Source organism: Brachyhypopomus gauderio, chromosome 1 (assembly GCF_052324685.1).
Source record: "Brachyhypopomus gauderio isolate BG-103 chromosome 1, BGAUD_0.2, whole genome shotgun sequence".
Taxonomy (NCBI): Eukaryota; Metazoa; Chordata; class Actinopteri; order Gymnotiformes; family Hypopomidae; genus Brachyhypopomus; species Brachyhypopomus gauderio.
In genome coordinates, this window is record NC_135211.1 from 42974724 (window position 1) to 43046812 (window position 72089).

At 42.8% G+C, this 72089-nt stretch overlaps 1 protein-coding gene and 1 long non-coding RNA gene across 6 annotated transcripts in view; both read right to left on the bottom strand.

Annotated features, from left to right (window-relative positions):
• Positions 1-30136: 30136 nt before the first annotated feature.
• On the bottom strand, positions 30137-57725 carry LOC143521309 (uncharacterized). 2 transcript variants are annotated; one of them, XR_013132714.1, is made up of 4 exons: positions 57128-57725; positions 41764-41856; positions 41494-41645; positions 30137-32416 (listed from the first exon to the last, which is right to left on the bottom strand). It is a non-coding gene; the product is annotated as an uncharacterized LOC143521309 (long non-coding RNA). The 2 variants fall into 2 exon arrangements; XR_013132713.1 differs by having other exon boundaries at positions 41494-41856.
• A 5986-nt stretch (positions 57726-63711) lies between these two features.
• The window catches only part of acsl1a (acyl-CoA synthetase long chain family member 1a), a 23996-nt gene continuing 15618 nt past the window's right edge, over positions 63712-72089 (bottom strand). For 3 of the 4 annotated variants that reach the window (XM_077014072.1, XM_077014061.1, XM_077014081.1), the window contains exons 12-21: positions 71437-71571; positions 71213-71347; positions 70265-70360; positions 69653-69725; positions 69476-69564; positions 69244-69360; positions 67731-67874; positions 67362-67463; positions 65092-65163; positions 63712-64988 (exon numbers count right to left, since the gene is read on the bottom strand). In XM_077014072.1, coding sequence (XP_076870187.1) covers positions 64848-64988; positions 65092-65163; positions 67362-67463; positions 67731-67874; positions 69244-69360; positions 69476-69564; positions 69653-69725; positions 70265-70360; positions 71213-71347; positions 71437-71571 — 1104 coding nt within the window. In that variant the 3' untranslated portion in view covers positions 63712-64847. Of the gene's footprint in view, positions 64989-65091; positions 65196-67361; positions 67464-67730; positions 67875-69243; positions 69361-69475; positions 69565-69652; positions 69726-70264; positions 70361-71212; positions 71348-71436; positions 71572-72089 lie in introns of all 4 variants that reach the window. The other variant, XR_013132720.1, reaches the window with a different exon arrangement.

Genomic DNA, 72089 nt, shown 5'->3' on the forward strand with positions numbered 1-72089 from the left:
TATAACTTAGGGGGGTTCCCCTGCCGTTGTGAGAGAACAGCGCCTACTCCTAATTCAGAGGCATCTACCTCCACGATGAACTGGAGCTGTGGGTCGGGAAGATGCAGAATGGGAGCGGACGTGAAAGCCTTCTTGAGGAGTGAGAACGCTCGGTCCTCTTCGGCCGTCCAGGTGAAGTGCCGATTTCCCCCACCCCGTAAGAGATTAGTCAGAGGGGCTGCTAACTCACCAAAACCACGGATGAAACGGCGACAGAAGTTCGCAAACCCCAGGAATCTTTGCAGTTCTTTCATGGAGCGGGGCGTCGGCCACGTCGTGACAGCCTCCACCTTTCCAGAATCCATGGAGATCCAACCAGGGGAGAGAGTACACCCCAGGAACGTCATCGATGAGCGATGAAACTCGCACTTCTCTGCTTTTACATAGAGATTATGTTCTCGTAGGCATTGTAGTACAGCAGAGACGTGTCGGACGTGTTCCAAGACAGAAGGGGAGTAAATCAGGATGTCGTCAATATAAACGAATACAAATTTATCTATCATATCGCGGAAGATCTCATCCATGAATGCTTGGAATACGGAGGGGCTGTTTGTCAGTCCATACGGCATTACTAAGTACTCGTAGTGCCCTCTGGCGGTAACAAAGGCAGTCTTCCACTCATCGCCCTCTCTGATACGGATCAGGTTGTAAGCACTCTGTAAATCCAGCTTTGTAAACACATTAGCTCCCATAAGGCGTTCTTGTGATGCGGATATAAAAGGGAGAGGGTACGCATACTTGGATGTAAGGGCGTTCAGGGCACGGTAATCGATACAAGGACGCAATCCCCCATCCTTCTTTTCGACAAAGAAGAAACCGGCCGCTACTGGAGAAGTGGAGTGTCGAATAAACCCTTTCTGCAGAGCTTCAGTGACATAGGACTCTATCGCCAGATCTTCAGGACGTGACAGAGGGTAAGGTTTTGTCTTGCGAGGTAAGGGGGCTCCAGGTAAGAGGTCTATTGCGCAATCACAGGGATGATGAGGAGGTAGACGACAGGTGCTATCCTTGTTGAAAACGTCAGCGAAGCTTCGATACTGCTCCGGGACGACGTCAGACAGAGGAGAGTCGGGGCTTTCCACCGAGGAGGACCGGAGGGGTAGGTGCATGCATTCGCTGAGGCAGCTGGCCTTCCACCGTATGAGCTCACGTCTTTTCCAGGAGATTTCCGGGTCATGCGTAGACAGCCACGGGAATCCGAGTATGATGGGATCTCGGAGTGTGGAGATGAGGAAGAATTCCCGCATTTCGCTGTGGAACAGGCCTACTCGCAGTTCAACGGGACAGGTACGAAGCGTTATTATACCCTCGCCTATAGGTTGACCGTTTAGCGAATGCACCTTCAAGGGAGGTTCGACAGGTAAGGTGGGGAGGTGTAGGTGATGGGCTAGATCCCGATCTATAAAATCACCGGTAGCTCCCGAATCAACCAAAGCTGACAGGTGCGTGACTATACCTCCCCAGGATATTTGTATGGGTAGGTTTACTTGGTTGTTTCTTCGGGTAGCTAGTAAGGACTGACACATAACTGGGGACCTACTCAGCCGCAAGGACTCGTCAGCAGCATGAAGACTAGTGTCACACGTCTGGGATGGCGGTGTGCAGGATGCGACGAGGGGGGAGTCAACACTATTTGAACGGTAAGTTCTCAACAACTTGTCAACGTGTATGGCAGCTTGGACGAATTCCGCTAACGTGAGGGTTTCACTCCTGCACTCGGTTTTCAGACCGCGGCGGAATACCGTTTTCAGGGCCGAGTCACTCCATCCACTCCCTGTGGCCAGTGTGCGGAACTCCCTTGCATAATCGGCTGCACTTCGTTGTCCTTGTTGGAGTTCGTAAAGTCGGTCCTCAACGTCACGGCCGTCTGCGGGATGATCGAAGACAGCTCTGAACAAGGCAGTGAACTGATTCATGGACTGGAGAGCTGGGTCATTAAAGTTCCACAATGCTGTGCCCCAAGCACCTGCTACACCCGTGAGAAACGACAGGATGAAGGGAACCTTCTGCTGTTCGGTCTGGAATCGGGCAGGGTGGTATGTAAAGTATATAGAACACTGCATGAGAAAATTTCGGCAGCGGTCAGGAGACCCATCGTAACGCTCAGGTTCTGCCACGGGGACGTTCATGGTTGTAGAAGCAGCAGCGGTGACCAGACGGACAGTTTCCTGGAGCGTAGTGAGGTTTACCCCTTGATCCTGTATGATCTTCGCGAGTTGGTGAATCGTCTCGGTGAGTGTCGTAACGGTAAATTCTGCTGGATCCATGTCAATGGCGAAGTATTCTGTAACGTATTGACCAGACAGAGAGGGATCCAACTGCGGAAGTACACCGCTTTTATTCAAATGAGTTACGTTTACAAGAAACGGCACGAGTATCACTAGCGTTAGGTGCAGTAATAACAGCAGCGTTTTCATGGGATGGTCAGGACGGTCCAGGGTCATAACGGGGGGGCAGAATCCGGGAGGTACAGGAGGGCTAGGCAGGAGGTGAGGTCTGGAGAGAAAGCAAGGGTCAAAGCACAGGAGATCGAACAGGCAATGGAAACGCTTGGTATGCTGCATGGGAACGGCAATACTTCGCGACGAGGAAGTGGTGGGAAGGTGTATATATGTGACTGAAAAGGGGGCGTGGTAATTAGTAGCAGGTGTAGCTGGGAGGGACATATCAGACGGCATTCCTTACACAGAGGCAACATCAATTGGCAGACAAACGGCATTCAACAAACACACTGTGGGGGAGTTTTATGACAACCTTGCCTCAGTGATGGACAGGTAGGCCTATAATAATAATGATATTATTAAAAATAATAATAATAATATTAATAATAACCACAGCAAGAACACCTCAATATATTGTATGTTTATTTATTATCTAGACAAAAATAGCATGTTTTATATTCATTTTTGTCCTAGTTTCAAGTTCCCTCCGAACCGCATATACAACGTTGATGAGACAGGGGTCACAGACGTACAAAAGCCTAAACAAGTTGTAACTCAGAGGGCAAAGAAGCAAGTGGGCTCTGTGACCTCAAAAGAGAGGGGAGAGCTCATGCGATTAATGCAGTGGGAAATGCAGTTCCACCGCTTTTCATATTCCCACGTGTCAGGTACCACAACCACTTCCTGCGAGGTGCACCGGTGGGCTCAGTTGGTGCTTCCTCAAGATCTGGTTGGACAAACCAAGAGATCTTCATTATGTTTTTTCACCATCTGATCCAGCAGACCAACTGCTCCCAAACCAACCCCCTGCTTCTCATCCTGGACAACCACGACTCGCATGTGACGCTGGAGGCTATCAATGTGGCAAAGGAAAATGGCATTATCATGCTGACCCTTCCTCCCCACACCTCACATCAGCTCCAGCCTCTTGACAAGACTGTGTTTGGCCCCCTTGAAGCGTTATTACAACAAGGCCGTGGATGGCTGGATGAGGTCGAACCCTGGCAAGGTGGCCACCATCTACGATGTTCCAGGGATGGTTGACACAGCCTTCTCCTCTGCAATGTCATGACAGAACATTGTTTCTGGTTTTGAGGCAACAGGGATCTTTCCCTTCAACAGGGACAGGTTCATTGATGCAGACTTTGAGTCAGCGGAGGTGACCAACCAACCCTCACTAGTCCAGCCTGGCCAGCAACCAGCCACCCCAGCCACTGCCGCCCAGCCCGGCCTGCAAACAGCCACTGCCGCCCAGCCCGGCCAGCAAACAGCAACTCAAACACAGCCCATCCTGCAACCAGCTACTCCTGCCCAGGCCGGCCTGCGACCAGACAGTCCAGCCCAGCCCATCCAGGAGACAGAGCAGTATTGGTCTCCTGAATCAATTATCCCACTTCCAAAGGCAGCACCAAGAAAGATGACAACAAAAAGAAAAAGAGTGAAAACAAGAGTTCTTACGGATACCCCAGTAAAGGAAGAATTGGAAAAAAATAGAGAACAAAGGAAAAACCCACCAAAAGAACGGAGGAAGACACCTCTTCAAAATCAGGATGACAGCAGCTCAGATGACGCACGCGCACATGTCTTTCGACGATAACCCTGATAGCCCTGATAGCATTACGTCTGATGAGGAAGACCAGTCCATCGATGTAGGGGATTATGTCTTGACAAAAATCGTGGGGAAGAAGAAAATACACTTCTTCATTGGCCAGATCATGAAAGTGGATGCCTTTGAAATAGAGGCCAGATTTCTTAAAAGAAGCCGGCCGTGCCATGGGTCTTCAAGGAAGCCAACATTTGTATGGAAGGAAAAGGATGAGGCTGTCCTTACAAAGCAGGACATAGTCAAGAAATTGCCCCGCCCCTTTAGTGTTGGGGGCACAGCACGAAGAGAGAGGCAGTTGATGTTCCCATGCGATTTGGGGCACTGGACCATTGAATAATTGAATTGAATTGAACCGACAGAGTTTCAGATTTTTTTGAAATAGCCTAATGACCTATTTTAGAATGAATCAATTGTTGTTCTTGTTGTACTGTCTGTTTTTACTGTTTGTTTCAGTAATTTCTGTAATATTGTAGGGTCTATATCTAGCTGTCTACCTATCCCCCTCTCTATCCATCTATCTATCCCATCCAACACACCATGATATATTGAATGGTTAATGGATATGTAATAGGCCTACTGATTTTTAGCCAGGTAAATTAATGAATTGTTGTTCTTGTTGTAGGCCTACTGTTTTTAAGTCCCCTATCCCATCCAAGACCCCATGACCATGATATTGGATGGTTGATGTATATAATAGGCCTACTGATTTTTAGCCAGGTAAATTAATGAATAAGTTGTTCTTGTTGTAGGCCTAGGCCTACTGTTGTTATATCTAACATTGAATAGCTGCCATTCCCTCTGTACATCTACCCATCCCTCTGTAATCCATCTACCCATCTCGATCCCCTCTCTGTTCTTCTCCCCTTCACTACAACAACCACAATAGACACCCCCACTTGATTTATATTCACTTGATTCGAGGTAAAAAGGAGGAGAATTTGAGGTCAATTTCACTTGAACTGATTGTTGTTTTTCTAATAAAGTTGTTCACCTTGTTAACCTGACATTCTCTTGTGCTGGCTCAATTTACCCCGCATAGTGGCTCAACTTACCCCATGCACGGGGTAAGTTGAGCCGCTTGAAAAAATTTTTTTAAGAGGCAATATCTTTCTAACCATTAAAGCTTATCAATTGGTTTTTGCTCAGATAGTAGCAGTACACTTTGAACTTTGGTATGGTGTGTTAACTGGATGCAAAAATGGCTTCAACATGTAGCTATGATAAAAAATGTAAAAAGTGGCTCAATTTACCCCGGTCTCCCCTACCATCATAATTTTGAGAAGGAAAAAAAACACTTGAGCGTGAACAAAGACGGTTTGAGCGCGTGCACTAACACAAACAAACACAGAATTCGGCTTTCTGTGCTCGCAACTGTCACATTTACGCTCGCCAGTTGAATGTTTACGCTCACGAGTTGAATGTTTACGCTCATGAGTCTTGTTGCAGAAGAGAGACATTAAAATAATCACTGCACATACTGCACAAAAGTGTTACAGACAAATTTTTATGTGGTTACGTATACACAAACCTAACACTTGTCCCAAATACACAGAATTCCATTACACCACTGTACACAATGGTATGCATAATCTTTTTTTCAAACTTGAATTTAGTTCGAGCAATATTTTCATGTAGGCTATCAGTCAACATTCTAAAAATATTTTGACATTGCCACAATATTGGATTAGATTTCTGCATATGGACACTGCATGACACACAATGGTGTTTTTAAAATCAAACTTATTTTAATAAAACAATAAAGTTAGAGATACTCTACAATGTGGCGTTACAAAACACATTACACTCTCCCTTGACTTTATGGATAAGAATAATAATGAATCATGCAACAAAAAAGTTTAATAATGATTAACCATGAAAATAATAATTAAGCAATCACTTTCAAATCATGCATTCACTGACAATTTCTGTTCTGAGAGTCACTTCTAAGTAACAATGAATACACAAGACACTCAGACTTATCTACGCATATATACAGAACACTGCACTTCTCATGCACATATGGCAGTGTTACCTGTGCTCATTATGTTAAAATAAGTTTGAAATACACACATTTATCCATCAAAAGAGTGATTCAACCGACTTCACAGAGAGTATTATTCAGCGTCTTATTGTACGATTTCATTTCTGAATTCAATATTTTTTCTAAAGATAATTTTTTTCAATTATTCATTTCTATATTCAATTATTCATCACTAAAGAACAACATTTAATAATAAAATCCAGTAAATATAATTAGTTAATTGTATACATAAGAACATTTTATGTTAAAAAATAAATGCTGGAATGGTTATTATTCATGTGCCTGATATGGATCCCAATATAGCTAATTCGAACACAGCCCCGATCTCTGCAGCAAGCGACCTCCCCAGTATTGCTCAAGACAAGCCATGTTACACATTGTATCATTCTTTAAGGGCCTTTGCTGCTAAACTTAAGTACACACAGAGAAAGTGAGATAATCTTCAATAGTCCTGAAGCTTCCCAAAGTTTGTTAGATGTTTATAAGATGAAAATACAATTAAAACATATTTTAAGAAGCCGTGTTTTCTTTTTTATCTGAGACGTTTGGGCGGGCGGGTGTAGTTAGGAGAACGTGCCCCAACAACCAGCTACTGAAATGAGATCCTCTCAATGCTATTTAAACTTGTCATCAGACTCCGAGCACGAGAATGTCTGGTCAGACCGGTTCAGATTGTTGTTGACTTCGGAACAGTGGCGTGCACAGACATTTTGGGGGGCAAGTGCTCGGGGGGAGGGGGGGCACTTTTTAGCGCACTTCATTATAAAAAATATTACAAGCACATGTTGAATGAAATTTGACTTTTATTTGTAACATTCTCTAAACGTGAGTTTTCAATGGAAAAAAGTCACACCGCCAACTGATAAAATCCATATCCAATATTAACTATATACAGTCATTTTTAAGTCCTTCAGTTAAATTCTGTTTACCCTCCACTGTTTGCAGGCCTTGTTGCATATATTTTGCAATTAGTAAATCAATATAGGCCTACAATTAAGACAGTAAAAAGACCAAAAAGTACGAGAAGGAGTTATAGGCTACTGAGTGTTGTCATTACATGAATGCAGATGGGCATTTTTCACAGGTAATGGGGAACTTCCCGTTTCTTCTTTCACAAATGAATGTGTTAATTTATGTTGCCTAACAAACCATATACAACAGAAAACTTTCAGCTTAACACACAGATTTGTAAACTCTACCTTAATTATTTGGATGTGGTTGTCCTCGCTTTATCTATCATTGATTTGGGCTAGAGCGACTAGTTTATCAGGTGACCAGTCGGCTAAAAATGCTTAGTAGTTTGGTGCTGTATGAGACATTTTACTGCACAACAAAATTATTTCACGTTGGGCTTAGAGGGCAAACGGTACGATTTGACTTGATGTGTATGCACGGACGTAATTTTGGGGGGGGGACATGTCCCCCCCACTTTTTCAAAAGCCGGCTTTGGTCCCCCCCAGTTTTTATGGTTAAAACCAAATATTTAAATAGCGACGAATCCATGTCCCCCCACTTTTGAAATCAAAATTACGTCCATGTGTGTATGTGACCTGGCTGGTGGGGCACGGGAGAAGAAGTCTATGTGTAACCGTGCGTGCTGTGCTGAAGAAGCTTCCTTCCACTCGCTGAACTGAACTGCTGCTGCAGCGCATCTGGTGTTAAAGGAAGAGAGAGGTCGGGTGTGTGCGAGGTGGTGGCGCATTTCAGGGCATTGTTTTTAATCGCTCAGGTTTTCTAAAGATCATTTTAAACCGACCTCAGTAAAATGTTAATAATAATAATTTTTTTAAAAACCGAAGTTTCAAAAGGGCACTTTCGTTGATAAAGGGCAGAGTTGGTGGTGCTTTAGCACCACCTGATGTCTATGTGTGCACTCCACTGCTTCGGAACTTATAACAAAAGGGAATTTTGAGCTTTCGTTGCTGCTGTCATTATGGGCATGAGCACTTCTCATGAGTTGAATTTAGTTCGAGCTTTATTTTCATGTAGGCTATCAGTCAACATTCTAAAAATATTTTGACATTGCCACAAATATTGGATTAGATTTCTGCATATGGACACTGCATGACACACAATGGTGTTTTTAAAATCAAACTTATTTTAATAAAACAATAAAGTTAGAGATACTCTACAATGTGGCGTTACAAAACACATTACACTCTCCCTTGATTTTATGGATAAGAATAATAATGAATCATGCAACAAAAAAGTTTAATAATGATTAACCATGAAAATAATAATTAAGCAATCACTTTCAAATCATGCATTCACTGACAATTTCTGTTCTGAGAGTCACTTCTAAGTAACAATGAATACACAAGACACCCAGACTTATCTACGCATATATACAGAACACTGCACTTCTCATGCACATATGGCAGTGTTACCTGTGCTCATTATGTTAAAATAAGTTTGAAATACACACATTTATCCATCAAAAGAGTGATTCAACCGACTTCACAGAGAGTATTATTCAGCGTCTTATTGTACGATTTCATTTCTGAATTCAATATTTTTTCTAAAGATAATTTTTTTTCAATTATTCATTTCTATATTCAATTATTCATCACTAAAGAACAACATTTAATAATAAAATCCAGTAAATATAATTAGTTAATTGTATACATAAGAACATTTTATGTTAAAAAATAAATGCTGGAATGGTTATTATTCATGTGCCTGATATGGATCCCAATATAGCTAATTCGAACACAGCCCCGATCTCTGCAGCAAGCGACCTCCCCAGTATTGCTCAAGACAAGCCATGTTACACATTGTATCATTCTTTAAGGGCCTTTGCTGCTAAACTTAAGTACACACAGAGAAAGTGAGATAATCTTCAATAGTCCTGAAGCTTCCCAAAGTTTGTTAGATGTTTATAAGATGAAAATACAATTAAAACATATTTTAAGAAGCCGTGTTTTCTTTTTTATCTCAGACGTTTGGGCAGGCGGGTGTAGTTAGGAGAACATGCCCCAACAACCAGCTACTGAAATGAGATCCTCTCAATGCTATTTAAACTTGTCATCAGACTCCGAGCACGAGAATGTCTGGTCAGACCGGTTCAGATTGTTCTTCACTTCGGAACTTATAACAAAAGGGAATTTTGAGCTTTCATTGCTGCTGTCATTATGGGCACGAGCACTTCTCATGAGTTGAATTTAGTTCGAGCAATATTTTCATGTAGGCTATCAGTCAATATTCTAAAAATATTTTGACATTGTCACAAATATTGGATTAGATTTCTGCATATGGACACTGCATGACACACAATGGTGTTTTTAAAATCAAACTTATTTTAATAAAACAATAAAGTTAGAGATACTCTACAACAGGGGTGCTCATTACGTCGATCGCGATCGACCGGTCGATCGCGAAGGAAGTGTCGGTCGATCGCGAAGGAATGTGCGTAGATCGCGTCACATAAAATAGTAGTAGATGAATCGCACATCTGCACTGACGGTTGTATTTTGATTGACATTCACGGTAGCCAATCTGCAATCCACTCAACAAATTACGTTCGCCGCCACCCCGGTAGATCTTTCTGACTTGGTCATCTTATAAGTAGCTCGCAAGCTGAAAACTGTGAGCACCCCTGCTCTACAATGTGGCATTACAAAACACATTATACTCTCCCTTGACTTTATGGATAAGAATAATAATGAATCATGCAAAAAATTTTATAATGATTAACCATGAAAATAATAATTAAGCAATCACTTTCAAATCATGCATTCACTGACAATTTCTGTTCTGAGAGTCACTTCTAAGTAACAATGAATACACAAGACACCCAGACTTATCTACGCATATATACAGAACACTGCACTTCTCATGCACATATGGAAGTGTTACCTGTGCTCATTATGTTAAAATAAGTTTGAAATACACACATTTATCCATCAAAAGAGTGATTCAACCGACTTCACAGAGAGTATTATTCAGCGTCTTATTGTACGATTTCATTTCTGAATTCAATATTTTTTCTAAAGATAATTTTTTTCAATTATTCATTTCTATATTCAATTATTCATCACTAAAGAACAACATTTAATAATAAAATCCAGTAAATATAATTAGTTGATTGTATACATAAGAACATTTTATGTTAAAAAATAAATGCTGGAATGGTTATTATTCATGTGCCTGATATGGATCCCAATATAGCTAATTCGATCACAGCCCCGATCTCTGCAGCAAGCGACCTCCCCAGTATTGCGCAAGACAAGCCACGTTACACATTGTATCATTCTTTAAGGACCTTTGCTGCTAAACTTAAGTACACACAGAAAACGTGAGATTATCTTCAATAGTCCTGAAGCTTCCCAAAGTTTGTTAGATGTTTAGAAAACACAGTAGGTATTAAAGGAGTTGCACTCTCCTGGTTTAGATCATATCTGACCGACCGCTTCTAGGGTTGCCACCTAGGTCTGACAAAAAACAAGGACACTGTCATACTGACACAGGATGGCGAGTGTAATCTGTTGACGGAGGGGTGGCGAACGTAAGTTGTTGAGCGGAGGGGGGGTGGCGAACGTAAGTTGTTGAGCGGGGGGGGGGGGGGGGGGGTGGCGAACGTAAGTTGTTGTGCGGGGGGGATGGGTGGGTGGTGGACGTAAAATGTTACCGGAGGGGTTTAAAATGGACACAGCGAGAAAAAAAAAACAGATTTAAAGTGTGCAGAAAGTCTGAATCGTGGTTTTAACTAACCTAATTTTTTTCCGGGACAAGCACGTGAAAACCGGGACAGTCCCGGAAAAACCGGGACAGGTGGCAACACTAACCGCTTCCAATGTGTAAGTGTTAATAATAAAACATCTAAATCTGTGCAGGTTAAATATGGTGTCCCACAAGGGACAGTCCTAGGACCACTTCTATTTACACTTTACATGTTACCCTTAGGTGAGATCATGCATAAGCACGGCATCAGTTTCCACTCCTACGCAGATGACTCCCAACTATATTTATTGGCTAAACCCGATGATTTAGGTGTAAACAGTAAATTCGAGAAATGTGTAGAAGAGATAAAACATTGGATGGCGTGTAACTTTCTAGCACTAAATCCAGATAAAACCGAGCTAATAATAGTTGGGTCTAGGGTAGCGAGAGACAAGATACGTAATGTAGCATTGAATCTACATTCCTTTACTATAACCCCCAGCGCAGAGGTAAAGAATTTAGGTGTCACAATAGACTCAGATCTCTCGTTCGATTCACACATTAATAATATAACTAGTGTAGCGTTCTTTCACTTACGCAACATTGCTAAAATTAGAAACATATTAAATACTAGTGATGCAGAAAAACTAATCCATGCATTCATATCCTTTCGCCTAGATTATTGCAATAGTCTTCTAGCTGGATGTTCGGGTAAATCGATAAACAAACTCCAGCTGGTTCAGAATGCAGCAGCGCGAGTTTTAACAAAAACTAAAAAATTTTATCACATTAGTCCTGTACTATCGTCATTACACTGGCTGCCAATTAGATTCCGTATTGACTATAAAATACTTTTGTCACGTATGGCTACGCCCCCTCTCCTAGCTGTCACTCCGGGTTCCCTCGTGTCTGTGTTCCGTGCCTGTTCATCCCGCCCTGCTCGTTTGTTTAGTTAATTCCCTATTGTCTGCCACGCCCCTGTCGTCATTGTTAGCACCTGGTCCTAGTTTAGTTCAGTGAATATTAGCCCCTGAGTCTCCCATGTCCTTGGTCGGTTGTTTTGGATGTTTGGTTGTTTCTTTCCCTCGCGCTTTTGTTATTCATGTGCCCTGTTCAGACCCTCCAGAAAGTTGCGATGTTGCGATTTGCAACTTCAACGCAACTTCAAACAAACCCCGCGAATTCAGGGCGGTGTTGCAACTTCAGCCAATCACCGCAACTTTCCCGCAAATTTGACCAATCACTGATGTCGTCTTGATGTGACGTCGACAAACTCCCGCCTTACTTCCGTATATACGTTCAAGAGGAGCAGACTGAAAGCAGCATGAGCGACGAAAATAATGGCAAAAAGATCGGGAAAAGCAGTATCCCGGTACACTACATGAAAGCGGGGATAAACTGTCCAGATCCGACCCGCGAATTGATTATCTATGGCCCCCTGGATGATATTTAATTACTATTAGAACCGGCCCGCAGGCCACAGCCGCCCGATGGTGTTTTGCACGCATAAACACTACATTCCCCACAATGCAACGGTAGCCCGCGAAGTCACTGCAGCGCACGCAAGCGGCGAGGGTCTGAGATAAAGTTTATAAGTTTAAACTTTAAACTGAGATAAAGTTTAAAGTCAGAGATAAAGTTTATTTATCTCTGATCCATATCTATGAGTTACTAGTTCGCTCTGGCGCCAACCACTGGCGATCGATCTCGATATAATACTTAATTTGTGTCCATTTTACAGGCCGCCCGGTAACAACTTATGTTCGCTAACCCCGCCCCCCCCGTCAACAATTAATGTTCGCCACCCCCTCCAGGTTCAAATCTCACTCCAAGCGATCTTGAAAAGTTGCCAACCCTGAATAAATAGGTAAATAGATAATTAAAATGGACTACTAAATAGAGGAAACCATACAACATTTACTCCCTATTGTAATGTACTCACAAAAAAGCAAAAACACACCGCAACTTCCATCACAATTTTTTTGAAAAACACCCTCAACATCAAACATTTTAGCCCGCAACAATCACAAAAAAGGCCCGCGAAATCCTGGTGGGACTGCCTGTTCCCGGTGTTATACTCTCTGTTGGTTTATTCTCTGTTCAGTGTTATTTCTGCCTGGTTTTGTTTCGTGTCTGTCTTAATCATGCCCCTGTACTTGTCTCAGTTGGATGGCTCTCCGGTTATGACCCCTGCCTGTGACTTTGACTACGATTATGGAATGCCCTGTAATAAATCTCGCTCTTCTCAGCGTTTGTGTCCACCTCCATACTCTGCGCCACTCAGAATGTTACAACTTTTATTAACATATAAAACACTGCACGGCTTAGCTCCAGAGTATCTTAGTGAACTTATTGATCATTACAACCCAGCACGTTCACTTCGTTCACAGGACGCAGGGTTATTAACTGTTCCTAGGATCAAAAAGATCACAGCAGGTGGAAGAGCCTTTTCTTTTAAAGCTCCAAAACTGTGTCTGGGACTCAGACACAGTCTCAATGTTTAAAACTCAACTAAAGACTTATCTGTTTAGTTTGGCCTTTGAATAATCTGTTACATATTTACTACATCACATCTTTCTTCTCCGAGGTTCACCTGGGGAGTAACACTGCAGTTGGAGCCTATAATACCAGTATCACTGCTCCGACACGGAATGAAAACCTGGCGTTCATCACAAGACATTTACACTGACAATATTAACACCCAGAACTTTCATTCTAGTTACCTTATACTTAAATACTGAAACTAATCAACAGTTTGGACACAAACACCACAAGAGGTTTTATTTATGTATTCTAATATTTCTTTCTAGGATTTTATACAAATCTTTCATTTATTTATTTATTTGTTGTAACTCAACCGTGACTCATGATGTATGATATACCCTCCCAGACGTTAGTGCAAGCTAGCACATTGTTGTAGCTCTTGTCCAACATGAATTGTAACTGCACCCCAGGTCCAATAGCCATGCTAGACTGATATTCATAGATTTCATAGTTATAATCCTCACTGTAGACATCTTTTGATACCTTCAAGAACCTTGTGGCCCACTGGAACATTGCATAATTGTCATTCCCATCCATGAAATTTCTGTAGAATCCGACCCATGAGTCATAGAATGTATTTTGAAAATTGTCAAAGCACTTCCTGATGTAGAATTGAGCACAAGTATATCTTTAAGATGGTAACACTGAAAACTTTCACGAGTTTCTTCATGAATAAGACTTTCTTTTCTGGATTTCTTGATATATTACTCCTTTTTTCTTTTTGTATGAACTCTGCATGTTCTTCTGGATTCTCTTCTGGATGTCCGCGTACTCATTCCACAGATTTGTGTTACGTTCTCTGCAATGCTGTTTTTCATATAGTCTTCTCATATAGTCTTCACACTGCTGATTTATGTCACGTTTTTGTCTATCATAATGGCAGTGATAGGAATTTGAAAATGCATTTACCCACCCAGTAGAGTCATAATTGACCCGATCCAGAAGCTCTAATAAACCTGCAGGGTATGAACCCGTGGACAGCCTATTACAGTTACGATTTTGTGACTGTACCCTTGTGAAAAAAAGGTATACTAAAATTATGCTGAAATATATATGTACTTAAGTTGTGCTATTTTGGAACTACTAATTTGTACTTAATTACTACTTATTTGTAATTAAAGTGATATAAATCTGCACTAAGTGTATACTAAATATACTAGTCATATGTTATTTTCGCCACTATTTAATATAATTTAAGTATATTTGTGTGAGCTGTCCAACAGAAAATTAAAAACATTAAGTGTGATTAAATTAATCTTGTGATATAACTTACTTTAGTATAGGTAATGTAATCCTAATATACTGAAGTATAATTGACGTACACTTTCTGTAGGATGTCATGTACTTCTATTACACTATTATTAGTACAAGTAATGTACTCCTAGTATACTTTCTGTAGAATAAGTCAGGTACTTCTAATACACTTACTTTAGTGTGATTCATGTAATTCTACTACACGTTAGGTGGGATAAGTAATATACTTCTAATACACTAACTGTGGTATAATTAATGTACTCCTAATACTTTACTGTAGTACAAATCATTTAATTCTACTAAATGTAATGTAGTACAAGTCATCAACTTCTAGTACACTTCCAGTAAGATAAGACACATACTTCTATAATGCTGACTGTAGTACTGTTCTACTGTCATAGAATTCCAATTTTGTTATAATACACATTGTGTAGTTATTCTGGAGCATTCCTAATGACACATTGTAAAGAGCCAGATTCACATTACAGTGGAAAACAGTAAAAAACTGTAACTGACATACAAAGTTGTATGTCAATATGCAACCTTCGAACACAACTGTGATATAAAACACATGCAGGAGTGTAATGAATGCAGAACACTTTATTTAAACATTTCTTTTTTACTTCTGCCAAAATCAAAATTCAGATAATCTATTTACCATCTATATACACACACATACATACATACACACTGCTCAAAAAAATAAAGGGAACACTTAAACAACACAATGTAACTCCAAGTCATCCACAGATAGGAAGCAACACTGATTGTGAATCAATTTCAACTGCTCTTGTACAAATGGAACAGACAACAGGTAGAAATGAGAGATTTTCAACTGATTTCAAAAGATTTTTATTAATTGAGATCTAGGATGTGTTATTTTTAGTGTTCCACACAATTCTTAAAACATTATTGTGAAACACAGAAAACCAGAACAGAACATATTTAAATATGTAACCATTATATTGTTGTGCTTGTAGAGTAACCCTTCACACTTGCACAGCCTTCTTTCTGTTGTAACTCTCATTATTGCACTTTCGCCTTAAGATGTTTTTAACATCTTGGACTGTAGTTCCTGGAAACTGTCCTATCACACAATCTGTGGGAAGAAAGTCACAGTCACTACTTTAACACTCTAGAATTAGGTTTAGCCATTCCAAGTTTAAGAGTTTAAAATTATGCTAATAATGCACACTATGTGGTGCAACACAAAATGTATACAATGTAAGATCAGACAAATGAGCAGGCAGTCCATGTTAACTCATCCGACATCACTACTTAATCTAACATGTTGGATTTCATAGCTCAAAATAAGCAAACAGCTCATTTTTATGTTTAGCTTGATCTTGTTAGCTATTAGACTAGATATTATTATTTTCTAAAACTGAAAATGACTGCATCTATATATCAGGACAATGACAATTTTCAAAGGCAAAATTACAGTCCTAGACTGTTTGTAACGTTCCAACAAGGAAGACAGGGATCCAATCGCGGATTTTAGTTTTCTGTTTATTTTTTGAAGTGAACACGGAGTACTCGTATAGACGAGCAACACCGTGGAGTGTGTGCGTTGTATGTGTGTGATAGCCGAGGTCAAGACGGTCCGAGTTCACGCCGGGTAGACAGATGGCTGGTGGTACAAGAGGGCTAGGCTGGGAACGATGTCTGGAACGAGAGCAGAGGTCAGAACACAGGAGAGCAATCACGAGGAGATAACGCTTAGTCAGTGGCATGCCAACAATACTTCGCAACCCGGTGGTGAGAGGGGAAGGCTTAAGTACACGTGGCTATGGGAGATAACGAGCGGCAGGTGCAAGGACTAAGTAGGTGGTCACGTGCTGTTCCTGACACTGTTATAAATTCTAATACACAGATTTGTTTTTTAAAAAAAAAGTGATCCCTGCAATATACAGTCGCTTCAGAGGTTTACATACAATCACCTTGAACATTTTTTCTGGGGCAAAAAAGTTACAACAAACTCAATTTCATTCGTAGAAAAAAAAAAGATTTGTCTCACAGGGTTTTCTTACATAACCACAAGATCAAAAGGTTTACAAAAACGTGACATAAATAAGTTCACTAAGATACTCTGGAGCTAAGCCGTGCAGTGTTTTATATGTTAATAAAAGTTGTAAAATTCTGCGTGGCGCAGAGTATGGAGGTGGACACAAACGCTTCAAGAACCTTGTGGCCCACTGGAACGTTGCATAATTGTCATTCCCATCCATGAAATTTCTGTAGAATCCGACCCATGAGTCATAGAATGTATTTTGAAAATTGTCAAAGCACTTCCTGATGTAGAATTGAGCACAAGTATATCTTTAAGATGGTAACACTCAAAACTTTCACGAGTTTCTTCATGAATAAGACTTTCTTTTCTGGATTTCTTGATATATTACTCCTTTTTTCTTTTTGTATGAACTCTGCATGTTCTTCTGGATTCTCTTCTGGATGTCCGCGTACTCATTCCACAGATTTGTGTTACGTTCTCTGCAATGCTGTTTTTTATATAGTCTTCTCATATAGTCTTCACACTGCTGATTTATGTCACGTTTTTGTCTATCATAATGGCAGTGATAGAATTTGAAAATGCATTTACCCACCCAGTAGAGTCATAATTGACCCGATCCAGAAGCTCTAATAAACCTGCAGGGTATGAACCCGTGGACAGCCTATTACAGTTACGATTTTGTGACTGTATACTATGAAGGTTTTGAATCTCCCTCAGGAGTTGTGGACTGACCCTGTAGGTGTGGTCTGGGTCATAGCCACTCCCATCATTTCTGTTCAAATAATGCTGTGTGATGTACACTGCTTCTATTCATCGATCAGACACAGGAAGGGAAGGTTGAATATCAATCAGAATTCTGTCTAGGTTTCTCAAGTCTCAGTTCATTAGTGTTTAATAACACTCCATACTGATGTGTGACATAGCGAGGAAATCTACTTCTCACATTTTGGTCGTTGAGGTTGCCCAAACTATAGTATGCCACGGCGACAGAGAAAAAGAGATGGGTAAAGAGTCAGGGGAGTCTGGATACACACATAAACAGGGAAGCCGTGTCTCCCAACAGCCTACATGAGGGGACTGATTGAAATTGCTCATGGGAGGAGTCAAATGAGCAAGGGAGAAATAGCAAGATAACAAGACAATAACAAGACACTGGCATACACCAGGAATAACCACACTCACCCAAAATTTTTGTTCACAATGTTTAGTCTGTGCACAAATCACACCACAGGGAAATAACAAAACAAAATATGCACCTGTTGGGCATCCACCACTGACCGAACCATTCCAACACTGGCAAATCGACTTTATAGAAGGGAAGAAATACATGCTTGTGTGCGCATGTTCAGTAAGTGGGTGGAGTCCTTCCCAACAGGAAAACAGGACATTGAAGCAATTTCATGTCATTCTTTAATGAAAATGTAAAGAAGATAAACTCTGAGTTTAAACCCGACATGTTATCAGAATTTCCAGAATCAAGTGTAACAGTTGCAAATCCTCTATCCACTTTTGATCCTGTTGATAATAACTTTACAACTAAACTAGTTATGGGTTCTAGAGCAACTACCTGCACCTTGGACCCACTGCCCACCGCCCTGGTTAAAGCTTGTCAGCCATCACTTTCTCATCTTTTCATGGACATAATAAATACTTCTCTTTCGTCAGGTTTTGTTCCCCCCAGCTTAAAATTGTCTGCCATTACACCCGTTTTGAAGAAGCCAGGTCTTGCCCCTGAAGACTTTAATAACTATCGACCAATATCAAATCTCCCTTTCATCAGCAAACTAGTTGAACGTACTGTTTCTGTCCAACTGAAGGAACATCTGAGTGCAAACAAACTGTTTGAACAGTTTCAGTCCGGCTTTAGAGCAAATCATAGCACCGAAACTGCTCTTTTGAGGGTACTCAATGATCTCTTTCTGGCAGCTGATTCTGGTCAAGTGAACATTCTAGTTCTACTAGATCTTACAGCAGCATTTGACACAGTCTGCCATGATATACTCCTGCACAGACTTGAGACATCAACCGGGGTGACTGGTACAGCTCTTAACTGGTTTAGATCATATCTTACCAACAGACAGCAGTTTGTATCACTGGGTAAGTTCAGATCTGGCACCACAACACTGTCCTATGGTGTTCCCCAGGGTTCAGTTCTTGGCCCACTTCTTTTTGTTATCTATATCCTTCCACTGGGAGATATTATCAGACGGCATGGCCTCCAATTCCATTGTTATGCCGATGATATGCAAATATACATCTCATCAAAACCCTCTGATACACTACCTCCTGATTCTTTGGTTAGCTGTCTTGTTGATGTTAGGAACTGGATGGCTAAGAATTTCTTTAAATTAAATAGCGACAAATCTGAAGCTATTCTCATCGCATCCGCTTCCACTTTCAAGAAAATGAGTCAATCCAGAATATCTATCCCTGGCTTTATTCAGTCCTCTGTGGCCAAAATTCACAACCTTGGTGTCATTCTAGACTCCACGCTCTCCCTTGAGAGTCACATCAATAACATAACTAAAACAGCATTTTTTCATCTGAGAAACATTGCCAGGCTACGTCCTTCACTCACAAACTCTGTGGCCGAAACCCTTATACATGCATTTATTTCATCAAGACTTGATTATTGTAACTCTGTCCTGGTCGGGCTCCCATCCAAAAGTCTAAAGAAGTTACAGTACGTGCAGAATTCAGCAGCAAGAGTTCTCACACACACTAGGTCATGGGAGCACATAACCCCAAAGCTGAAAGAATTGCATTGGCTCCCAGTTCAATATCGCATTCAATACAAAACTCTCGTCTTGGTTTTTAAATGTTTGAATGGTTTAGCACCTGAGTACCTCTCTAGTCTGCTGTCCAGATACTGTCCTTCTCGCTCTCTCCGGTCTGCTGATGCTCATCTGCTCTCAGTTCCTTCCACTAAACTGTGCATGTACGGTCAAAGAGCTTTCAGTGTTCATGGTGCAAAATTATGGAGCTCTATCCCGTTGTATCTCCGCACTTGCCAATCAATTAATGTTTTTAAGAAGCACTTAAAAACGTATCTTTTTGAGATTGCTTATATGAATTCTTAATTTTATTTTAATTGTAATGTATTTTAGTGATTTAATTTATTTAACATGTACCATGTCTTAAGTTATGTACACCATGTAAAGTGTCCTTGAGTATCCTGAAAGGCGCTCATAAATAAAATTATTATTATTATTATTATTATAGCAAAGGTGCTACTGAGGGAGATAATCCCACGATGGGGGGTTACCTCAGAGAGGGGTCAAGTGACAATGGCACTCCCTTCATACACAAAGGGCTTTTCCTGCCGGAACAGGATCCTGGAACTCTTTCATTTTGAAGGATGCGTTCCGGGAACTGTCTGCCTCGATCTGGTAACTTTCAAGCCTACTAATTATAAGTTATTAAAGTTGCCCGAGGTGTTGGAGAATCCACTGCATGGGTTCCAGCCAGGAGACTGGGTGTTGATCAAAGATTTCCGCAGACAGAGGTGAAACCAACCCAGGTGGCTGGGACCATTCCAAGTGCTGCTAACAACCAACACAGCTGTAAAGACCAGCGGCTGAGCCACATGGACCCATTGTACACAGAGCAAGAAGGCTTCACAGCAGCCGCCAGAATGAGAGTTCTCTTGATGTTCTTCCACATGCCACTCCTCTCAGTGGGAGAGACAACCGTCGTCTCCTTCACACCGGAAGAAAGATACAAGGGAAACACTGGCAAATCTTTGGCATCGTGCGTGACTCATTTTGACACAAAAGTTTCTCAAACTCATTTGGTGGTTGAGTTGTGTGCAGGATTAGGTGACAAGGACTTATTAGTCAGTACCACAGCCTGGAGCAGAAACCCAGGTGTCCTTTACTGCAGACAGTATTTGGAAATGAGCTGTGTGAAATCAGGTGAATAACCTGAGACCTGAGAATAACATGCAAGTCTGGGCATTAAAGTGACACAAATTAATCCAGCCAGGCTGTCATGCCTTGGGTGGTAACCGCTGAGTTGAGACAATGCTTCATAGTGTTTGGGGAAGACATGGATGAGCAAAACAGAACATCATTGTGTCCAAAGTCACACAAGAGAGCATGACTGTAACGTTCTGCGCGGGGCAGAACAGGGAGGCGGACACAAACGCTCAGGAGAGCGAGATTTATTCAAGGAAATTCCAAAAGCAGAGTCGTAACACCGGGCGCAGGTCATATCGGGAAGGCAGTCCATACAAGAAATATACACGGGCATAGATACGGACAAGGAAAACAACAAAGCAGACTAACTCAGGGAGGACAGGCAAGATACACGGAATCAGAGGTGGGACCAAGTCAGTGTTTTGCAAGTCTCAAGTAAGTCCAAGTCTTTATACCTCAAGTCCCGAGTCAAGTCTCAAGCAAAGACACTCAAGTCAAGTCAAGTCTCGAGTCAAGACAGGCAATAGTCAAGTCAAGTCCCAAGTCTGAAACTTGGAATTTCAAGTCCTTTCGAGTCTTTTTTTTTTTTTTTACCAATGTTGCAGGTATATTTTTTTTGTATTGACTGCTGAGATAGAACTGGATATTATGATGGTGACAGAGAGAGGCTCTCTTCCCCGAGTTCAGATACAGAACCCAGGGTTGCCAACTCTCACGCATTGAGCGTGAGACACACGCATTTGACCGTCTTCACACGCTCTCACGCCACACATCCGATTTCTCACGCCGGAAAAATTCTAGTTTATTTACCTCTGATCCACATCTATGATTCAATGAGTTACTAGTTCGCTCTGGCACCAACCACTGGCGATCGATCGATCGCGATATAATACTTAATTTGTGTCCATTTTACACCCCGCCCGGTAAAAATTTACGTTCGCCAACCCCCCATTTGATTGGTTGTGCTGCAGCTCATGCACACACACACGTACAGAGTGTGGAAAAGCAGAGGACTGGTCTGCGTCAGAAGGACGGAAATGAAATTAATGGGGCGCACTTTACAAATATTAATATGCGTTTTAAAATTTAGATTTGGGGTAAAAAAAATCAAGTCTTTGCAAGTAAACAGGTTCAAGTCCAATTCAAGTCCCAAGTTATTGGTGTAAAAGTCCAAGTCAAGTCTAAGTCTCTGAATATTTTTTCAAGTCAAGTCAAAAGTCTTAATATTAATGACTCGAGTCTGACTCGAGTCCAAGTCATGTGACTTGAGTCCCCACCTCTGCACGGAATACAGGTAACACAAAAGCGCAAACTACAAACGGCAGTACTCACGAAGAACAGGTAGGAACAAAAAGACCGATACAGACATGGGAGACACAGGGACTATTATACACAGAACTAAACTAGGGACAGGTGATGACAATGACACAGGGGCGTGGTAACAAACGAGGAATCATCAAAATAAACGAGCAGGGCGGGACAAACAGGCAGGGAACACAGACATGAGGGAACCCAGAGTGACAGCTACGAGAGGGGGCGTTGCCCTACGTGACAGAACCCCCCCTCAAAGCGTGCCACTCCGGGGCACGCAAGGGCAGACAGGACAGGGACACTGACCAGGACAGGACAGGGAACTATGGCACACGGCGAGGGACAGGAACAGCAGACACAGGACATGGGACCCGGGGCATGGCAGGGACAAAGACAGGGGACATGAAAACTGGCCAAGAGCTGGACAGGGAGGTGGTACGACATGGGACACAGGGAGGCCGGACAGGGCCAGGGCGAGGCACAGGAACAGGGCCAGACAGGACAGGACCAGGGACAGACACAGGAGTGGGGACAGGGCAGAGGCACACACGGAGGCAAACACGGCTTGGACAACTGAGACAGGCACAGGCACAAGGTGGGAGACGACTTGGGGAACAGACATGGGGACAGGGACCTGGAGGAACCGACCAGACACAGACATAGGGACGGGTACAAGGACACGAACAGGTACACACACAGGGACTGGGACCAACACAAAACCAGGGACAGAACATGCGAGCAAGGGGAACATGGGCAAAGAGACAGGGGCACAGGGCAGAGCAGGGGGCACAAAAAGTCCAGGCCCAACAGAGGGCAGCACAGTCTCTGGGGTTACAGGCGTGGCCGGGCGGCGGGCACAGGCGCAGCCGGGCGGCGGGCACAGGTGCGGCTGGGCGGCGGGCAGCGGAAACTGGAGCCGGCAAACAGGCAGCGAGAACAGGAGCCGGCAGACAGGCAGCGGGAACAGGAGCCGGCAGACAGGCAGCGGGAACAGGAGCCGGCAGACAGGCAGCGGGAACAGGAGCCGGCAGACAGGCAGAGGGAACTGGCAGGGTCCGCTGGCGGGCAGCGGGAACAGGCAGGGTCCGCTGGCGGGCAGCGGGAACGGGAGCCGGCGTGGACGACCTCTCCTGGGTCGCAGGGACAGGAACCGGCGTGGACTGCCGACGGGCAGCGGGGACAGGAACAGGCACGAACTGCCTACGGGCAGCGGGGACAGGAACAGGCACGAACTGCCTACGGGCAGCAGGAACAGGAACCTGAGGTGAGGAGATGCACTCGGGGGGCGGAGCCGCTAAACCGACGTCCTCAAGGGGCGGAGCCGCCAAGCCGACGTCCTCGGGGGGCGGAGCCACCAAGCAGACATCCTCGGGGGGGCGGAGCCGCCAAGCCGACGTCCTCGGGGGGCGGAGCCGCCAAGCCGACGTCCTCGGGGGGCGGAGTCGCCAAGCCGACGTCCTCGGGGGGCGGAGTCGCCATACTGACGTCATCGGGGGGCGGGACCGCCATACTGACGTCATCGGGGGGCGGGACCACCAAGCCGACGTGGCCAGTACTCCCCCCCCAAAAAATACTTGGGGGTGTCATGTGGAGTAGCCGGCGGGATCAGAGGCGGTGGGTCCTCTTCCTCAGGGTCCTGGGAGAGCCTGGAAGAATACACAGACACAGAAACCCCTCGGTGGCTCTGTCTGCGATGGCTCCGCCTCCTCTGAGGCGTCGGGAGCTTGCAGAAGCCATCGAGAGCCAACCGAGGGTTTAGCAAACGCCAGTCTGTGCACTCAATCCGTCTGCCCGCGACTTGTATTACAGGTTTCTCCTCCCTATAGTGATCAAGCCGGGCAGACACGTAGCGCTCACCAGGAGTCCCGACGCGAAAGCCAGTCGAAACCGAAAGTGACTGGGCTTTCGTTGGTGCGCGTCGAGACCTCCGTGTTCCCACAGCGCCAGGGGAATTTCTGTCTCTGGTTCGTTCACGCTGCGATATCGGAGAGTCGAACTGGACCGAACCAGCCAACATCTCATCGCAGCGATTAAACTCACCAGAGTCTTGCTCCCTCGCTGTGTCCTTGTGAGATCGGTCTTTATGTAACGTTCTGCGCGGGGCAGAACAGGGAGGCGGACACAAACGCTGAGGAGAGCGAGATTTATTCAAGGAAATTCCAAAAGCAGAGTCGTAATACCGGGCGCAGGTCATATCGGGAAGGCAGTCCATACAAGAAATATACACGGGCATAGATACGGACAAGGAAAACAACAAAGCAGACTAACTCAGGGAGGACAGGCAAGATACACGGAATACAGGTAACACAAAAGCGCAAACTACAAACGGCAGTACTCACGAAGAACAGGTAGGAACAAAAAGACCGATACAGACATGGGAGACACAGGGACTATTATACACAGAACTAAACTAGGGACAGGTGATGACAATGACACAGGGGCGTGGTAACAAACGAGGAATCATCAAAATAAACGAGCAGGGCGGGACAAACAGGCAGGGAACACAGACATGAGGGAACCCAGAGTGACAGATACGAGAGGGGGCGTTGCCCTACGTGACAATGACTAGCTTATTTGCCTTATCAGACATGTCAATATTTCTCACTTACATGCATTTGAGTTAGTGTGGCATGATCTCACATGCTGTTTTCATAGTGTCACGGTGTGCACTAGTGAACTGGTCTAAATGGTGTTGCATTTGTATTGGGAAAGAACAAGCCAACTGTAAAGCAAGACCATGTCATACCTGACCAATCTGTAGGGACTTGGATATTTCCGCATGATAATGATTGAGCCGCGGCCATTTTTCTCCAGTCACGCTGTCTAAGCAAGATCAGTCATCACAAGCGCACGGTAAAAACAATCGCTGTTTTCATCGGTTTGTAGGAGGTTCTTCCCAGAGTTTTGGTAATATGACATAATTGAATGTCCACTTTCTCTCATCCCATTAGAAGAATTCGCATTTCGTGCTCCTGTTTCTTTTTGAGCCTGCTTGAATTTAACTTTACATTTACATTTACATTTATGGCATTTAGCAGACGCTCTTATCCAGAGCGACTTACAAAAGTGCTATGTAGTTGCTTGGAATCTCCAAGGTAGAATAGATAGTCCTGAACACAAGGTACTCTAAGCTGGAAAAACCACTAGACGAAAGTCAAATGATACCTAACAATTATACCTGAATATACACATCCCCTGAGGAAAAAGACAGTAAACAATTCCTATAACCCAATTATGCACAATACCTGAGGAAAGAGACGATAAAGTACAATAGACAAAGCATAATTATGCAAAGTGCACTTGAAAGAGGTGGGTCTTCAGTCGGCGTCTGAAGACAGCAAGTGACTCCGATGTTCGGACACACAAGGGAAGTTCATTCCACCACCTTGGAGCCAGGACAGAGAAAAGTCTGGATGCTTGTCTCCCATGTGTCCTGGATGATGGAGGGTCAAGACGAGACATACTTGAGGCGCGGAGGGCTCTAGGTATGCATCTGGGTTTTACCATGGCCATCAAGTAAGGAGGAGCTGGACCATTCTTTGCTTTGTAGGCCAGCACCAGGGTTTTATATTTGATGCGGGCAGCTACCGGAAGCCAGTGGAGGGAGGACAGCAAGGGAGTGACATGGCTGAACTTGGGAAGGTTGAAGACCAACCGAGCTGCAGCGTTCTGGATCAGTTGCAGGGGTTTGATGGCATGCATAGGAAGACCAGCCAGTAGGGAGTTGCAGTAGTCCAGTCTTGAGATAACAAGGGACTGGACAAGGACCTGAGTGGCCTCCCTAGAGAGAAATGGCCGAATCCTCCGAATGTTGTGAAGGGCGAATCTGCATGATCGTGTTGTGTTAGCAACGTGGGCCGTGAAGGAGAGCTGATTGTCGACAACTACACCAAGGCTACGCGCTTCCATGGATGGAGTGATCACGGTGTTCTCGAATGAGATAGAAAGATCACGATGAGGACTGGCTCTTGCAGGGATGTACAGCATCTCCGTCTTGCTTGGGTTAAGCTTTAGGTGGTGAGCTGCCATCCAAGAGGCAATGTCTTTCAGACATGCAGAGATTCGAGCTGAAACCTGTGTGTCAGAGGGTGGGAAGGAAAAGAAGAGCTGGGTGTCATCCGCATAACAGTGATAAGAGAAGCCATGTGCAGATATTGACTCACCCAGAGAGCGGGTATAAAGGGAAAAAAGAAGTGGACCCAGTACTGAGCCTTGTGGAACACCGGTGGAGAGTTTGCATGGCGTGGATGTTGATCCTCCCCATGTTTGGAACGTTCAAAAACATTCACATGTTTTGTGAATGTTTTGTTACATTCACACATAACTTCACATTTGGAACGTTCAAAAACATTGTGGGACTGTTCAAAAGATATTAATAGATACGTGGACCGTTACATTATATTCTTGTTTATTGTTTCTTTAAGTTTTATCCCAGTCTGTACAGTTTAAGGTAGTTTTTTAAGGGTCCCAATAGAACGTGTTGGTCCGATGAACCATGATAACGGCGGGCATGGACTAGCCACATGCTAAAACTAGCGCACATTTCTTGATCACAGGTTTTAGGTCAATTGCATTAAAAAAAATAGGGCCGATTTAAATGTGAATATCTTTCGACTGGCTTGATCAAATTTGACAATTGAGCCATCTTTTTTTAGTTGTATTGTGCTGCATCCAATAGAACTATTTTAAATGTGATTAAATAATTTTGAAAAAAATGTCCAAGTCCATACAATATGTATATGTACATTATTGGTGTGGGAGGGGTGAGTCCCAGCAGCTGTGAGGAATTTAGGGAGCAGCTGCATTCCCGGTTGCAAAGGTCCACAGCCCACGTACCTGTGCACCCTGCTCCAGAGCACACATGTGGTTCCCAGAGACAGTAAGCCAGAGCCTCTGTGTGTGTGTGTGTGTGAATGGGAGATTGTGTGTGTGTGTGAACCGTGCGCTCACGTGCATGCATTTTTTTTTTTTTTTACAAATGAACAATAAATATGAAAACAAGTAAAGTCCACATAATCATAACTTCATTGTTTAATAATATTAGTCAAATTAATAATTATTATAGTAACGCGTGTTATGATGTGACGAGACAGAGAGGGATCCAAGTGCAAAAGCACAATGCTCTTTATTAAGCAGAACACGTACACGGTATTCGACACACAGGCAGTCAGTGTACGAATATGCACACGCGTGGTGTTCTTGGGGTAGTCAGGCCGAAGTCGTAACAGGGAAGCACAGTCCAGGAGGTACCGAGGGTCTAGACAGGAGAGGAGGTCTGGGGAGTAAGCAAAGGTCAATGCACAGAGACTCAGACAGGAAAGTGGAATGCTCTGTATGCAACATAGGTCGGCAATATTTCACAACAAGGAAGTGTGCTGAGGAGTGAATAAGTATTGCTGAGAGGGGGTGTGTTTATAGGGGACAGGTGAGGCTGGTTAGTGGGAAGATCAGGTGCTATTCCTAACAACACGACACCCATCACCCGTGCCCCCTTCACCCTTCACTATACTGTATGTTGTACAGTAAAAATCGTTACTAGCTAGCAAGTGATAGTGTCATATACCCCCTTCCCTAAACTTATTAAAGAAATTTGAAAAGATCTCATAACCTCCCCCAATTTTCACTACATAAGCATGTCTTAATCCTCGTTGATTAGAGACTCTCTACAATAAACACAAACTACAGATGTCGCTAGTGCAGACGCCTTCTATCATCTCTTTTGTGTTTTGTGGATTTGGCAAAAGCTCCAATTAAAGTGGTAACTGAGTCGGGACTTGTCTAGCACCGGCTGAACTGTAATTGAATGGTGCTTAGTTTTAATATGAGAATGCATGTTTGATGTGTTTTCATCTTTGGCGTTTTGCTGTCTCTCCCTTTTTATTTGAAACAAATCCAAAAAGCTGCCAATCTGTATCAGTGGTGTTTTTCTTTGAAACCAGCTCACTTGAATCACAACTAACACTCGTCCTGGCTTTTGCCCCTCTGTATGATCTTAGTGAAAACCGCCACTCCATAACCAATCAGTGAGCTCCAACTGCTGACCCCGCCCACAGATATTTTTAATGGATGCACAAAATGTCTTAAATGTCCCATTTTTCAAAATACAGATTTGGCACTTTGCGTCACGTCACGTGGTTAATATCCTGCCTGTGACGGGCAGGGTGAGCGAAACAAAATGGAAGCGATCACGCCAAGTCTCAGGGAAAATGGAAGGTTTAATTGAAAATGTGTGCAAACCAAAACCTGTGAACTGATCCAAATGAAGGATATAATAACCAGCGGTCAACTGGTACAAAGACAAGACATATATAGACAAACGACCCTCAGGTGAGACGGATCGTGGGCTCCGCCCACCTGAGGGACGAACACAACACAACAAGACAACTGCTGCTGTAGACAGAGGCGACCAGTAGGGGGCCCGCCGTACCGTGACAGTCCCCCCCACCAAGCTGCACTCCCCTCCACTGGGTGTGTGGTACACAGCGGCAGCACACAAAACATGAAGGGGCAGGAAGGCAGGGACCAGGAAGGGACACACCCCCTGCCATCCAGGAGCTGCAACACAAAACAAACACACGTTAGCTCACCTCCCCGGGCGGGACTCTGGAACGATTGGGCCGTTAACACAAAACCACGCCCCGGTCGGTCACAGGGCCCTCACGCCCTAACCGGTACTTAGCCACTTAGCCCCACAAGTGTGTGGACGAGGAGCTACGGCTCTTTATCCATCCGAGGTGTGTGTGTGTGTGCGCAGGTTACCTCCCTGGGGTGTGGCTACATCACCTCCTGGACCTACCTCCTCCCGGAGCTGACCCCTGCCTTCTGCTAGGGGTCACCCCAGCCTCCTGGGGAGTCGGCCCCAGCCATTACGAGGTGGTCTCCTCCACCCAACCCAGGAGCGCCAGAGACCGAGGCCCAGAGCACCCCCATCGCACCTGGAAGAAGGGAGAAGCACCTGCACATAAAACACACACACAAAACACACACGTGCACTTCCCTGATCCCCCCTACAATGGGGGAATGGAAGAACCCCCCACCAGTGATGGCTAAGTTACCTTGAAAAAGTAATCCGATTACTGATTACTCCTTTTAAAAGTAACTTAGTTACATTACTAATTACTTGATTTTAAAAGTAACTACGTTAGATTACAAGTTACTTTAGTAGTTACATTCAGCAGCAAAATTAATTTTTCCAGTACTCACTTTATTGGAAGTGCATTTTTAACAGTAACAATGTATTGAAGCAGGTTCGGTAACCGAGGCAGAAACTGCTTAATCCAAAAATCCAGAGGAGGGAAACTTTATTGATAACGCAACCCTGGTGCGCGCAGGCCGCGCCCCCCCAGTGTCACTTAAAGGGCCAGACTCCTTGAGTGGCCAAGTGTCCGTTAGTGAATTCACCGTGAGCAGTAGTAGTCGCTACAGTATCTCCATTACGTTTGTGTAGCTGCGCGGTATTATTTGTACATTTATTTGTAAACGTAATACAAGTGAACTGTTCAGTCAGACAGCTACTTGTGAAACGAAATACCATTACAATTTCAAGCAATTTAAAGTAGGCTACGTTAGTCAAAATTCCAGCACTTTTCAAACGTGGAACACAGTGCAACATTAAAATTCGTCAGGTAAATGTTCCTTCCCAGGTAAATGTGTTTTCCATATCTTCATATTTACCACACTCTCAACCAACCAGTAAAACTCTTTTACATTCTTTGGTATCATGTCATCAAATATCCCATATACAAAACATATCCTGTCACCGCCCCACTTGATACTAGTCCCATGTAACCTTTCCCATATATCCACAGTTCTGTGACATTCCAATAACAGATGTTCAATAGTTTTGTCTTCTAAACAATTATTCATAGGACATTCTTTTGTCATCACAAAGCAACTCCATTTAATAACACATCGCACATGCAAATGTCCAACCCGTTATCAACCATGCAATATCACGTGTATTCTCTGTAATATATTGTAGCGTCTCACTAGACGCATGGAAGGACGGATGGAAAGGCGTTGCAGTCAACGATTTATTAAGCAAACTTGAACAGATTATTACTGTCAACAGGCTGCCGAGCTAATAAAGCTATCGGGATTTCGCTAACTTCTGAACTCAAATCCAGTTTATTTACCTCAGATCCACATATATGATTCAATACGTTACTAGTTCGCTAGCTCTGGCGCCATCTACCGGCGATATAACACTGAATCTGTGTCCATTTTACGTTCACCCCCCCCCCCCCCCCGCTCAACAACTTTCGTTCGCCACCACCCCCCCGCTCAACAAAATACACTCGCCAACGGCTCCAGGTTAAAATCTCACTCCAAGCGAACGTCAAAAGTTGGCAACCCTGTCCTAGGCCTCCATTTTCATTTGCTTTGTACATTAACTCCATCTTCGTCACTTCCCTGTTATTTCCCCAAATAAAATGCACACACAATTTATTTAATCTCATAATACATTTATCTGTCGGGGGAAAAAACTGTGGCTAGGAACAGCATTTTTGACAACACAAAAGTTTTAATCACCTGTATCCTGCTTTTATAATTTGCGATTTTCCATGGTCTAATGTCAGACTCTGAAGTTTGCTCCTTCCTATCCCAGTTATAACTTACACAATCTCCATTTACTAGATACAAACCTAATATTTTTATTTCCTCCTTAACTGGTATATCATTGCTCCCTGGATCTTCGTCACCTATCCACACACTTTCGCATTTCGTGTCATTCAGTTTTGCACCAACCACATCTTCATAAAATCAATCAATCAATCAAATTTTATTTATATAGCGCTTTTTACAACAGTTGTTGTCACAAAGCAGCTTTACAAGTGCCGAGTCCTAGCCCCCAGTGAGCAAGCCAAAGGCGACAGTGGCAAGGAAAAACTCCCTAGTTTTTTGCATGAGGAAGAAACCTTGAGAGGAACCAAGACTCAGGGGGGGAACCCATCCTCCTCTGGCCGACACCGGTCACCATGACAACAACAACAATTTAGACAGAAAGAAGAGAAAGAAAAGGAAAAATATGTAATAATGTCCATCATGATGTATGCATCCGGTTAGGCAGGAGGTGGCTGGCTCAGGATGGATCGCTGGTCTCCTCATCTCATTAATCCTCAAGCAGGCAGGCAGCCATGTGGAGAAATGAAACAGGGAAAATTAGCTCTGTATGAGGACATATACAGGACAGGTAAAATTATAAACATTTCCGGAGTGTGGCAGCAACTCCGGCATTTAGTTAAATTATTACAGCCTAGCTAAAAAGGCAGAACCAGAAGGTAACATAGGCTTGGGGGCATTCTGAGACAATGGCATCCGTCCACTGCACTGTCAACAAACTTGAGTGACCACGAGCAGTGACAGGACGACAGCACCAGCACCCCAGTCTACCATAAAACCCTTCGTCTATGAACCCCTGGATCTGTACTTTTATCTAAGGGGGGATATTAATTATCAAACGCTAAACTAAATAAGTGGGTTTTCAACCTAGACTTAAAGATTGTGACTGTGTCAGAGTCCCGGACGCATTTAGGAAGATTATTCCAAAGCTGGGGGGCCTTACAAGAAAAGGCTCTTCCCCCTGCTGTTACCTTATTAATTTTTGGAACTAATAAAAGACCAGCACCCTGTGATCTTAGTGGGCGTGGGGGTTCGTAATAGGAAATAAGTTCCTGAAGGTACTCAGGAGCAAGCCCGTGCAGTGCTTTATAAGTTAATAAAAGAATTTTAAAGTCAATACGGAATTTAACTGGGAGCCAATGCAGGGCTGATAGGACTGGACTGATATGCTGAAATTTTCTAGTTCTGGTCAGAACCCTGGCTGCGGCATTTTGAACTATTTGAAGTTTATTTAGATTCCTATTTGAACATCCTGACAGTAGTGCATTGCAGTAGTCTAATCTAGAGCTAACAAAGGCGTGCACCAATTTTTCCGCATCATCCTGTGATAATGCATTTCTTAATTTAGCAATGTTACGGAGATGTAGAAAAGCTATCCTAGTAGTATTATCTATGTATTTATCAAATGATAGGTCAGAGTCGAGTATGACGCCTAGGTTTTTGGCTACTGTGCCAGGTGTAATGGGGTAGCCTGCGAGATTAAGCATTAGATCTGGAATTTTCTGTTTTGAGGCCTTAGGGCCCAGAAGGAGAACTTCTGTTTTGTCCTCATTAAGTTGGAGGAAGTTTAGAGACATCCAGCATTTAATATCTCTTACACAGGCCTCAATTTTTCTTAAACTGAGTTTGTCATCAGGTTTGGCTGATATGTAAAGTTGAGTGTCATCTGCATAGCAGTGAAAATTGACACCATGTTTGTTTATAACTGTGCCCAGTGGTACCATATATAATGTAAATAATAGTGGTCCTAGAATGGAGCCTTGCGGGACCCCATATTTAACTTTTGTACGTTTGGATGGAATATTATTGAGCTCTACAAACTGATAGCGATTTGTTAAGTAAGAATGTTCTGTCCTCTGCATATGTATGATATACAACCTGACAGACAGATAAACGCTCTCCTGGCATCATGACTCTGAAGACATTTGACTTTTATCCACAGGTTTATTGATGTCACAAGGAAAGGTGAAACTGAAACATATGGACAACAATCAGCACTATGTTGGTTATACATACTGATATGCAGTAATTCCATTGATACATTGCATTATAAACATAGCATGTAGCTAACGCTTCTATTGCTGTGTATGCCGAGTAGCCGCGTAGCGGTTAGCATCGGTAGCTCAACCAATAATATGCATCAGACATACAGGAAACATACAGTCAACAAAATATTGGTCTATAGTTGTAGGCTAAAAGATAAAATGAACTATACATACCCACGATGCTTTCAATGACATGAGATGCATGTATACGTAACTGGATTAATATAGACACATTTAACCGTTGCTGTCTCCCTCTCTCTGCTTAACTCTCTCACTCTAATGATTATGCACATGAACTAATTTGTTAATAATAATAATAATACTTTATTTTTATATAGCGCTTTTCTGAGACCCAAAGACGCTTACAATACATAAGGAAGCAGAAACATATAATACAAAACATACAAAACAGTACAAAGAAAATTATGGAGCAGGGAGATCATAGGCGAGAGAGAAGAGGTGAGTTTTAAGTTTTGATTTAAATGTGGAAAGAGAGGGAGACTGTTTGATCACAGTTGGAAGGGGGTTCCACAGTCGAGGAGCGAGTCTAGAAAAGGCCCGATCACCAAAGCTACAGAGTTTAGATGATGGTACCTTTAGTAGTCCAACAGTAGAAGATCTAAGAGATCTAGAAGGTCTGTAGGGAAGTGAGGTCAGACAGATAAGGAGGAGCCATGTTGTTTAGAGCTTTGTAGGTCAGTAAGAGTATCTTAAATTGAATCCGGTATGTAACGGGGAGCCAGTGAAGATCCTGGAGAACAGGTGTAATGTGATCATGCATACGGGTGAAAGTGAGGAGACGAGCAGCAGAGTTTTGGACCATTTGAAGCCTATGCACAGAGGAAGAACTAATACCAGCCAACAGTGAATTACAATAGTCTATCCTGCTTGAAATGAAAGCATGAATGAGGCGCTCAGCAGCAGACTGAGAGAGGCATCGCCGGATCTTTGCTATATTGCGCAGGTGGAAGAATTAAGTTTTTACAACAGAGTTTATGTGGGCAGTGAAACTAAGGGTAGGATCGAGGAGGACACCCAGATTCCGGACCAGGGTAACAGGTGAAATCTGTACACCGTCAATGTTGAGAGAGAATGGAGGAGTTTTACTCAGGACTGACTTGGTGCCAATCAGGATAAGCTCAGTCTTCATGCTGTTTAACATAAGGAAGTTTTGCTTCAACCAGTTTTTGATTTCTAATACACAGTTTTCAATATGAGCAGTGGGTGGATTGTTTACAGAACTGGTAGTGAGATAAATCTGGGTGTCATCTGCGTAACAATGAAAATTTATGTTGAAATGATGAAATATATGACCAAGAGGAAGGATATAAATGATAAAAAGAAGAGGACCCAGGACTGATCCTTGTGGGACCCCTTGTTTAATCATGGAAGTGGAGGAGCTATAGCCGCAGAGTGTGACATACTGTTTTCTGTCTGTCAGGTAGGAGGTGAACCAGTCCAAGGCAGAGCCAGTAATGCCAAGGTCATGTAGACGAGATAAGAGAATGGAGTGGTTGACTGTGTCAAATGCAGAAGACAAGTCCAATAGCAAGAGAATGCTGAGGAAACCAGTATCAGCAGCTACCAACAGATCGTTTACAACCCTAACCAGGGCTGTTTCAGTGCTGTGGAATGGTCGGAACCCAGACTGAAAAGGTTCGAAGAGATTATTGGTTTCTAGATACTCTTGCAATTGGCAGGCCACAGTTCTTTCAAGAGCCTTAGACAGGAAGGGTAGATTAGAGATGAAAGAAGAGTCAACACAGTTAAAGGTAGTGAAGGATGGAAAAGGTAGGCTGGAATGAGAAACATGTGCAACAAAGGGAAGATGGGAAGGGGGTTCAGAGGAAACAGAGCTCAGAGATGTGTAGATACTTGTAATTTTGGTTTCAAATGAGCTTAAGAAAGCACTGCAAAGAGTGGGAGAGGGTACAAGGGTGTTGTCCGGGGTTTTAAAGAGCTTTGTAACTGTTGAAAAGAGATGCCGTTGATTTAGACTATGCTGATTATTGATGAGATCAGAGAAGTAGGTTGTTTTAGCAATATGAAGAGCATCTCTATACACCAACAAATGCTGCTTGTAGGCATCAGCATGTACAGTAAGCTTTGATTTTTTGTAGCGTCGTTCTAGTTGACGACCAGCCTGCTTCATGGCACGCAGATCTGCAGTGAACCAGGGAGAGGAAGTAGAAAAGGTCACAGTTTTAGTTTTCTGGGGGGCTAGTGTATTAAGAGTTTCAGAAAGAGCAGCATTTAACATTAATGCATGTGTTTCAGGAGATGGGGGAGCTGTAGCAACAGGAAAGATGGAAGAAACAGATTGGTTAAGAAGAAGAGGATCAATAGACTGAGTTTTACGGAAGGAGATACGTTTTTTGATGGAGCGATAGGGAAAGGCCAGTGGAGCAGTAAACAGGATAAGTTTATGGTCCGAAAGTGGAAATAATAGTGAGTGAAGATTGAGGACAGGCAGGGAGTTGGAACAAACTAAGTCAAGGGTGTGACCTTTGTCATGAGTAGGAAAGTTAACATGTTGTTTAAACTGGAAGCCCTCAAGAACAGACAGAAAATCAGAAGCAGTTTTGCAATCTTGCGTATTAACATGGATGTTAAAGTCGCCGACCAGCAACAAGCCGTGAGAGACTGTGCAGGCCAAAGTGAGTAGTTCAGACAGTTCAAGAAGGAATGTAGGATTCAGTTTGGGTGGACAATACAGCAAGATCACAGTGACCGAGCCTGGTAACTTAACAGCAACATGTTCAAAAGAAGTAGCAGATGCAATGCTCACTTCAGTAATATTAAAATTGCTATTAAAGATCACAGCTAGACCACCTCCTCTCCCAGAGGAACGAGGTTTACAAATGTATTTAAAGTTTGGGGGGGTGGCCTGATTCAAAGCATAAAAATCACCAGCTTGTTGCCAGGTTTCGGTTATAAAAAGCATGTCAATACAATTGTCCAGTATAAACTCGTGGAGTAGCATTCCCTTGTTAGACAGTGAGCGAACATTTAGTAGTGCCAACACAGCACCGGAGTTAGTAGAAGGTAAAGAGCGCAAGTTGCATAGATTGGCAGAACGAGACACAGTTTGTTGTACTGGGCGAAGGGTAGTCCAGAATGAGCAAATATTACTCCCAGCGGAAGATTGTTAATACTGACCCCTGTGGTTCTTGAGTGAATTACAACTAAGCACATAAACACAAATTGCTTAACATAGAACAAAGTTCCTAAATTAATTGTAACAGAACACTCCCCGTCTGGCGTGGTTACACGTCAACCAACAACTATGCTTCATATACTTAGGCCTTTGGGGGAAGAAGAAGCACTATCTCTGTAACAGGCCTAAGAAAGATGGCGGTTCTTCCAGATTTGACGACCTTGACCTCAACTTGACGCACCTTCCCATCTTTGCTAGGGAATGTTCGTGTCACTAGTCCAAGAGGCCATTCATTCCTCTGTACTTGACTGTTCTTAAAAAGAATGACACTCCCTGGCTCAACATTTGGGTGAGTGGTCTGCCACTTCTTGCGCATCTGTAATGTTGGGAGGTACAGTTTTCGCCACCTGTCCCAAAAAGTATTAGATAGGTGCTGAACTTGTCTCCACTGGCGTTTGTACAAGCCTGAAATGCTGAACTCCCCAGCAGGAGCAGGAAGAACGTTCACCTTCTGAGTGAGAAGAGCTGCTGGGCTAAGTATGAAGGGATCATCAGGGTCCGTTGTCATGGGTACAAGAGGCCTGGCATTGATAATGGCTGCTACCTCAGCCATGAAAGTGACCAGTACTTCGTGAGTAAGTTTGTCCTTCAGCTGGAGGAACATAGAGTCCAGAATTCTCCTTGCAAGACCAATCATTCTTTCCCATGCTCCACCAGAATGAGAAGCATGAGGAGGGTTAAAAGTCCATGAACAGCCTTGGTCTGTTAAGTAGGTCTTCACAGCTGTACTGTCGATGTTTGAAGGTATCTTCAAGTCTTTACAAGCTCCTACAAAGTTGGTGCCACGGTCTGAGCGAATATGCTTAACTGGCCCTCGGACAGCAAGAAAGCGTCTCAGAGCATTAATGAAGCTGGATGTGTCGAGGGATTCTATGACTTCAATATGAATGGCTCTTATGCTCATGCATGTGAAGATCACAGCCCACCGTTTGCTTTGAAAAAGGCCTCCTCTGGTTCGACGTGAAGAGACGTACCATGGACCAAACACATCTAATCCAACATTTGTAAAAGGAGGATCGGTCGACAAACGATCTACCGGAAGGCTGGCCATTTTTTGACTCTCAAGTGGAGCTCTGAGCCTTCTGCAAGTTATGCACTGATGGATGACACTGCTTACTTTTCTCTTCACTCCAACTACCCACAAGCCAGCTGAACGGATAGCTCCTTCTGTAAACAGACGACCTTGATGGTGGACCAGCTCGTGATGATGTCTGATCAGTAAAGTTGCAATGTGATGTTTGGCAGGAACAATCAGGGGGTTTTTCTCATGCTGCTCAAGGTTTGACTGGTGAAGGCGACCTCCGACTCTCAGCAGACCATGTTCATTGACGTAGGGGTCCAGATATTTGAGGGGACTACCTTTGGGAATTTTCTCATGCCTTTGGATGCACTCGATCTCTTGGCAGTAGACTTCCCGTTGTACTGCTTGAATAATGATCATCAAAGCTTGATTGGCTTCATCAGCTGTACAATTGGCATTGCAGTAATGCCAGCCTTTGCATGAGATGGTTTTCTCCCGGGTAGCATTGAAAAGTCTAGCTATGTGTATAAGGCGAGTAACGGCACGATTTAGTGACTTCCAGGAAGAGAACTTAGTGAATCGTTGGGAATCTAGCTGTTTAAAAGATGTTGTCGTGCTTAGAGTGGACACTAAAGGCCGGATGTCTGGGTCTGAGCTTGGGTCAACAAGATCAAAGATATCCTTAGAGATATTTGGCTGTGGTTCAGTCAGAAATTTAGGTCCACTTAACCAGTTTACCTTTTGTAAGTGGCCTGCAAGGACAGAACGTGTTGCATGATCTGCGGGGTTCTTGTCTGTTGGCACATAGCGCCACTGGTCTGGGTGAGAGGATCTTCGAATATGAAGAATCCGGTTATTAACATAGACATAAAAGCGCCTTGTTTCATTACTAATATAACCCAGAACCACTTTGCTGTCTGAGTAATAGGTTGTGGCGTCGAGACGAAGATCTAGCTCTGTTGAGATCAAGTCTGCCAGTTCCACAGCAAGCACTGCCGCACAGAGTTCTAGTCTCGGAATTGTGTGTTCAGGTCGAGGTGCCAGCTTGGCTTTCCCCATTACAAACCCGACGTGACTGTTGCCAGCAGTGTCCGTGATTTTCAGATATGCCACTGCAGCAATAGCTTTGGTTGAGGCATCGGAGAAGACGCACAGTTCTCTCTTGACGGCAGCTGAAATTGAGGTACTTGTATAGGGCCTCGAAATGGAAAGATTTGACAGCTCTGCTAAAGAGGTTCTCCACGAGAGCCACAACTCCTCCATTTCTTTAGACAACGGTGCATCCCAGTCGCCATTTTCAGTAGTAAGCTCCCTAAGGATAGCCTTGCCTTGGATAGTAACTGGTGCTACAAACCCAAGAGGATCATAGAGGCTGTTGATCGTGGATAAGACTCCTCGCCGAGTGGAAGGTTTGATCTCGTCAGAGACATTGAAAAGAAAGCAGTCAGTCTGTAGGTTCCAGTTGAGTCCAAGACTGCGTTGCACTGGCAGCATGTCTACACCAAGGTCCAAATCTTTAAGGTCACTTGCATGGTCACCCGATGGAAAGGCTTCCATGACCTCTTTGCTGTTTGAAGCAATCTTGTGTAGCCTCAAGTTGGATCTAGAGAGAACGTCTTGCGTTTTCTTTAGTAATTCAATAGCGGCTTCGGCAGAATGCAGGGACTTTAACCCGTCATCTACATAGAAGTCGCGCATAACAAAATGCTTGACATCAGGGTCTACCTGGAGGTGGTCACCCTACACAGACTGATGTAGGCAATGTATGGCCACTGCAGGTGAGGGGCTATTACCAAAAACATGAACCCGCATGCGATAGTCCACAATGTCTTTGGAAAGGTCATTCTCTAAATACCAGAGGAAACGAAGGTAATTCCTGTCGTCTTCCTTCACCAAAAAGCAATAGAACATCTGTTCTATGTCTGTTGTGAAGGCAATTGCTTCTCGTCTGAAACGTATCAGTACACCAAGCAGTGTGTTATTCAGGTCGGGCCCAGTTAGCAGCACATCATTGAGCGATACACCGTTGTATTTGGCACTGGAATCGAACACTACTCGGATCTGTTTTGGTTTTTTTGGGTGGTACACTCCAAATGTTGGCAAGTACCATCGTTCTTCTTCCTCTCTGAGAGGGGGGGCTAACTCAGCATGGCCCTTCCTTAATATCTTATCCATAAAGCTGAGGAAGTGTTCTCTCATTTCAGTTTTCTTTTCCAAGTTGCGTCTATGAGACATGAGACGGTTCAGCGCTTGAGGCCTATTGTTGGGGAGCTGCTGTCGTGGACTTTTAAAGGGTAATGGTGCTATCCAACTGTTGTTTGAATCTCTCTTTAGTCCTTCTTTCATTATTTTCATGAAGGATGCGTCCTGGATTGAGAAGGCTATCTTGTTGTCATCTTTCGTCCTTCTAAACACTGTGCATCCAATATGGTCAGACTCACAGATAAGTTTCTCCTCAGGCAATGTCAGTAGGCTTTGGTCGTCACTGCATTTTTCTTTAATATGGAACGTATTTGGACATGGTTCAAAGAGCGTAGGGCGCACTGGCTCTGTGGCGCTTGTGTAAAAGGTGGTGACTGTTTGTGGTGTGTGGACACCTCTCAGGCATACGTTGCCTACGATGACCCACCCCAGATCCAGCTTCTGTGCATAAGGTAGGTCATGTGGACCATTCACCTGTCTGCGGACTTTGTGCACCCTAATAATGTCTCGACCTAAGAGAAGCATAATTGGGGCTTGTGGATCGAGGTCTGGGATGAACTGCGCTACTGACTTGAGGTGTGAATGATGAAGAGCTGCACTGGGGGTTGGAATCTCATCTCTATTATTCGGAATGTCATTACATTCTATGAGACTGGGCAATGAGATGCAGACGGTTCCATCCAAAGATTCCACTTCATAGCCACTGGCTCGCCTTCCTACTAATTCTTTAACTCCTGCACATGTTCTCAATGTATAAGGAGCATTTGGACTTTGGTCATTAAATACCTCAAAGAACTGTGATCGAACTAGTGATCTATTGCTCTGCTCATCTAGAATTGCGTACAGTTTCACTGCTTTGTTCCTGTGTCCAGCAGGATAAATCTTCACAAGACATATTTTGGAGCAGGATCGGTCTGTCAAATCACCACCACAAACCTCTGTGCATTTAGTGGTGACAAGAGATTGTGGTGTAGCTCCCTCTTCCTCCCCGCCATGCTCTGGAGTGGGGTCTGCTCTTCCCTTCCAGGGTGCAGGTCCTGGGTGAAGCACTGTGTGATGTCTTTCACTTTTGCATTCGGAACATTGAATTTTGACTTTGCAGTTCCTTGCGATATGTGATGAAGAACAACATTTAAAGCACATATTATTCTCCTTTAGAAATGTCTTACGATCATCAATGGGCTTTTCTCGGGAAGGCACGGCATTTACTCAGAGGATGCGGTTTTCTATGAATGGGGCACAGCTCATCGCAATTCTGAGATATTGTTGGAGGCTCTAGGGAATTGGAAGTGGCCATAGGAAGTATCTCTGTTTTATGCACGGAGACTTCTCTTCGTTTGTTTACTTTCCAGAGGGCATTTTCCGTCTTTGAAACGCTGTCTGTGCGAGAAATGAAGTTGAAGCTCGGGTCGTTTCCAATGCTAGCCTCTTGGCTAACAAAGGCGACAAAGTAAGTAAAAGGAGGATAGGGAACACGCCATTGTCGCTTATAAGCTGCACCTACTGATGCCCACTTTTCTTGCAAATGGAACGGCAGCTTCTGAACGATAGGGTTTACGCCTCTAGCCGTATCAAGATAAGAGAGACCAGGCAAGTCGCCTTCATCTTTGGCTGACTGAAGTTCCATTAACAGATCACTCAGCTTTGTTAATTTAAAGTAATCTCGGTTTGATATTCTTGGAAAGGCATCAATGCGTTTGAACAAAGCCTCTTCTATTACTTCTGTTGAGCCGTAAGTTTGTTCAAGTCTACCCCATATCATAGCCAAACCTGCCTTTGGATGGTTAATATGTATTGCTCTTATCTGTTCAACCTGTTCTGCTGACTCTTTGCCTAGCCATTTGAGTAGAAGATCCATCTCCTCACTGGGGGTTAGGTTTAAACCGCTGATAGCATTCTGAAAGGAACGTTTCCAAGCTCTGTAATTCTGTGGTTTGTCATTGAATTGGAGTAACCCAGTAGCCACAAGCTCACGACGAGCGAGGTATCTAACAAAGTCATTCATGTTTGTGTCATTATCATTAACGTGTTGGGGTATAGGATTGGATGAGGAGGTAGGACGACTTTTGTTATTCTGAGATGTGAAATGTTGCATTGAGAAGCCATGGTTGTTTTCAAGCCTAGCGCTATGTGGTTCATGGACATTTCCATCTTCAGCAAGAAGGTGTTTTCGTGTATTCAAATTAAATGTTTGGGAAGTGGTGTTGATCTGAGAAAATGGTTTGGCTTCAGGTCTGAGAATTGAGGGTGGAACCCTGTAGTCTGAGGTTGGTTCTGATTTTACTGAGGCACCATCCTCATTTAAATGGGTTTCCGTCTCTTGCACTATGGCTTGTTCAGTCACATACTGTTCAGTACGTTGTGCATTTTTCAAGGAAATAGAATTTAAGCTTAACCTGCATCTAAGTTTCTCACTATCAGAATCAACAGCAGCTTCGAGTGTTTCTGCTTCAGCAATGGCTGCTGCAGCCTCTTTCTTATAATTCAAAATTTCCATGGATGCTTCCAACTTAGCTTTCTCTAGCTTTAGGTTAATTTCTTCCTCAGCATAGGAAAGACGTACCTTTGCTGCTTCTGCTCTTGCTCTTGCCTTGGCTGCAGCGGACCCAGTTGACATACTTGATCGTACAGATGAACATGAGGCATGAGAGCGTGTCTTTAACGAAGACGTTTCCTCCATGGCTGCACAGAATGGTGACGTGTTCAGGCACCACTCTGATATTTAACGAAGAGACAAGTTATTATTGGTATCTGCCAGTTTGTATGACGTTATCCTGCCCGTTGAAGGTCGTGGTTTCACTGTTCTGTCCTCTGCATATGTATGATATACAACCTGACAGACAGATAAACGCTCTCCTGGCATCAGGACTCTGAAGACATTTGACTTTTATCCACAGGTTTATTGATGTCACAAGGAAAGGTGAAACTGAAACATATGGACAACAATCAGCACTATGTTGGTTATACATACTGATATGCAGTAATTCCATTGATACATTGCATTATAAACATAGCATGTAGCTAACGCTTCTATTGCTGTGTACGCCGAGTAGCCGCGTAGCGGTTAGCATCGGTAGCTCAACCAATAATATGCATCAGACATACAGGAAACATAGTCAACAAAATATTGGTCTATAGTTGTAGGCTAAAAGATAAAATGAACTATACATACCCACGATGCTTTCAATGACATGAGATGCATGTATACGTAACTGGATTAATACAGACACATTTAACCGTTGCTGTCTCCCTCTCTCTGCTTAACTCTCTCACTCTAATGATTATGCACATGAACTAATTTGTTAATACTGACCCCTGTGGTTCTTGAGTGAATTACAACTAAGCACATAAACACAAATTGCTTAACATAGAACAAAGTTCCTAAATTAATTGTAACAGAACAAAGAATGAAACCAAGAAAGGGCTGTGCCAGAGACTCCAACCCAGCGTTCTAACCTTTCTAGCAAGATCTAGGGATGCACCGAAAATTCGGCCACCGAAAATTTTCGGCCGAAATGCCTTAAATTTGCATTTTCGGTTTTCGGCCGAAATACTTTCATCACCGAAACAATGTGCTGTGATGACGCAAGCAAAAATCGCCTGCACGTGTTTATTTGGATAAAGCTAGCAAAAAAGTTTTCCAGTGATGGCGCCAAGGCAAAGGACATTACACCAAAAATTATGGAACTCGTTGCCTTAGACCAGGTATCACCAAATGGCGGACCGCGGTCCGGATCCGGACCCGAACGCCGTCCTGTCCGGACCCAATCACATTCCTGATTAACTGGATACGGACCCAAATGCCAAAAAATTTTTAACGGGAGACTATATTTTAAACCGGAGAATTTATTTTCAGACGAGTGTTACGTTCACCACCCATTTGGGTGTTACGTTACGTTCGCCCCCCCCAACAACTTTCGTTCGCGGACCCGGACCTAAAGTCTGAGCTATCTGCCAAAAATGGACCGCGGAAAGATTTAATTGATTACCCCTGCCTTAGACGATCAGCCGTTCTCTGTCGTAGGGATTTCGTAGGCTAATAGAGCACATTGAGCCCCGTTATGTTTTGCCGAGCAGACGACATTTCTCAGAAGTGTGTTTACCTGAGCTGTTTAATGTTGTTGCAACTCACGTCACGTTTTTATGAGAGAATTTATATTTATCTTTCAGGCCAGTCAGTTATAATTAAATTTAACTCGTATAAAATACATATATTTATCCTCTCGGATAAAAACGGTCTGCAAGCGAGTTAAATTTAATTAGTGGTCGGCCGTTGTCAGCGGTATCGCCGTTAACGGCCCACCACTAATTTTACTTTATAATATGCATTACTGTAATGTCAGTGCTAAATAAATATTTTCAAATCAAATTTTGTAGTTGATTTATTCTTTGAATAGCAATGCCTTGATTTTAGTGAGGTTAGCCATAAATCCAATGTTACTAATAATTGGCATAATGTATTTCGGTGTTTCGGCTTTCGGCCTTGGTTTCCTCATTTTCGGTTTTCGGTTTCGGCTAAGAATTTTCATTTCGGTGCATCCCTAGCAAGATCCTATGATCAATTGTGTCGAAAGCTGCACTAAGATCAAGAAGCACAAACAGCGATACATAACCTTGATCTGAAGCAAGGAGGAGGTCATTTGTTACTTTAACTAATGCTGTTTCAGTACTGTGATGGCGCCTAAAACCAGATTGGAACTTTTCAAATATGTGATGCCTATGCAGATATAGGCATAATTGCTGGGCAACAGCTTTTTCTATGATCTTAGATATAAATGATGTGTTTGAAATGGGTCTATAATTAGATAGTACAGTAGGATCAAGATTTGGTTTCTTAATCAGAGGTTTAATAACTGCTAATTTACATGATTTGGGCATGTGATCTATTGTAATGGATGAGTTAACTATAGTTAGAAGAGGTTCAGTTACCGCTGGTAATACCTCTTTTAATAACTTTGATGGAACCGAGTCTAGTGTGCAGGTAGCACAATTTAAGGAAGAAATTATTTTCTCTAATTCTGATTGTGGGAGTGGATGAAAAGCATCAAGTTTTTCTCCCAGTATGCGATTTAAATCGATGTCAACCAAACCAGATGACATACCAGTTGTATTGCTAATAAAAGGTTTTATATTTTGTCTAATATTCTCCATTTTATTATCAAAAAAATCTATAAATACATTACTAGTGAGGTTTACTGGAATCTGAGGTTCTGCGCCTGCTTGATTTTTTGTAAGTTTGGAAATAGTATTAAAAAGAAATCTAGGATTGTTTTTATTTTTCTCTATCAGTGAGGCTAGGTATGCTGAGCGTGCTTTAGCAAGTGCCCATTTGTAGTCAATGATGCTATCCTTCCAGGCACAGTAGAATACTTCCAACTTAGTAGATCGCCATTTACCCTCTAATTTACTTGCTATTTGTTTTAAGTTTCTAGTTTGGTCAGTGTACCACGGAGCGAGTTTTTTAGATCTAGTCTTTTTATATTTGAGTGGAGCTACTATATCTAGAGCTGATCTGCAGGTATTCTCTGTGCAGTTGGTTAGACTGTCTAACTCTCCTGGATCGGATGGCGAGTGGGCTAGAGCAGTTAAATCAGGGAGGGCTTCAATAAACTGTGTTGCTGTTAATGAATTTATCGAGCGCTTTATATACTGCAGAGGAGACGGGCGGGTATTTATGTTAAGATGAATCTCAAATTGGACTAAATAGTGATCAGAGATAGCTACGGTTTGCGGGAGTATATTTATATTATCTACGCCGATACCCAACGTTAAGATTAAATCTAGGGTATGATTTTGATAGTGTGTGGGTCCTACTACGTTTTGTGTAATGCCAACAGAGTTCAATATAGAAGTAAAAGCCCTTGTCAGTGGATCCTCCGCATTATCAAAATGTATGTTAAAGTCTCCTACCATTATTATTTTGTCACTACTAACTGCTAAATTTGCTGTAAAATCTGTGAAATCTTTTAAGAAATCTGAGTAAGGCCCTGGTGGTCTATATACATTTGTTAGGGAAAATGAACTTTTATTTTCAGATGGACTAATTACATTAATAGACAGCATCTCAAATGAATTAAAGATATCTAAGTATTTCTGATGAATTTCTAAACAATCACGATATATTATACATATTCCTCCTCCTCTGCCTGACAATCTAGGTTTATGTATATAACTATATCCCACAGGAGTGGCTTCATTTAGAGATAAATAATCACCAGATTGAATCCACGTTTCAGTTAGACATAGAATATCAATTTTCTGGTCAGTTATAAGTTCATTCATAAAAACTGCTTTAGAGTTGAGTGATCAAATATTAATTAATCCAATTTTCAGATCGGTCATATAGGTAATAATTGGATGTGAGGTTTGAATATTAGTTAAAAACTTAGGACGGACTATTTTCTTATGATTTAGTTTAACCCAGGGCACAGACACAGTCTCAATCCTATGGGATCTTGGTGACGCCTCTAAGCAGCTCGCAGACAGATGGTTTAACCCGTTAGTCTGCGGCCTGGTCGCGACTCTGGTTAGTCAGCAGCTCCTAGTACTACACTGCCCACTAACTAACAGGCTACGGGCTATGCTGCAAGATAACAGGGCAGCGCCATCCCGGGTGGGGTGGACACCGTCCCTGCCTAAAAGACCAGGCTTGCCCTCGAACTCTTTCCAATTATCAATAAAGCCCACTTGATTTTCGGAGCACCACTTGGACATCCAGCGGTTTAACGACGTGAGCCTGCTGTATTGCTCATCACCGCGCCGCATTGGGATGGGGCCAGAGCAGATTACGGCATCGGACATCGTCTGGGCTAATTTAATCACCTCTTTAACATTAGCCTTAGTCACCTCTGACTGCCGCAGACGTATATCGTTTATCGTTTACCTATTAAGCAGGAGGAACGGCAGACGCAGTTGTTGTGTGTCCGGGCTCTTGAGTTAGAGGCCAGCAGGAGTGCTTCTTCCAGACAACCTGCCTTGCGCTCTTCTGAGTTTGATGTAAGCCCCCTTTCAGGGAATCAGAGGTCAATTCCTATTTTACCGCTTTTGAGCATGTAACAGCCACTCTACACTGGCCCAAAGACATGTGGTCTTTACTGCTACAACGCAAACTGGTGGGTAAGGTGCAGGAAGTATGCTCTTCCTTAACTATTGAGCAGAGTCTGGAGTTGGTGCCTGAGGCTTATAGGCAACGTTTTCGGACTCACCAGATATCTGCAGACTAAACGTTTGTTGAGTTTGCTCGTGAGAAATTTGAGAAGTGGTGTTCTGCCTCAAAAACAACTAGTTTTCAACAGTTAAAAGAGCTAGTCTTGCTAGAAGATTTTAAACATTCTGTGCCTGAGATGCTGGTGCCATCTGAATGAGCAAAAGGTTGCCACCCTTTCACAAGCGGCGGTGTTGACGGTTGAATATGTCTTGACTCATAGGACAGTGTTTCCTGTGAAATCTTCATGTTTACCTACAGGCAGCATAAGAGGTGAAAGGGACAAAACAAGTCAAGGTGGTTATATGCGTGCTGCTCGCGTATTTGAGAGGTCTCCTAAAAGAGAAAAATCTGTAGCTGAGACTACCCCACACTCTCCTGAAACTCATCTTTGTTTTTACTGTTGGCGGCCAGGCCACTTAATTGCAGACTGCCCTAGGTGGATCAAAAGGAAGGATAAACCCAAGTCTGTAGCTTGCGTGGCTACTTCTACATCGGCGCCAAGTCAAGATCCTTGTGTTGCTGCATTCCGTCCATTTATTCTGGATGGTTTTGTGGCTTTGTCTGAGGAAGAACAGTGTAAAAAGCCAGTTAGCATCCTACGAGATACCGGAGCAGCCCAATCTTTTATCTCAAGTAAGGTGTTTGCTTTAACAGCAGACACTTTTTGTGGATCTTATGTAGTTGTGTGTGGGATCAATCTTGCTCCTATTAGTGTACCCCTACACCATGTTTACTTGCAGAGTTGATTAGTGGAATGGTGCGGGTAGCTGTACAGGAGAAATTACCGGTTGCTGGTGTGGATTTCATTCTTGGTAATGATCTAGCTGGTGGCAAGGTTTTCCCCAGTCTTGAAGTGGTACCTGAACATTTACCACTTGACGAAGACCTTTTACGAGAGGAGTTTCCTGTGGTTTTCTCTGTCTGTGTCACTACTAGAGCTCAAAAAGCAAAAATGGAGGAGCAAAATGATCTATCTAGTTTGTTTGTTGAGGGTACAGACAGAAAAGATCCTGAAGATAGCCAAAGTGGATCGTTGAAGCAGGCCCATTCTGTCTGTCGAACTAACTCTCCCAGTAAGTCGTGTTGAGCTGGTGTCAGTCACTTGCCCACTGTAGGTCGGCTGTGATAGACCAGGAGAGGATTCATGAAGTGCCTGTGGCCTTTTACCAGATTAATGCAGTCTTAATGAGGAAGTGGGCCCCATCGATAGCTTCAAATGAATGGGACAGTGTGTTTCAAATTGTGGTACCTGAGAAGTACAGGTTTTATGTTTTGAGCCTAGCCCATGATCATGTCATGGCTGGTCATTTGGGTATCAACAAGACATATAAGTGTATCCTGCAACATTTCTTCTGGCCTGGTTTAAAGGCAGATGTGGTGAGGTACTGCAATTCATGTCATGTGTCTCAGGTTGCTAGGAAACCGAATTAGGGTATTCCCCCAGCACCATTGTGCCCTATACCTGTGGTAGGTGAGCCCTTTGAGCATATATTGTTGGACTGTGTGGGCCCTCTCCCCAAAAGTAAAAGTGGAAATCAGTACCTACTTACTGTTATGTGCATGGCCACCCGTTTTCCAGATGCTTTTCCTCTAAGAAACATCACCGCCAAGTCTGTTGCTAGAGCGCTTGTACGTTTTTGCTCTGTTTTTGGGTTACCAAAAATGATTCAGACTGACCAGGGAACAAACCTCACATCCAAGTTGTTTTCTCAATTGCTCAAGCAGTTGAATGTTAACCATCACACCTCTTCAGCATTACATCCAGAATCTCAGGGAGCCCTTGAGCGCTTTCACCAGACTTTAAAAGCTTGTTTACGGGCATTCTGTGTTGAGTCTGAAAAGGAGTGGGATGAAGGAATACCCCTCCTACTGTTTGCTCTCCGTGAAGTTGTTCAGGAGTCCACTGGTTTGCACACACAGTGCATGGTCCCTTAAAATTGTTAAAAGACCAAATGCTGAATGAGCAAGGTTCAGTGAAAGGTGACTTGTTGAGCTACGTGAACAGGTTTCGTGAAAGACTCCACAATACTTGTGATACTGCTAAAGTGTCACTGTCCTCTGCCCAGTCAGCCATGAAGGCAGCCTTTGACAAAAAGATAGAGCCTCTGGAATTCAAACCCTTTGACAAAGTTTTAGTATTGTTGCCCATGTCTGGCTCTGCCCTGCGTTCAAAATTCTCAGGTCCATATGAAGTGTATAAGAAATTGAGTGATAATTATGTAATCTCTACTCCAGACCATAGGCGCAAATTTTGCATGTGCCACATAAATATGCTGAAGTCATATGTTTCCCGTAGAGATCAAGAGTGCCCAGAACCTCGTCCTGCTTTTGTCACTGTTGTGCCGAAGAGGGATAGCGTCGACGGTGATGACAATGATGGACTAATGCCTCATTCTGGATTTGTTTTGTCTGCCCGTCTGCAGAACTCAGAGCTGATGCTTCAGCTGGACACAATCTTGCAACATCTGCCAGTTGATGCCCGGGCTGATCTGATGTCCTTGTGCACAGAGTATGCAAGTCTTTTTACAGATGTGCCCCGACAAACCAATGTATTGAAACATGACATTGATGTGGGTACTAGTAGGCCCATTAAACAAAACTACTATCGCATCAGTCCGGTTAAACGTGTCCATATGCGTACAGAGACAGACTACTTGGTTAAACATGGCTTGGCAATTTCCCAAAGCAACATTAAAATTCGTCATGAATTAAAAGGCTTAGAATTCGCTTCAGATGCCATTTACTGATTGTGATTCCCCACTGTGCAAGGGAAGCTACAATATCCTCATGACGCATAAGCAAATAAGACCTAATAAACGTATCTCTGTTCATTGTGACATAAATCTAAACAATCAAAGTATATACAGCTTCAGGGAACTGTTACTGCCTCTCTCCTTGTATCTGCAATGTATGCGCTTAGGCCAGTAGGGTTTGCAAATGAATGAATGAAAACGTGAGAACGAATTGTTAATCGTGTGAATGAATTAATAAATCGTGAGCACGAATTACAGAAAACATGCGCTCGAATGATAAAACGTGCCCTCGTTAAAATTTTTTTTACCCATGTCCCCTCCCGGGCTCCGTAGCCTACTTTTAAGCGGTCCTTCATAAGACCACCAAACAAGTTGTGTTACATAAAGTGCATGATGTACGACAATCTCCAACTCTTAGGTGGGTATTTATAGCTATCTTGCACCTATTTGTGGTTGTTAGCCATAAGTCCACAAACAAATTGTATTAGACTACATAAAGTGCATCCTAAACAACCTACAACTCTTTGGTGTGTATTTATACCTTATTTATATATTTCAGTAGCTTTGAATGTTTGTATTTTTATTGAACATATGTTAGTGATGTTGAGCTCATCCTTACAATAAAGGGGACTACTTTAAGAATGTGTGTTGGGTAATTAAATCAATGGCAATGGAAATTTTTTAACAAAAATTGCCAACCACAAATAGAGATAAAAGTTATTAATACTAATTCAAGAGGTTGTTGTTTAGGATGCACGTAATTTAATTCAACTTGTTTGGTGGTCTTATGATAGACGGTTTAAAAGCTAATGAAAAAACGCAGTGCTCTGGGGCCTTTACGACCACCACTTTCATCCGTGTTAAGGTTTATGCAAAGAAACAACGTAAATCGTGAACATCTGTAGCGTCTTTAAGTGCGTTCAAACAAGGGGAGTCAGACTCTGCAGAGGAGTATGAATTCGGCACAACACCGGTATCATCTATAGGGTCCTGAGGTCTTTCCCAAGAGGAAAACAATATGGCGACTTACTTGCTACTGGCACCTATAAATGACTTTCAGTAGCTTTCAAATAACTTTTCAGTAGTGTAGATGTAACCTACATGGAGTTTCATCAGAAATGATCAAGGCCATTATTAAATAGATGCTGGCCTTTTAAGAGCTTTGCGTCAGTTTACTGTATACTCGTGCAGTTTGCGAGTATGGGGATTGCGTTACGGTAGACTGGAAAGAACGTCACTGGAGGACAAAGCTGTCAGCAGAGTTGCCAGGTTCGCGGTTTTCACGAAAAATTGGGCTTGTTTGAAAATCCAGCCGGGGTCGCGGGGTGCGGTTTTTTTTGGGCTACTTTTGAGTTTGGCTACTGCGGAAGTTGCAAGTCAACACTAAGAATCGATCGCGATATAATACTTAATTTGTCTCCATGTTACACACTCGCCACCCCCCCAGGCTGTCAGATTACTTTCAGCGCGAAATGAGAAAGATCATCACGGCGTTGTTGGTCGTATGTGCAACCATCGTGCTAGTTGTGCTCTTTCACCCTCCTGTTAGGTGAGCAGACTCTATGTTGCTTAGTAAATATTAATGTAGTGTTTTGTAATATGAAACAATTTTACTGTGGATGTTATTTTTGTATTAATCTGTTCAATTTAACAAGAGTAATAATTTTGGTTACATGCTAGGAGTTGGTTAGTTGTCGCTAGTCAACAGTGATGGCTAAGTTACCTTGAGAAAGTAATCCGATTACTGATTACTCCTTTTAAAAGTAACTTAGTTATGTTACTGATTACTTGATTTTAAAAGTAACTACGTTAGATTACTGTAGTAGTTACATTCAGCAGCAAAATACATGTTTCCAATACTCACTTTATTGGAAGTGCATTTTTAACAGTAACAATGTATTGAAGCAGGTTCGGTAACCGAGGCAGAAACTGCTTAATCCAAAAATCCCGAGGAGGGAAACTTTGTCACTTAAAGGGCAAGACTCGCCGTGAGGAGTAGTAGTCGCTACAGTATCTCCTGACATTACGTGTGTAGCTGCGCGGTATTATTTGTAAATTTATTTGTAAACGTAATACAAGCGAACTGGGGTGGGTTTCCCGAAACGTTCGTAGCGCCAAGTACTTCGTAACCTCATATGAAACGTACGAGGTTAAGAAGTACTTAGCGCTACGAACGTTTCGGGAAACCCACCCCTGTTCAGTCAGACAGCTTGTGAAATGAAATACCATTACAATTTCAAGCATTTTAAAGTAGGCGACGTTAGTCAAAATTCCAGCACTTTTCAAACGTGGAACACAGTGCAACATTAAAATTCTTCAGTTAAATGTTCCTTCCCCTGTTTTTGAGGGGTGTTTCTTTATACTACCACATATCGTTACGGGAGGACACTTCAAAAAATGACTTGTAAAACGCGTTCGCGCTCTCACAGGGTCGCGCGCAGCGTGCGGAGTCGAGCGCTACGGTCAGACGCAAAAGTAGAACTGAGCCAAGAAGAAAGCAAAAATATATATTTTTAATAGGGAAAATAAAAATAGTAACGCACAGTTATTTGGATAAGTAACTTTAATCTGATTATTGGACTGGAAATAGTAGCGCGTTATATTACTTGTTACCGAAAAAAGTGGTAAGATTAGAGTAACGCGTTACTAAGTAACGGGGGGGGGGGGGGGGGGGGGGGGGGGGGCGAACGTAAGTTGTCGAGCGGGGGGGGGGGTGGGGGTGGGGGTGGCGAACGTAAGTTGTCGAGCGGGGGGGGGTGGCGAACATAAGTTGTCGAGTGGGGGGGGGGGGGGGGGTGGGGGTGGCGAACATAAGTTGTTGGTTCTCCGCCAGCTGAGTATGATGAGGCTCAACTGATGAGGCTCAGGGATTCCGTGTCATACAGCGCCGTGCTCAGGGTCCTAGTGCCTGTAGAATTAATGGCCCGATTAACGTAATTTAAAAACCAGGACATTTCGTTACTAAGTACAGGCGTTACTAAGTAACGCGTTACTGACATCACTGCTAGTCAATTCATTTAACTCTGTTGAACAAAATATCTAGCTTAACTTTGTTAATGTTAAAATGTGCTCTGTAATATATATATATTATATATATATATATATATATATATATATATATATATATATATATATATATATATATATATATATATATATAGGGTGACCAAATGTCCGTATTTCCCGGGACATGTCCGTATTTCACGTCCTGTCCCGGGCGTCCCGGGATAATTTTTAAAACTGTGGAAATGTCCTGGTTTTTAAATTACGTTAATCGGGCCATTAATTCTACAGGCACTAGGACCCTGAGCACAGCGCTGTATGACACGGAATCCCTAAGCCTCATCATACTCAGCTGGCGGAGAACCAACAACTTACGTTCGCCGCCGCCACCCCCCCCGTTCGACAACTTACACACAGTGTCCTGGTTCTCCCAATATATATATAGTTGAGTTAATTTTGTGGTATTTTGTTATTGTGATTATTTTTTGTAAGTGCTACAAAGCGCGCCTGTCAGACATAATACTTAATTTGTTTCCATTTTACACACTCGCCACGCCCCCAGGTTGTCAGATTACTTTCAGCGCGAAATTAGAAAGATCATCACGGCGTTGTTAGTCGTATGTGCAACCGTCGTGCTAATTGTGCTCTTTCACCCTCCTGTTAGCCTGCTGTAAAGTTATTGCTGTGACTGTGTTTGGAGTGAGACGTTGGATAAGAGAGGATTGAGCAGGCTACAACGCTCCTCAGTGTTCTGGACATTCTATAAGTACACACACACACACACACACACATCCATTATTTTATTTATTTATTTATTTTATTACAAAACTGACAACTCAACATCAACAGAAATGTTGGCGTAATTATCCAAGGACACTTGTCATGTACTTTGGACATTCCCATCTGACAGTTGAGATGTATTGTTATGTGGTTTTGAATATTGTGTTGTATATTAATAACTGATGCATTTGCAAGGGTGTTTAGTCATACTGTTTAATTGTTAAAATTGTTAAGTGACTACAACTTATGAGGTACGCTCCAGCCCGATAACAAGGTTATCAGGTACAGGAAGTACATTGCTACCAAACCCAACATTAAATTCCTTCACGTAATGATCAACTGAGTTATTCGTCATTATTATAATTGTTGTCCACAGATTGGTTACATACAGTGGGGAAAATAAGTATTTAGTCAGTCACCAATTGTGCAAGTTCTCCCACTTAAAAAGATGAGAGAGGCCTGTAATTGACATCATAGGTAGACCTCAACTATGAGAGACAAAATGTGAAAAAAAAATTGAGAAAATCATTTTGTCTGACTTTTAAAGAATTTATTTGCAAATAATGGTGGAAAATAAGTATTTGGTCACCTACAAACAAGCAAGATTTCTGGCTGTCACAGACCTGTAACTTCTTTTTTAAGAGGCTCCTCTTTCCCCCACTCATTACCTGTATTAATGGCACCTGTTTGAAGTCGTTAACAGTATAAAAGACACCTGCCCACAACCTCAAACAGTCACACTCCAAACTCCACTATGGTGAAGACGAAAGAGCTGTCGGAGGACACCAGAAACCGAATTGTAGACCTGCACCAGGCTGGGAAGACTGAATCTGCAATAGGCAAGCAGCTTGATGTGAAGAAATCTACTGTGGGAGCAATAATCAGAAAATGGAAGACCTACAAGACCACTAATAATCTCCCTCGATCTGGGGCTCCACGCAAGATCTCAGCCCGTGGGGTCAAAATGATCACAAGAACGGTGAGGAAAAATCCCAGAAACACAAGGGGGGATCTAGTGAATGACCTGCAGAAAGCTGGGACCAACGTTACAAAGGCTACCATCAGCAACACACTACGACGCCAGGGACTCAGATCTTGCAGTGCCAGACGTGTCCCCCTGCTTAAGCCAGTCCATATCCAGGCACGTCTGAAGTTTGCTAGAGAGCATTTGGATGTTCCAGAAGAGTATTGGGAGAATGTCATATGGTCAGATGAAACCAAAGTAGAACTATTTGGTAAAAACACAACTCGTCATGTTTGGAGGACAGTGAATGCTGAGTTGCATCCAAAGAACACCATACCAACTGTCAAGCATGGGGGTGGCAACATCATGCTTTGGGGCTGTTTCTCTGCAAAGGGACCAGGACGACTGGTCCGTGTACATGAAAGAATGAATGGGGCCATGTATTGTGAGATTTTGGGTGCAAACCTCCTTCCATCAGCAAGGGCAATGAAGATCAAACGTGGCTGGGTCTTTCAGCATGACAATGATCCCAAGCACACTGCCAGGGCAACAAAGGAGTGGCTTCGTAAGAAACATTTCAAAGTCCTGGAGTGGCCTAGCCAGTCTCCCAATCTCAACCCCATCGAAAACCTTTGGAGGGAGTTAAAAGTCCGTGTTGCCCGCCGACAGCCCCAAAACATCACTGCTCTAGAGGATATCTGCATGGAGGAATGGGCCAACATACCAGCAACAGTGTGTGCCAACCTTGTGAAGACTTACAGAAAGACCTGTCATTGCCAACAGAGGATATACAACAAAGTATTGAGATGAACTTTTGTTATTGACCAAATACTTATTTTCCACCATTATTTGCAAATAAATTCTTTACAAGTCAGACAAAATGATTTTCTCAAATTTTTTTTGACATTTTGTCTCTCATAGTTGAGGTCTACCTATGATGTCAATTACTGGCCTCTCATCTTTTTAAGTGGGAGAACTTGCACAATTGGTGACTGACTAAATACTAAAAATTTTCCCCACTGTAAACATCTGTGTGCTGTCACGTCTAGCCCTTCCCTCCTCCCTGGTCCCGCCTAGCTTCCCTCTCCCATTCGTTCCTCCCTCTGTTTGTCACGCCCCCGTCTTTAGTGCCCCCCACCTGTGTCTCGTTTGCTCCCCTGTTTTAGAGTATATATTCCCCTCAGTTTTACTCTCCTGTGTCGGTCATTGTGTTTGCCAGGTCCCTGTTCTCCGTATGCTTTTCCCTCTCCGCGTTCTGTGTCCTGTAGCCTGTGCGTTCTCTTCACGTCTCTCCGCGTCGGTTGGATTAGTTACGGTTTGTCTTCCTTGTTTCATCTTGTTTGTCTTTGTTTGATTTACTGGTTATTCTTTCTTTCACTACTCCCCGTCAGGTTGTTTTCCTTGTAGGTTTAGTTTGTAGTAGTGTGTTTCCTTGTGTATGCATGCGTGTATGTATCCGTGTCCTCTGATCTATCCCGCCCCGTTTCAAGGTGTATGTTAATGTTTCTAGTGATTCTGTTTTATGCTTCTGAGTATTGGTCTACGTTTTGTTAATGTGTCTAGTTGTTGTGTTTCATGCTTCTATATGTAGGTCGGTGTTTTAGTGATGTGGTTCTGTCCTGTTTAGTCGTGCCTGAGCTTTGTGTTTCTATATTATTATAGGTCTGTCGTGGCGTGTTTGAACTCTGTCTGTTTAATTATTCTCACAAGTCTGTCGCTTGTTCACCTTAGTTCTCTTTCCTCTTTGTCTAGTTATTTTCCTTTGTGAGATCTGTTGCCTGTCTCATTTAATAAAATATTTGATACTTGCGGTTGCGTCACACCCGCCCCTTTAATTCGTTACATGTGCTAGCTAAATGTAGGCACAAAGTCAAATGACATAGGCAGAGGGACATGTCAGTGTCTGCAAACAAAATGTCGTTGTCATGTGCCACTGTCACCTGTACGTAAGATGTCGATGCCTTTCCTTATTACTGCCTCTCTGTCGCAGGGTGTGAGTGAACCGTGACGTCGCTGTTCAGCGTTTGAACTGGACAGAGAGAACCGAGCTGCTACCATCAGTAACTAAGTAAATGTAATTTGTTACTGTACTTAAGTAACATTTCCATGTATCTGTACTTTACTCAAGTACTTTTATTTGGTAAGACTTTATACTTTTACTTCACTACATTTCAAAGCGAAACTTTTTACTTTTCACTTCGTAACATTTACAGAAACATCTCGTTCATTTTTCATTTTTAAATCAACGCTTAATAAAATACCAAAAGGTCAAAGTGTACCATGTCACAGACTAACCAACAGGGTTCCCACGGGTCCTTGAAATCCTTGAAAGTTTGTGAATCTGAAAAAATAAGTTCAAGGCCCTGGAAAGTTTTTGAAAATAGGCATAAAAGACAGCCATCCTTGAAGGTCCTTGAATATTTTGGGCGGTTTGAAATTTTACATGGATGAAGAGCGCAGTCAAGGAATAATAGGGCACAATTGGTAGGAAATCAATATTTACAAAAGATTGCTATGAAAAGGATTGTCATAATGTTTTAAATTTCTCATGCTTTGTTGAAAAATATGATTTGATATAGGGGCAGTCATGGCCTGGTGGTTAGGGAACTGGTCTTGTGACCGTGGGTTCGATCCCCAGACCTGGGGCCATGACTGAGGTGCCCCTGAGCAAGGCCCTTAACCTTATGCTGCAGACTTACTAGCCTTTGATGCTTGACGCTGGTTGGCAGCCATCTTTGAGCGAATGGTACTAGTACACTTCAACACTAGATATCTTAAGTTGTACATATGGGAAAATTATCATTCATGGCTCAAACTGAAGTAGACAGTTGGGGGAACATACTGATTCACTTCAATATCATATTCACATAATTTGGTTTATTTTAGAGCCTCTATTACAAATGCTAAAATGCCAGGAATGTCAAAAATTTTGACTTGAACTTGAACATGACTGGAATGTATATTCCCATAGTTATTCAAATCTCTTATTGGAAATTGCAAAAAGTTTCGCTAGGGTCTTTTCTAACAACACAGAAAAAATGAAGCAAATCCATGCAAGCATTGCAAAGTTATTCCACTTTGTTCCAAGGAATGTCCAGTTCACCACACCCTGTCCAAATGTGCTAAGTATGTGCCACACCCGGTACACACCCTTAGTCAACCAAGCTAACATGCTAACAAATTCCATACACGAAACCGATGAGCCATTTCAAACAACAACGCTGCACATATTACAGAAAGACCAGAAAATTCCAATGAATAAATTCCATGTCCAAATATGAACGTTATGATATCATATTTATGTCCAATATAGTCCGACAGCATAAGCTAGGTTACCGTAGCCAACTCCGGTAGCATCCGACACGATACAGAGTGCTGCAGCACTCAAACGCTCTAAAACTGTTTATAATCTAACGCTTAGTTAATGTTTAGTATTAGAATATATATTTTGTACAATATCGCTTATGAAAAATTATCCATTGTTACTCACAGTACGTAGAATCGCGTCGTAGCCGGTGTACCGTCTCACTTCCGGGTTGGTGAAAATTCTGAAAATTGCCCATATATTCCACACAAAGTAATCCGTTTATGTTCAAAAGTATCCACAATCCGAATAAAAACGAACAAAATAATCCATGGCTGCTTCAGTTTCGCCGAACAGTGTGTTCTGGGGAGCTTAGCTTAGGTTAGCAAAGGGTTAGCTTATGTTGCTATGCTAGCGGCCGAAATTGGAAATGAAGCGCCAGTTTCCGAGGGCTCAATTTAAAAATATACTTGACCAATCATGTCATATGAGGGCTGGTTAGCTTCGGAAGGAAGTAAACTATTGGTTAGAACAGCTTTCAATCACTTCTGAGGCTCCAGCTTGTCTCTGTGGGCTTATTGGTTCACCCTCTCCCCCTCCCCTTCGCACCTCGCCGGGGGAGAGGTTGTAAAACCTGTCATTCAAAGTCACTACCCCACTTTAGACCAATAAAAACCACTCAAATCAAAGCAGAACCGCTGCAGCTTTGTAATGAGGGATCAAATCAGCGTTAAAAACGCTTCTGTGACGCTTAGGGGGCAGATTTGTCGGAGTGTCTCATTCAGGAAGCAGATTTCGGAAAATTTTGCAGTGAGGTGAGCAAGCTTTTTAAGGTACTTAACCACAACGGATCTACGCTGTTAAGGTCTTAAATTAAAGCCTTATTAGTAAACGATTTTTAGGTGACAAAACATTAAGACATTTCACAACATAAATATGTTTTGTAAACGGATATGTCGGGAGACCCCCTTGCGGGGTGCACTTTTGTGGTCAACTTCAAAGCCGGATATCTCGCGATCGGCTGCACGTAGACGGCTGAAACTCGGTAGGCATGTAGATGGGATAGGAAATTTTGATTTAAGCGCTTTTGTTCGGAGATTCATTAATGTTTAATATGTTTTATATCGCCGTAAAGGAGCTGGGCCCGCTGGCGGGCCCACTAGGGGGTGCTTCTGCAGTAACCTGCTCACTTGTATAAAAAATGTAAGTCGCTCTAGATAAGGGCGTCTGCCAAATGCCATAAATGTAAATGTAAATCTGATTTGATAGTTGTTATAAAGATTTTAAGAAAGTCTGCAAAGTGATTCCTTTAGCATTAATTCAATTAATCAAAAATGTCATTTTATATTCTGAGTTGACTCTTTCGATGCCCATGTTAAAAGTGAATGACTTAGTTGACTTCAAGTGTAATAACAAGATTATCACTGATGCTATGAGACAAAATATGTAATAGAGATTCTTTCAAGAAACATCCTAATACAAATTATAAAACCACAATGGCTTGTCAAATGGCCCATATATTCTAAAATAAGACTCATTTCAAAATAATAAATAAGATATATCCTGTAGCCATGTTTCTTGAAAGAAGATTTAAACTTTATGTGGATTCAGGTACCTTTTGTAAGTCAGAAGATGAATTCCAGGAGCATTTGTTTTTTCATGTCAACATTCACAAAGTTTTTGCATGGACACTAGAAACTGAATTAATCTCAAACTTAACATTCTTTTGATACCATTTTACTTTATGCGGAAAACTTAAGTTTGGATTTATCTGATGCCATAAATGTAGTCGTACTTTTAGCAAAATACCACATTCACTACAGTAAGTTGAGTGGTTAAAAGCCTTATTTTCTCTTTATGACTGAATTAATTAAGAATCATTAAGTAGATTAAAAAACATGGAAAATGCTAGAATCATCTCACACCAGATTTCTCTAGAAATCTATAGGTCTAATCTCATTATATGGCTTTGCTCCTCTGTTTTATGTATGTACTGAATGTGTATATGCATATGTGTATTATTGTTATTATTTGTCTACTGTCAATGTGTCATTATTTTGCCAGCAAGTTCATTTAAAATTATATTGATTCTACAGGGCCTATGCTGACTTTTACTTTGCAAAAGTTTGGTCATTCTCCTGTAGAGAAATTTGTTTGTTTGTTCAGCACCAAAAGCTAGTGTTTCCTGTATGTAGTTAACGTATGTGTAGCCGCTTTACGTGAATGTCACCTTCTCACAGGTCTGCTAGATTGCCAGTCATGTTGAGTGTGAATTAGGTTTTCGTTTAATCAGCGCTTAATATCATGCACAGAACACATCACGATGCATGGCTTGAAATGGCATTCGGTCTTTTGAATTTGCATTGAATTAACATTGTTTTTTGACAACATATTCAGGGGTAAGAGTAGGTAAATGGTGCCAGGTGCAGTCCTTGAATTTGAGGAAGTTGGTCCTGGAAAGTCATTGAAAGGTCCTTGAATTTGATGTTAACCAAGGTGTGGCAACCCTGAACCAATCAGTGCTCAGTAAGAGATTAAGATTTGTACGCTAAATGGCAGAGGATCTGACATGGCTGTAACAGATGGCTTTCTCCCACACCCGTGTTCCTCCTCTGCATTCCGAAGAACACATCACTGTCATCATTTATGAACTCGCGTCAAACTTGAAAAACACATCGAAGTAAGTTCGCCATTAGATGAGTACTACCAACAGGGTGGTTTATATACCCCGGTTAATTATATCACATTATATCACATACATTTAACAGATGCTTTTATCCAAAGCAGTGTGCTAGTACCCAAATTGCACTCTGTGGAGATGCTAAATGCCAGTTTAACACAGGAGACTCCCACATCAAACGTTAAAGCCGGGGACACATACACGCGAATTTGGACAAGCGAAGCGAACTTCGCAATTCATTCCTATGAGAGAGGCGAAGGCAAGCAACTATGAGCGAAGCAAAGCAAAATTATTAAAATTATTATTATCAGGGTTGGGGGGGGGGGGGGGGGCGCGTGTGTAAAATGTTGGCGGGGGGTGCCTCCTGTATGTGCATCAGATAATTATTGTTACAGGACAACACAAGATATAATGTGATAGAGGACAGCCAACTCTGTGTGTGTGTGTGTGTGTGTGTGTGTGTGTGTGTGTGTGTGTGTGTGTGTGTGTGTGTGTAGTGTGTGTGTGTGTGTGTGTGTGTGTGTGTGTATGTAGCTGGCCCACCAGTCGTTTATTTAAACGGAACACTGAACGTAACATATGCAACAAGGGACCGGTTCAAATACATGGACGAACTAAGGTAACAGCACAGGAACACATCTAAATACACGTGTACACAACGTACACGTGTGATGCTGCACTAACAAGCATCTTTCCCACGGTCTGTTTGTAACCAACGTGGAAAATTATGACCCTGTGTTCTCAGATCATCTGCCTGTTTTATTCACTGTCAGTTGGATGGGCACTACAAGTAAAACCCGCGCTTCTGCGTGGCGTTGTAGGCTTATTAACCCTTCCACTGCCACTCAGTTTTCTGCTGCCTTTCATCAGCTCTGTGGTTCATTTGACTCCCTCTCCACTAATACAGAAGAACTCAACTCCTGGTTCAGTTCTTCTTGTCGAACCATTCTTGACTCGGTGGCTCCATTAAAAACCAGGCAGCCAAAGTCTAAATCTGAACCTTGGATTAATGACAGAACTCATGCTTTCAGGAGGAAATGTCGCCGAGCTGAATGCAGATGGAAAAAGGATAGACTGCAGGTGTCTCTTCAAATTTTATAAGACTGCTGGCGTCACTACCAGAGCACAGTGAAACAAGAAAAAATTGAATATTTTGCAAATATTATTTCCTCCAACAGCCATAATCCATGGGTGTTAATTAACACCATTGACTCTGTGCTAAATACTCCACAGAACACCTGTCTGGAAGTGTCACTTGATATGTGTAATAATTTTCTGCATTTTTTTTTTTTTTTTTGAAAAGGTTGTTAGTACCAGGGCCCTTATAACAGCTCCAGACTTTGACCCCTCTGTTTCGGCCCCTTGCTCTGCTGTCTTAATCAGTTTGAGCTTGTAACTCCCACACTGTTAGACACTGTGGTTGGCCATATTAAACCATCAGGTTCCCCCCATGATCCTGTCCCACCAAGTTTTTTTAAAGAAATTTTTGTCAGCATAAGGGAACCTGTTCTTGCCATTATAAATAGCAGCCTGTGCTCAGGGGTGGTCCCTGTGACCTTTAAACATGCAGTAGTGCAGCCTCTGCTTAAAAAACCTGGCCTTGACCCAACCGTGCTGGCAAATTATCGGCCCATATCCAAGCTGCCTCTTCTTTCTAAGGTCCTAGAAAAAATTGTATACTTGCAGCTGAAACAGTTCTTAGATGAAAATGGCACCATGGAGGTTTTTCAGTCAGGTTTTAAAAATCTTCACAGCACAGAATCGGCCTTATTAAGAGTTTGTAATGACATCCTTTTGGCATGTTGTTTTGGTCCTACTTGACCTAACGGCAGCATTTGATACAGTCGACCACACCATTTTATTAGCTCGTCTGCACGATTTGGCAGGTATTAGTGGCACTGCTCTAAAGTGGGTTAGGTCTTATCTTGAGGAGAGAACTTTTTCCGTGAGCGTGCTCAACTATGAATCCTCGGTTGCTTCATTCTCTTGTGGCGTCCTGCAGGACTCAGTTTTGGGCCCACTGCTTTTTTCACTATACTTACTGCGTCTGGGCTCTATCCTCAGAAGATATGGGATTCCTTTCTATTTTTATGCTGACGATTGCCAAATCTACTTGCCCATAAAAAAGAAGGATGTCTGTCCCATAAAAAACCTTCTGACATGTCTTGTTGAGATTAGAGCCTGGCTGGCATTGAATTTTTAAAATTTTAATGAAAAGAAGACGAAGTAATGATGTTTGGACCCTGTGAGCCCACCTTGGTTGACTTGGGATCCTTGGAGGCTTATTTTAAACCGATTATCACTGATCTTGGGTTTAAACTCGACAGTGATTTTAAATTGGACAGCCAAGTCAAAGCTGTGGTTAAGTCCAGTTTTTATTATTTGAGGCGATTGGCTCCAGTGAAATCTTTTCTCCCTAGGCACCACCTTGAAACAGTGATCCATGCTTTTATTTCAACCCGTCTGGATTACTGTAATTCTCTGTATTTGAGAGTTAACCAATCACTTCTCTCACGTCTGCAGCTGGTCCAAAATGCTGCTGCCCGATTTTGCACCGCCTTACCTCTCTGAGCTTCTTCACCCCTACATACCTGGCCGGTCTCTCAGATCAGCAAACCAGCTGCTACTGAAGGTACCGAGATCTAAAAGGAAGCTCAGAGGGGACAGGGCCTTTTCTGTGGCTGCACCTAGATTATGGAATGATTTACCTTTGCAGGTTAGAGAGGCCCCTTCACTTTCCATTTTTAAAGTTCAGCTCAAAACCCACCTGTTTTCCTTGGCCTTCAAGCCTAGCGAAACTTAGTGGTAAATTGTTAACGTCTGTCTATTGTTAACGTCTGTCCACAGACACACACAGATACACAGACGCACAGACAGAACGTGGCAGGTACAGGATTTGCCTTGACCCTATGAATAAAAATAACTTTTATGCACAGAGCCAGCCCCATGCCACCACGGGGCCCCCAAGAGCACCAAGATATCATGATGAGCATATTAAATACATACGAATTTGGTGCTGAGGTGATGGTATGTGGACCCAAATGAAATTCTGCTTAGCGCCCAATAAAGACTTGGGCTGGTCCTGATCATGCAGTCACCTTCAAGATGTCTAACAACCTTCATTGTTCCTGTTCTGAGAGGCACTGCTAAGTGCCAAGACATACACAAGATACCCACACTAATCTACGCATATACACTGTGTTCCTGCAGCACTATTAACTGTGCTCATTATTTTGAAACAATATGATAAAAAATGCAGGCTCCACTCTGCAGAAAGACCTGTCCCGCACCTGCAGAAAGACCTGTCCTGCACCTGCAGAAAGACCTGTCCTGCACCTGCAGAAAGACCTGTCCCGCACCTGCTGTTTTCAAAAGAAAACATCACAAATGCTGGACGTATTTGATTCTTTGTTAAAATACTGATATGATACAATGCTGAGATAGAAATTCTGTTAAATACTGAATCTATTAAACACTTAATAGAAGTAAACACATAGATAATTTTTATGTTTTTCTCAAACTGATTAAGAAATGTGATGACTCACTTTATCTTGGAAAGGATAAAAAACATCACTTCAATTATTGCTTAAATATACTGTTAAGACAAATGTTAACTTTATAAACTTTATGTAACTTGGTTACATATTTTATGATATCTGTGGATCACTCTGGTTATGTTACACATGTAGACCACATATACGGTTAAATAACATACACGTAGATCACATGTACAGTTAAGTAACACAACAATTACATAACCAATATGGACCACATATATGGTTAAATAATACACATGTACAGTTAAGTATCACACATGTGGACCACATGTACAGTTAAGTGACACACGTATATACTTAAGTAACACATATGGACCACATGTATAGTTATCACAAACGTGGATCATATGTATGATTGAGTAACACACGTGATCCACATATACAATAAAGTAACACACATGTGGACAGCATGTATGGTTAAGTATCACACATGTACCTCATGTACAGCTAAGTCACATATGTGGACCGCATGAGCAGTTAACTCACACATATGGACCACACGTGTGGTTAAGTAAAACACACATGGACCTAAAGACGATGTCTTGTTTTATTTTTCCTGCACATGGAGGCCACTGCAAATGACACTCAGCACAGATTTTAAAACCTTGACCAAAATACATATTTCAAACACAAATAGATCATTTAGGCACACAATGGGAGTCGTAGAGCAGACGTACTGAGGGCCTGCAACGAGGTTTCTTTACGTGCTGATAGCTAAAAGCAGATCCTTCCAGTCCTACAGCTCTGACTTCAGAGGTATTTCCTAAAATTTTAGTAATGTGTGATACTCGTACCCTTAATTCAAAATGTAGAAGAATAACAAATAACTAATTTTGCTACTCAGGAACTTAACATATTTCAAGTCGCAGGCTAGCATGTAGCAAGAACTATGACAAGAATTCACGCAACCAGTAAAAGTCTCTGCTCACATCTTAAATATTGAAATGACAAAATAAAAGTCTCTTTGTTATAAAACACAAACTAGTTGACATGGTAAGCATGGCACTGAGTCGCTGTCATGGAAAATATCCTACAAGTACACAAAGCAGAGGGGGTTTAGGTACGAGATAAACCACAACACCACAGAATGTTGGAGGAGGCAGCCTCCAATCAAAGCTCACAAGTGAGATCACAAATCAAATCGTTAGTTTAAAAGAAAACTTTCCTCAAAGTCTGTAGCCAGCGTCACATCTGAGAATAAATGTCTGTTCTTCACCCATTCACCTGTGAAATATTCAGCTTCATGGTCAGTCTGCCAATCAGACAATTTAATTAAACATGGAGGTATAATAATAATGTGATAATAACATTTAAATTTAATCATTTTCCTACCACTGAAATCATATATTAATATGGACAATTATTATTTGTATTGAAATGCTTGGTAATGAGAGAAGAGGTGTTCAGTGGCCTGTAGACAGTGGCCAGTCACTGAACAGACAGTGAGGGACTACGGCAGTTCTGAAGCCATGGGGAAATGGCGCCACTGTGTGGTGATTACCGTACTTGCACTTCAAAACCGTCTTCAGAGCGATGAAAATGCTCTGTTAAGAGTGTGAATGCAGAGAATGCAAATAGAAGCAATCATAGAAGTTCAGCTGTCTCCTGCTCTCTGTGTTTCTGTCTTTGTCTCTCTGTCTCTCTCTCTCTCTTTTCTCCTCTCCCATGATCACATCTTTATCCGGGCGTACAGCTGGCTGATCTGATCTCTGAAGTGGTTCCTGAGCTCCGTCCGTTTGGCCTTGAGGGTGGGTGTCAGGAGACCGTTCTGCACAGAGAACATCTCGGGGTGTAGGGTGATGTCCCTCACCTGGGAGCACACACACACACACACACATTCTGTTGTATTGTCTTTGACGTCTACAGTATGGGTAGGAGTTTCTCTTTCTGAACCCGGAGTGGGTGTGTCTGACCTGCTCAAAGGACTTCAGGCCGGCCTCTTTCCCCAGACGCACAATATCCTCCAGAATTGCGTTCTTCACCTCCTGATCAAACAGGTGAACAGCCAATACAGGAACTGCGTTTAAAAACACAGCCATACATATACACGACTGCCGCTGCACTGGGATAATGTAACCATAATATAACCCTGGGGTCCTGAACCTGAGCTGTGTGTGTGTGTGTGTGTGTGTGTTGTGAGCAGAGACCGTATATGTAAGTGAACTGGACAACACGAGTGAAAAGTGAAGCCTCCGTGTGTCAGCTGCCCTCTAGTGGCTGGCTGCAGTACAACTTTTAACCCCGCCCTTTCCCATGTAAGTGAACGGGCCGGACGAGAAATTTTGAATTTTTATTACACGTAAAATAAGTTTTTTGAGCAATTATATTTTGTCAATTCTATAACATTGCGTTAGTATCTTTCAAAACTCTCGACAGCAGTATTAAAACCTTTTACCTTTGTTTATTTTGGTAAACGTCAAAAGTGTCTTTATACCACACCTCAATGTCTTGTTCTGCAGTAAATTGTTGTAACAGACCATTAGGGTCAAGTTCTTTGCAGTTCTTTCGGTAAGTAACTCACTTAGATGTTTGACTAGCTAGCCAGATGTTAACTTTAAATCCTCTCAGGTTAGCAAATTGTGCTAGCTAGTTCATAGTTTAGCGATTTGAACGAAATGTACTTGAGGCATAGACCGTGTATACGTGTGTGTGTATACACCAGAGACCGTATATATATATATACGCAACTTCAAGCAAACCCCGCGAATTCAGGGCGGTGTTGCAACTTCAGCCAATCACCGCAACTTTCCCGCAAATTTGACCAATCACTGATGTCGTCTTGATGTGACGTCGACAAACTCCCGCCTTACTTCCGTATATACGTTCAAGAGGAGCAGACTGAAAGCAGCATGAGCGACGAAAATAACGGCAAAAAGATCGGGAAATGCAGTATCCCGGTACACTACATGAAAGCGGGGATAAACTGTCCAGATCCGACCCGCGAATTGATTATCTATGGCCCCCTGGATGATATTTAATTACTATTAGAACCGGCCCGCAGGCCACAGCCGCCCGATGGTGTTTTGCACGCATAAACACTACATTCCCCACAATGCAACGGTAGCCCGCGAAGTCACTGCAGCACACGCAAGCGGCGAGGGTCTGAGATAAAGTTTATAAGTTTAAACTTTAAACTGAGATAAAGTTTAAAGTCAGAGATAAAGTTTATTTATCTCTGATCCATATCTATGAGTTACTAGTTCGCTCTGGCGCCAACCACTGGCGATCGATCTCGATATAATACTTAATTTGTGTCCATTTTACAGGCCGCCCGGTAACAACTTATGTTCGCTAACCCCGCCCCCCCCCCCCGTCAACAATTAATGTTCGCCACCCCCTCCAGGTTCAAATCTCACTCCAAGCGATCTTGAAAAGTTGGCAACCCTGAATAAATAGGTAAATAGATAATTAAAATGGACTACTAAATAGAGGAAACCATACAACATTTACTCCCTATTGTAATGTACTCACAAAAAAGCAAAAACACACCGCAACTTCCATCGCAATTTTTTTGAAAAACACCCGCAACATCAAACATTTTAGCCCGCAACAATCACAAAAAAGGCCCGCGAAATCCTGGTGGGACTGATATATGTCATTCACATTAAACCTCATCAACTAACCATGCTTTTTATATTTGGCTATATTAGCCAATAGCTTTTTTCACTTTTACATTTTCAGTTACAGTCAGTGTCTGGTTTGCCTAGTGAAAATCACACAACACGTACGCCAACTACAAATAGCTACATTGTTTATTCTTTAGCGCGAAGATTTATTTCAGTTAGAATGTTTTGTGCTAAGCGCGATTCAAACTAAAGGACTCTTATTCAGCATAGGAATAATTACCTTCGCGATATAAGTAGCATAGACTCACCGGTTGTAACTGTAACTTTTCCTTGGAAAGGAGAGCGGGGGCCAGTGCTTCAAACGCGCACCATTCAAAAATTCACAATGGGAGTCAACGGTGACGTACCATCCATTATATATACGGTCTCTGGTTGTGAGTGTGAACGTGTGTGTGTGTGAGAGTTGTGAGCGTGTGTGTGGCGTGTGTGAGAGTTGTGAGCGTGTGTTTGCGTGTGTGTGTGTGTGTGTGTGTGAGAGAGAGTTGTGAGTGTGTGTGTGTGTGTGTGTGTGTGTGTATGTGTGTGTGTGTGTGTGTGTGTGTGTGTGTGCATGCTACCTTGCTCTTGCACAGCTGTGTGTATGAACCTTCAAGGCCTCTTTTCTTGGCCCATCCTGGGAGGAAGTCTGGATCAGGCACCACAATGCCTACCAGGCACGCCTACAGGAGTGCAACACACACACACACACACACACACACACACACACAAGCTCAGGAGCCTACATTTGTGGTGAACGTTCCCTGCACTACATCAGAATGTGCGCTGTCTAGATACACCACAAATAACAGGATGTTTGGTACCATGACCACCTATGAACACGCTACAGAGAACCATGACAGCTGTATCTGTGATAAACACTGCTGCTCCCGTCACTGCAACACACATCACACACACACACACACACACAGACCCAGCCTCTCACTCACCTGCAGACTGTCTCCGTGCACAAACACCTGGGCCACGGGGTCACTGCGCAGGTAGACGTTCTCGATCTTCTCAGGTGCGATGTACTCGCCCTGCGCAAGTTTGAAGATGTGCTTCTTCCTGTCTATGATCTGCAGGGTGCCGTTCTGGAAACCAAGCAGAAGCACCCTAAAGGCCACGCCTCCGGAGGGTCAGGGGTCACGCCCACCAGTCCCCCAGACACCATGTTTTTACCGCGTCCTTATGGAACGCACAGACGATTTACATAAAGATTTGCAATATTGTCTTTTTTTTCTTTCATAGTGCTCTGTGTACCATGTATTTGCAACTGCAGGTTGCAGTCTTTGGGTTCTCGAAAAAACACAAGTACCCGTCGCTGCAGAAGCAAAAGTCCAGAGGGCGGAGCTGCATCTAGATCCAACTCCTCCCACCATCCATATCTTTTCGTTGGTTTAAATTCATCACATTGCAATTGGTTGTTAAGCTAACATGTCACGTTTTCCGACCAGGAAATATATATCCAATAAATTCACCCTTAAGACTTTTACCATGTAAAGATCAAAATGTTCTTTAAATAACACAATGCACGTTTTTTTAAGTTTACAAGGAAACATAAAAGTGGACAGGAACTGAAAGCGTCTGTCCTTTTTTCAAAAACCGTGATATGCATCTTTAGGTGGATGGAAAAATATAAATAGCATTATATTAGTTGTGAAGTTTTTCAGTGAACTGGTCAATGAAAATCATGGCCGTTACATGCACGCACTACTGAATAACAATCCCCTCGACATGTCCATGGGGTACCGAACAGCACAACCATTACAAATGATAAGTAACTGAAGAACACAACATACATAACATACATACAACATACATATTTCATACATATATGATACTGTATACTGTATTCTGTTTAGCTAACCGCTCGTCTTCTAACATCAGTTTTTACCATTACTTACTTAGACACCTAGATTAGATAAACTTAACAGTGGTTGTTCGTGCAAACAGAAACAGTCAGATTTTGTATGATCACCAAAGGAAACTAGTTACTAGCATTAGCAAGATGAAAATTGGTTTATTATTAATGTACTTTCACATTCGTGATTGTTCACAAATGAACGGCAAGTGAGTAAATAAGAATAGCAATTTAGGGACGGCAACAGTGATTTGGAATGGCTGGTCTGATACAGCTCCACCTGCGTAGTGCAATTACTTCAGACCAATGAAAACACGATGGTGGGAGGAGTTAGATCTAGATCTAGCTCCACCCCCTGGACTTTTGCTTCTGCAGCGAGGAGTATCTCGAAAAACATGGAATGTGAATTCCATGCATTATTATTGATAATATTGTGTTCAATATTGTGTTGTCTTCATGTATGTGGTCTGAGACAGTTGAAGTTAAAAGACCTGCTTGTACAGAGAGTTGTTCTGAGCGGTTCTGAGTGATTCCAAAAGGCCAACAAGGCCGTAATTTTCCAACATCCTTAAGAATGTTAAAACCAGAGCAGGAATTACCGGAAGCCACTTGCCAACATCTCCTGTGTGCAGCCAGCCGTCCTTATCGATAGCCTCCGCCGTCTTCTCTGGGTCGTTCAGGTATCCCTGGAACACGTTTGGTCCTTTTACACACACCTGAAGGACACACACATACACACAGATAGTATATTGGCCAAAATGTGACATGCATACATTCTGCACAAGACTCAGCCACGGCCCACTAGGGTTGTTAAACTCAGCGGTGACTCACCTCTCCCTCCCCATTGGCTGCGTAGTAGTTCATGTCTGCTACATCCACTAGCTTCACAAAATTACAGGGCAGAGGAGGTCCCACATGCCCTAAACACACAGACGTGTTTGTTTACATGCTGTTACTATATTACAGTGTGTGTGTGTGTGTGTGTGTGTGTGTGTGTGTGTATGTTACCTGCTGTCCAGTCTCCCGGCATAGACATAGAACACCCTGCAGTGCACTCTGTCTGTCCATAGCCTTCATAAAACTACCACACACACACACACACACACACACACACAGAATTAAAGGTAATGTAATTCTAAAAATAGCAATGCAATATGAATGTAGGATAATTTCACAATGGTTTACATGGTAATCTAATCTGAGAACTTCATGCAGTGTAGGCACATCTGCATATTATTGTTGAATATTCATCACTGTTCTGGTACTCCATAATGTAACTGTCACGGGTAGCCCAGCCCCCACCTGTCACTCAAGTCTTTGTTTATGTAGCAATGTGGCCCTGTCATTCGTAGTGCCTCCTCCTGTTTTGTAACCCCACCCTCTCGTTATTGTAATCATGTGTAGCTTGTTTAGTCTTGTGTATATTAACCTGGTGTTTGGTCCTTTGCATTGTTGTTCATTGGTTGTCGTATTCTTACGTGCAGCCGATTGTAAGAACGGTTTGTTTCCTCTCTAAGTATTTACGTGGTGGCTTTGTTAATGTTTCTGACTCCCTTTTGGATCTGACCCTGTACTGTTAAAAGTGAAGCTTGCAATGGGTGTAATATTTCGTAAGCATACCTGGCAACCCAGAGCGGCGCGCAGGAAGGTGAGGACGGTGGGGGAGACGGGCGCGGCTCCAGTGATCATCAGCCTGACGCGCCCACCCAAACTCGCCTGCAGGGGGAGACAGAGAGCGGCGGCTGCTGTCCCGTTTTCTCTTTTGATTCAGTTCATTCAGACGTTTGAGTTGCATCCACTCATTCTCAAGCCATCTGTTGCTAGAGCTGCAAGTGTGTTTGAATTATTTGTTGCTAGGCAACTTTGCTTGAATAATCTGTTAACCAGGGTTGCGCATGTGAAACATCTGTTTTCAGGGTCGCCTTCTTCATCTGGTGATTATTTGTTAAATACAGTCTCAGCCAGAAGTGCAGGTATCTGTCCAGATGTGAGTTTTTGGAACTGGTGAGTTTTTGTGTGTTTGTCTCTTTCTGTGGGTCTTTGTTTTTTACTTCATTCAGTATTAATATTATTCATTCATCATTATTATTCTTGTTTCATTTGTGTTGAGAAAAAAACATTTGGCAATGAACTGAGAGCGAGTGTGCGTGAATAAGCATTTATGTCATTTATATGTATGTTTACGTCAGGTCTATGTCATGTGTATGTAATGTTTATATCAGGTCTTTGTCATGTGTATGTAATGTTTACGTCAGGTCTATGTCATGTGTATTTAATGTTTACGTCAGGTCTATGTTGTGTATGTAATGTTTACGTCAGGTCTATATTATGTGTATATAATGTTTACATCAGGTCTATGTCATGTGTATTTAATGTTTACGTCAGGTCTATGTTGTGTATGTAATGTTTACGTCAGGTCTATATTATGTGTATATAATGTTTACATCAGGTCTATGTCATGTGTATTTAATGAGGACCAGGAGACCAGAGGTCCAGTGGACCAGAGGACCAGGCCTGCTGGGGCGTTGTTCGTCAGGGCCTCCCCTCCTCTCTCCTGTGTGCTGGTACCTGCACTTTGCTGAAGATGATCTTGTCCCACATGCTGTCCTTTCTCACCACGCCGCTGCGCAGTTCTGACTCCTTCCTCCGGGTGGCGAAGTCGAGCAGCCAGCGCTTCAGCGGAGTGTTGGCCTGGCCGAAGATCTGAGCAGGGGGCGTGTGTTAGCACAAGCGCTCACGGGATGTGTGTGTGTGTGTGTGTGTGTGTGTGTGTGTGTGTGTGTGTTCCTGACCTTGTCAAACATGCGGTTGAGCAGTCTGGGGACTACAGGGAACACGGTGGGTTTTAGTGTCTTCAGATCATCCATGAGCATCCGGATATCACCTTGAAAATAACCTATACACGCACCATTGACCAGAATCACGTTCTACACACACACACACACACACACACACACTAACAATATTAGTTTTTTTCGATAGCTCTGGTACATGCTGCAGATCAGAATTTAATTTCTCAAAATGACCTCCACAGCATCTAGTCACTGCTGCACATCACTAAAGCAACTTCACTCATTATGACATCATCAAGCAAATGAAATTGCAGTTCCTAGGTCATCATTTACTGTAATCAATAATGTTTGTCATGTCGATCAAAATATATTACTTGTTCTCTGTTCAATAGTCCTGCCCACCCCATAACATTTCAGCATCAGTTCACAGGAGGTGTAGCGTAACTGAGCTGTGATGTCACGTGCAGGGTTGCTTGTACAATTCTGACAGTTTCGTGTGTTTATAGTCTAATCTCCCACATACAGTGATGTGTAACTTTATGTGCAGTCATTGTCCTAAAGCCCATAGCCATCAGGACATGTTTACACAGTACACTGACATATGACAACATTTGTTAGTATTTTGACTGTCACGTTCTTGATCAAAGACACAA